The sequence below is a fragment of the Callionymus lyra genome, chromosome 18 (genome assembly GCF_982586985.1).
Source record: "Callionymus lyra chromosome 18, fCalLyr1.hap1.1, whole genome shotgun sequence".
NCBI lineage: Eukaryota > Metazoa > Chordata > Actinopteri > Syngnathiformes > Callionymidae > Callionymus > Callionymus lyra.
In genome coordinates this window covers 18129751-18199897 of record NC_141835.1, presented here as the reverse complement: position 1 = coordinate 18199897, position 70147 = coordinate 18129751, and the positions used below count along the sequence as shown (strand labels likewise).

Below are 70147 nucleotides of genomic sequence, written 5' to 3'. Positions count from 1 at the left end.
AGGATATAGTTATTCCTTTAGCCTTGGTGAAGTCTCGAGGTGGTCTCCTCAAAGGTAAACAATGACTGTTTTGGAAAAATAATCATTATTCGGATGTTTTTTTATGCATCAAAGCAACATAGAAAACTAAAAGCATTTTTTCTAGCTCCCTCCACTATTTTAACTTTGTTGTGAAAACAAAAGTGTTCCCAAGGTTGTTTTTTTTTTACCAAACTTAAGAAAGGCTGTTACTTTTTTTCTTCCAGAAAAAAGAAAATCAATTTAACTAAATTCAACTGTTTCTCTTGCCCGCTGCTGCGAAAAGATTTGGGGTCACATGATGACAAGGAATATACACCCGGTTTGGTGATGGGTGTTAAAAAAGAAAGAAATCATTCCAGGAAAATCAAATAGAAAACAATGAAACTGGTGCTGAATTAAAGATGCAACAGTTATTTTTGTCATAAGTGGACAATAATTTCATAATCATTTCTAACCTTTGTGTTAGCTTATGGTCAAAGTGACCCGAAGGCCCGAAAACAAATGTGTTTTTGGCATCCCTTGTGTTGCTTCTGGGTAGAAGTGGTTTGACATAACACAAGGGCTAAATGCCAAGTACTATAAATAAAGACCTTCGCACCATTTCAAATAACTTTTTACTTTACTTTGAACTTTTATTTCTTTAACCTCACTGTTTTTAATATTAAAGATTTTTATATCTTATTTATTAGTTCTTTCAATACTAGTTTGTATTATTAGATGTAATTTCTAGGGGTGTGTATTGGCAAGAATCGATAAAAAACGTATGATACAGGGGCAACGATGTAATATATTGCGATATATTGTGAAACTTTAGGAACAAGGATATATTCGTGTGCTGAGAACTTGACTCTGGTGCTGCAGAATTTACAGACCACATGACTCTTGATGAATTCCTAACTGCTTTCATTTGTTTTGAAAACAGAATTTCCCAAAAATCAGCTTTAAGCTGCTGGAGTCGACTGTATCCTCTTGTCCTCAGTCAATGATCATCGATCACCCAACATTTCAATGTTCCTGTAGCCGAAGAGGACCTAACGACTGCTGCCATCTAACTGCAAGAATTGTAATTGCAGCACAAAAATGAACAACGCGATGACTATTTTCATTGTAAACTAAAATGATTTATTAAAATTTAATTCATTAAAGAAATGATAAAAAATGTAATACAATTTGAAAGCCAATACTTTTTTTTTAAATTGGTATAGTGCTGTTGCATAGCAATACAGTATTATGAAAAAAATATTGCGATATATATTAGTTTATCAACATTGTTTTCACACTCCTAGTATTTTTCAACTATTATAGTATCTTATTTTAACAGAACAACAATTTCAACCAATCAAATCAAAGTCCTCTAAGTGAAGGGCGTGGTAGAATTCTATCCATTCGTTTTTTCGATCTAGAACAAGTATCAATGTATAAAAACAACACAAACTCAGCACCTTTGGAATCCACAACCCAAACAAACCCATATTTATTACCCAATGACATCAGGACATCAGGACATCAGGAGATATCCAGTGTATTCATAAATCAGTGGCAGGAACTCAGTGTTCCAACTCACTTATGTGCGAGGGATGGATTCATCCCAAATGATTAAAATTATCCAGTCACATCAACTTTGTGAACACCAGGCAACTGTGAGATGAGGCATAACAGCGAGCAATAGTTTGCAACCACCTCCCAAGTATGCTCCATAACCCAGACTCTCCAGCCGCCCGCCCACTGATACACCCACTAACTCGCCAGTCTGGCCCGGAGAAAACAGACAAAGTAGACGAATATTCAAACAACAACTGCATAGATCAAGACGAGAAGAGAAGTATTGTGAGGTAATGGTGTGGAAAAAATCTGCATTTTTTTAATCCTTCAGATGTTCAAGTACAAGAGATTGTTTCATTTGCCCTGAATATCCAGGTCGGACTACAAGCTCTTTGATATGACCACATAAGAGAAGCTCAGTCGACTGAATTGAGTCACTTCGCCTGAGGAAAGTTAACGCCAGTGACCTTGTTTACTCTTAAACCAAATGGGGTTTGATTCATCAGAGTTTATGCTTTGAAAAAAAAAGATATGAATCCTGTCAGTTCCAATTTTTGTCCGAATCCTCAACTAGCAAGCCTTTTTATGACAGTATATTGCCCCGATTTATACACAGAAATGACACATTTATGTGGTTTTGAATCACCAGAAATCTCTCTGACGTATACATAGATTGATATATAATATCCTTTATAAAGACGTAAAGAGAATTTATTTTAGAAAATATTAAATGTATTTACCATTGACTCTGCATATACTGGAAAGATGCAAACGTTAGTTTGGTCCAGCGTGACTCATGCATGTCTGCGAGCCTGCAGACAGATGCCCTGCTGAGCTGAGCCAGAAGGTTTTTCACTCACAAATATTTGTCCTTTAGTATTTTATCTTTATTTTATATTTTTCTATTTATATATAAGATTCACATGCCAAGTCTTTCTCTCGCCCAACAACTAATCCATCTTGGCTAATGACCAATTTCCTCCCCTTATCTATACATATACTGTATATATACAAAATACTGAAACATACATTTTTGTGGACTTTGCTTTTTTTTTTAGTGTTTTTGTTAGTAAATGTTTGTTTTTTAATCCAATAAATTAACCAGTAAGATAAGGCTTGTGAGATCAGATTAGTCCATTTTTAAATAACTTGTTTGTAGCCCGAGTATTTAGCAAAGTTTTTAATTTGATTTCACACACCAAGTCAAACCTGCCATTCTGTAATCTACTTTTTGGTACTTTAAAAACTAAGCAAACAAGTTTAATGAAGAGAAGATTTTGCAACACTGGGGAGAAAATCTCTCACGTAGTTTGATTGACAGCATTGGAGAAGAGCTAGTTAATAATGACATATAGAAATATACACAAGCTTATAAGAAATGGAAAAAGTTTTATGACAACTTATGTCATAATAATGTTAATATTTTCTGCAGTTAATTTAGGTCTTGGAAATCCACCGGATCTCTTTTAAGGGTTTCCCTTTCTCCACAACTGTCAGCATTTTCCTTCTGATGAACAGATCCAGAACATTAACTTTCATTGCAGGGCTAAGAATCCAGAATAAGACAAGACTGAAGAGCGAAACTACATGTAGTGAAGTGAGTTTACCTCTAACATTTATCATTTATTGAACTCTGGATGAAGAGGAGTTGAAAAGAACAGGAGCTTCCAACTCCCCTGCACGACACAAGGCTCATTCTGCACCACAGAGAGTTAAGAACCATCAAAACATTTGCAGATTCATTTGGCAATCTTGATCTCTACTAAAATTTCTTCTCTTTCTTACTAAAGATTAGACAGTGATACATCAAGTTATTTTCCAAACAGCCACAGGTATTAATAAACAAACAAAGACAAAAAAACTATTATCTAGACAGATGCATGACTCGGTTAAATTAAAACCTTTGTTAAAACATCGCTTGACCATTATTTCTGGACCACCTCCGTATGTTGTTTTTTTTCCAGATACCAAAATGTTCTTTCTGCTGCCGTCACATCAACTCCAAATGTGTTTGTGTAAAGTGACCATGTCTAAAGGGAGGCAATAGACCTTCACACTCATATGCACAGACATGCAGACTTCCACATTCCCCACAGTTCAGGCGGACCAAGAGTCAGTGTGTCCAGCCTGGCTCGAGTTACACCAAGACAAGATCCTTTCACGGACACACACATCCATCATCAGCGCATAGATGCTTCCACTGAACAGAAAAGAAAGCAGTCACTGATCTTTCTGACTCATCCGTGCACCTCTTGGCAGCCCAGAGGAGAAGAGCAATAGAAAGCTCTTTGTAAGTTCCTCTGTATCTTCACACAAAAAAAAAAGTGACCTCACTACACTGAACGGAAAATTTCAAATAATCAGTGACTAACATCATAACTGGTGCCGGACAATGGAAGTGAGTAATGGAGACTTTAGGTCATATTCAAAAAGTTGTCTCAAACGGTTGATGTCCGTGGATGTGTGTGGTGCAAATCTATTCTCGGAGAATTCCAAAGGGGAGACCCTGTGACTGACCCCCACCTTTGAGGATCCGACATGATATCACCGCACACGCATGTGAACACACGGCGCATAACCTCGGACTGGGTATCCAAACTTTTGTGAAAACACCATCATCCTTCGGTACCAAGTTTCGATATATCCTTACGTGATCCAACCTTGATAAAAGTGTGGATTTACTGATAAGTGACAAAGGCATTGGACATGGCAAAAGACAAAAACAGGCTTTTCCTTGATTTTCTGGAACTCCTGTTGTGTTATCAGTTTTATCTTATCCTTTAAAGTTTATACTTTATTGAATATTGTTTTGATTGTTTAAGCGCTTTGTGACCCTGGTCTGGAAAAGCGCTATATAAATAAAAATTACTTATTTACATACTTACTTACATCAGATTAATTTGTCACCTGTTAGTATCAAGTTGTTTATTTATGATGCAAGAAAACAGCTTGGAGTGGAATTTAAACAAAGCAAAAAAAATTAACACGAGATTTGTACTGTCATTTTCTTCTTTTTAGATGTTTTTAGTGTTGGTTTTTTAAATGTTCTCTTAAAAAAAAAATTGGTATCGGAGTGAAGGTATCAGTACCAGTATCGAAAATGTTCAAGTGATACCCAAATCTTGAAGGAATAAGATGGAGAGTATCGTTCACAATATAAACATAAAAACAAAACATTTACAAAGTCTTGTTAGATTCCAAAATACTTTCAAGAACTTTGTTTCGTGCATATTAATTTGAATTTGGATGTCGATATTAGGTTACTATTTTTGAGTATTATTGGACGTAGAAGGTACAATAACATGTCAATAAACCTTGACAGTTCAGCATCTCGTACATCCTTGAGAATAAAAATCGACAAAAGTTGACCGTCTCATCCCCCCCAAAAAAAACTGACCTAACCTTGGAAAAAGATAGTATATCAACAATAAATACGCATTCAGATCCAAGCATGATGTTGTTGGGAAGGAAAAGGGGGGAGAGTTGAGTAAACACACGGTTAAGTTCCCACAGATAGCAAAGACATCTACCTTCAGCTGCTCCTACCGTCCTCCTGCACACGCTCTCCCGTCACGACCAGCTCTCGGCAGGCGGAGGAATCTCAACGCTTCCCGGGGAAACAGGTACTGGTACTCGGCATGTGTGTGTGGTAATCGTGCGTGCGTGTATGTGTGTGTGTGTGACAGCTCGCCCAGAGAGACTGGAGAGCCGGAGAGACGAGCCGGGGGAAGTTAGGGGGAGTTCCCGCATACGCAGCGGCGGCGGCGGGGCGGGGGCTCCGTGAGAGACTGACAGCACGTTCAGGTTCCCTCCTTTTCTTTTTTTTTCATGGTGGCGTTGAAAACAAGCGCGTTAAAGGGTGAGTTCACCCCCAAATCCACCCGTTTTCTACTCGCCCTCATGTCGACTAAGGGTTGGGATTATTTCCTTTTTTGGCAAAGAATGTCCGAGCTAATGTAGGAACTGTAGCTTCCTATATAAAAAAAAATACTGTTAGATTAAAAATTATTATACACTATACTTAAATTAATGTTAAAATATAAGATAAGATAATCAAAATATAAAGTATAAATTACTAGCTTTATCTAAGAGCTTTGTATACACATTCACAATCAACATTTCACTAAGACTGATTTACACTTAAGGCAAGCTTGGAACAGAATTAGAGTCATGACGCCGTCTGTTTGTCTGCCCTTTTCACACCTTGGGTCGTGGATCAAAAGAATGAAGCAGGGACACATCTGTAAGGGGGGGGGGCTAGGAGACAGGAACTCCCACCCAAGAACATTTGAATGATTAGAAAAGGAAACAAAGTAGGAAGAACTCTCCACAGGAGATGGTGACACAGGGAGTTTGAAGGAACCAATAGGGCGATAGGGGGAGTACCTCTCGGCCTGGAAATTTGCCTTAAATATAGCGATGTTTCTATCGTTCGAGACCGTCTCTCCCTGAGCTATCGACCTGAAGAGCTGCCGGCAGAGAGCGCCGCCGATGGATCGTAAAAGCTTGTATTTTGTTTGACTTGAAGCAGCGAATTAACGACCCGTGACACTCTGCATTGACCAATTGTCTCCATAAAGCAAAGTATAAGACCCGGATGTGACGGCGTGTTGGAACTCCCGGAACGGACCCGAGTTCTGACCGTTTTAATACACTCTTAAAAACCTTCAAACACCAGGAATTGTTCAGACTGAAATACTAAAAGGGTCTATATTTTAACAATGTTTTTAGCGGAAGCCGCTAAGCTAGCAGTTTAAATCTTGTGCACTGACACTGAGGAAAGATGTGATGCAGCTGCTGAGAGACTGATAACTTCTGCTAAAAAATATATACACGTTTTTTTCAGAAACAATTCCTCACGTCTAGGCTTCAATACAGATGAGCCCCATGGAGGTATTTGGATGTTTTTTTTAAACTTAAAATGGGTGAACTATATAAAAAAAAACACATTTACTGGGTCTACTTATGTTTTCATTTCGCTAAGGCCAGAGGTTCTATTGCAACAGGGTTGTGCCTGAAGGGGGTCACTTCTGAAACGCTCTTCAAGGGCAACCCAGGTGAAAACCCGACTCTCCTGACTCACTCACATGTTTCAAATGTTGAAGTCTTCCTCTCCAAGATGCAGTAAGTCCCTCATCATGACCATGTTTTAAAGTTATTTGTTTATAAAGTCCCCCCTTATTCTGAAATCCCAGCGAACGAGAGGTTACTAGAGTGGAGTCTATTATGTCGTAATAATGGTCTTTACGCCTCCTATAGCCAGCTGTAATCACGCCCGCTTTGATTATACAACAATTACCTTGGAGGTGGAGACTTCAGGTATTGATGGCATACAGTGACACACCTTGATGCTCGTCCAATCACATCAGAGTGGGTGTTGTTATGGTTAACAAGATTTAATCTCCAGAAAAAAAGTGTTTTCCAGTGAGCAGGCACATTTTCTTATATAAATATATCTATTAAGAGAGTTTTGTACAAAACATACTGATGAGTACAATAGAGGTCCAACATCTATTTAAGACACACTTAAATAAACACATTGGTTGCCCTTTAAAGCAGACTTGAGCAAAATAAACCCTAGTATTTAGGTAAAAAAGAAGTCCATTTAGAAATTATTACTCATTTTTTCATTAGCTTTTGAGTGTTTTTCGTCCCTCGAAACCGGTTTCAATGAAAATTGAAAATATGTTAAATATGTTAAAATAGCCAAAAGAGGGGTTTGAGGCCTGTGCTATAGGCCGTGCTATCACGTAATCAAACTTGAATATCTTGAAGATACTTATTGCGTAAAAAAAGCTGACATATTGAATAACTTAGTGGTATTGCTGTGTTTGCAGTCATACCATGGTTTTAACGACAGCCAATAGATTTTAATAATCAAAGAGAACAATCCCAAAAGTTGTCTGAGTAAAATGTTCATTTAAGTTGAATATTGATAGCAGCATTTCTTATTAACAAATAATTTAATTTCTGTTTGTGAACAAATATGTTAACATGCAACACTAGCAACACAGTTTGGAATAGAGAGCCAAATATCTATATTTGTCATCTCTTGATGGCTGGTGAGACTGATTATATTTGTTGATAAAAATATAAACTGGCTTGATAACAGTTGAAAGTTGTTTATTTATTTCATAATACTGATTTAATAAAGTGAAACCACACAGCTGTCAGTCAATACAGCTACTTCAGAACTGCCAGTTAAAAAAAAAATCACTCCCACTCATAATCAAATGTTTAACCAATTTATTTTTGGAAGACTGTCCTGATCGTCCAGGGTGAGGGATACAGCCCTGACCTGTCTACATCAGCAACAAATTGCACCAAAAAAATGTAAATTTCAAAATATGAATGTTCTTTTCTTCTGATAAAGACCCTTACTGTAGTCCTTTGAAACTCTTTGTCGATGGGCTCCTACCAACAGCACTGTGGTCCTTTGTTACCTGGGTTACACTTTTTGGGGACGTACTTGCACCTGGGCTCGCTTGTGTTGTGTTGTTTTTTTTATTTTTATTTTTCAATTTTGGGTTTTCAACTGATCACTGTATTTTTTTTTAATGTATTTCAGTTTGGGGGAAATCACTTGTGTTATATTCACCTTATACACATTACACACTAAGGGAGAAGCTTATGAAGGGCCAGAAATCTATGTGTAATATATATTTATAATATGACCCATTGATTTTTTTTCTTCGATATATGCTCTTGAAAACAAACAAAAACAATACAAAAAAGGTTGCCGTCCTAGAGAATTAAGAATGGGTTCTGATAAATAAGTTTATTCAATTTCCTTGGGGGCCACGTTACAGTACTGTATATCCAGGGACTGTTATAAGGGGATTTGACAAATTAAGAATGAAATATGATGGGATTATTTAAAAAATAAAGCTTTAAGGTTCATTTTATTTTATGATATATATATAATTTTCAAGGTAATCTTGTATAAATTCTAAAGGGGAAAAATAAAATAAATTACAATGCAAGAAGGCATTATTATGCTATAAATAAATTGTGTAATATTTCATTCTATATACATTTATTTCTGTTTTAATGATATAAAAGCACTATAAAAAAACATTAAAAAAATAACCTTAACCATAAAAGAAGACAAAGAAGTGGGGAAAAAAACTTTATCAAGTCATATGTAGAGGCTGTAGAGACTACTAATAACAATTTGAGCGGGTCTGAAAGAAAGATCTGTTAGGACAAAGATCTACATCACCATTGAATAATCTCTGTTTTCAACCTAAGACCCATTTGTAGCCCTTGTATTACTAATAAACGATTTTATAGAGAAGTTTTTTTTGTTTTATTATTTGTACAATATGTATTTAAAAAAGAAATACTGTGAAAAGTCACTCTGTAGAATTTAATTTGCCGCTGTCACATCATTCAGGGTTTAAATGTCTGAATCCACATGATTCATCATTGGATTAGTATATATCACCAATGGTTACCATCACACATCTTTGATCTTGATCTTAATCTCATCTGACTAACTTCTGCGTTTACGCTCAGAAGCGAAGAGCATAAACACAATTTCATGTACAGCGAAATGTCTCACCACACTTACTGATGTTTGGTGTTTTCCATGTTGACTGACTCTCTTTGTTGTGGGAACCTGTGAAAGGTGGTGTGGACAGCTAATCAGAACAGTGTGAAGGGATTCCACAATCCTGGGATCTTCATCACAGAGGCTTAAGCGGTCTTCGTGAAATCACTGTGCTCCTAAACCAATTTAAAAACTTTCCATTTGGAGCTCAATATCCCAGCTTACGTTCTGTTGTTCTCACACTGTGACGCCAGGACAATAATAGTTAGGATTTAAACTCCTATTTGTCGTCATGTTCTATTGAAAGCATTATTATTGTCATGCTTATTAAAATCATATCCAAATATCGTAGATCATACATTTGCAACAGAAATGTGCTTCCTATGGAAACTAATTGAGGGGCTCACTGACATTAGAAACATATTTTTCATTTTACATTACATTATAAGCTATACCAGTGTAATGCTTTAAAAAAATAAAATAAAGCAGGAGTAAAGATGCAGACTGTTTCCATGGAGACACAATATTTGGCTTAAAGCACGACAGTCAGTTTTTCACTTCTGAATAATCTCAGACACATTAAATTCATGATATTTTTAGAATGTGGTCAGAAAGCTATTGATTGTCCACATTAGCAAACAGAGAATGATTATGTTGATAACATGGATGCCAATATTTCATCTTATATTTTAAGGCTTAAATGGGGAAGCACAAGCTGCCGCAAAGCTGGGACAGACGCAGCGTTATAGAAAGATGCAGGGCTGTATGGACATAAGGACAAGATGAAAAATGAACAAGTCCGGGGATGTATTTTAGTTCGTGTTTAAATCTAATATAATCAGTTGACACACATTTCTGCTTTTGTTTACGTACACAATCAGCTTCTAGAGTCATACATTATAGATAGATTATAGATTTACATGAAGCAGAGGGAACAACAATCTCACTCTCTTTTTTACAAACCTTTTTTTTTTTTATTGTGCTTTGTGTCTTCAGTTGTATCTTTTTGGCACTTATATCTTTTTGTATTGTGCTTTGTCTCTTCGGTTGTTCCTCTTTGGCACCTTTTTTTGTTGGCACTTAACAAACCTCATAGCACTCAGGTTTTTCATTTCACTTTTTAAAAACGTTTCCACGTTCCCCATCCTATTATTGAAGAAGTTGTTTGTTTTGAAATGCTGTTTCAACGACAAATGGTTGAAATTCCCTCATCTTTTGAGCTACTCTTCATGAAATGTTAATTTTTCAATTAAAAAAAACGGGTATTCAGGGTAAAAAGAAAAAATAAATTCAATATTGTATTGCATTTACATCAAGTGAATACATGAAAAACCAACAAAATCTCATTAAACTAAGAATCTATTTTAGATCTAACTATCTATATATAACTATATTTTATTACAGAATATCTCGTTCAATCAATCAATCAATCAATCAATCAATCAATCAATCAATCAATCAATCAATCAATCTCTTTCTCATGGAATCAAAACTACCGGAAATTGATTGTGTATTTCTCTGTTATTGCCATTATTATAAGCCATTTTATAAGAGCACTCCAGTCTGTGATTTTATACGCAAATGCCATTTTTAGTTATTTCTATCAAGAGAAAAAAACTCTCCTGTGGCTCTTCTATATTTAGTGAATGGACAGAGAAAAGTTAAAGTCACATCAATACTTAACATTAAGCAGAGGAGATCAGTCGGCGCCCTGGAACCTGGCTAGTCTCTAACCCAAAATTACTAATAACCCCAAAAAGCCAAAGTTTTCATGTTTGCTTTCCCTGATACTATGGTTCACTATTTGAAAAAGAACCCACAACAGTAACTTGTATAAAGTTATGACATTGATTTTTATATTTAGCCGGACCTGTCAAGAATGCCGGACCCAAAGAATGGGTGATGTTTCCTTTCTAATGGCCCTTAAAGCTCAATAAAATAATATATCTGGTCCTTTAATACCCTTCCGGCTGATGAAGTTGAAAATACACAAACTAACTGATCCCTTCAACTCCAAATCTTTTTATTTTAATAATGATGATCAGTCATTAAAAGTAAATTTCAACATGTTAGATTACTTTTCCTTCTCGGAGGCTCCATGAAGGCTAACCTCAGTAATAAAAGCCCTCTAATTTGAAAGATACAACTGGTTATTTCAACAGTCAGCTGGAATTACACTCATTGTGCTATTTAAGCTTGACCCAGCATAACCTTGCAGCGGAGGTGCTCCTGCTGGCTCGAGGTTTCTTACATTTGAAGGGTTTTGGACTTGTTTGTCAAAAATAAAAATAATTGGAAATTCTTGTTGAAAGTCAATCGTATTAAGTTAAACCAAAACGACTGGACATAGAAAAACAAACTTGGTTGCTAACACTTAAGATAAGATAAGATAGGATAAGATATATTTATTTATCCCACAGTGGGGATAGAACATAAGTACAGCAGCTCAATTTTAAACATGAAAAATATAAATAAAAGTTGTATACGCGATAAAAATTATACACATAAAATTACAAAATATTATAAATACTGTACATACAAGAAATAATATAAGAGTGAAGAAGCAAACCACAACAGCCTATATAATGACAATAACATTATTTGTTTTTGACACTGTTGTTGTACAGACAGACATCATAATGGCCTCTGCTCTCGTAACCTTTCTAAGCCAAAATTGTATTTTATAACTTTATAAAGTAAGTCAGGAAAGTTGGAGTTTGTATATGAGTTATACCGGTTGACCTTTAATGCTCATTTAAGAATTTGACTTTCACTTGCCTGACTTTACCAAAGTGGGCTGTGGTGTTTTTTAAACTAGTTTCCTTCTGTTTAGCCACCATTTTTTAGCAAGACTTACTGAGACCTACTGAGGTTCTTGTCAATAACAAAGCCAAATCTACAAACAATACCCATTTAAAGTTATGCCTGATTTGTCATTTAAGAAATGCATAATTCATACATTATGTTGAACTTTTTGATAAGCATATTGCATGTGCCATCATCGTGATGACAATATTCAATAGGTATATCCTGCAGCCCTAGTAATACCAGTCTTGATGTTATAAACAACATGTTTATTCAGCCATTTTTTTTTTTTTTGCTGTAATGAAGAAAGGGCTTCATCACGGTAGAGCAGTCATGTGTGTTATGTCATGCTACACATGATGCAGAACATGTTCTTTCTGATTGAGAATCTTTAAGTAAGAGCTGAAGGGGCCAGTGAAGAGAGCGAACATCAGTTGCAGAAGAGAAAAGACGCCATGAGGGATACTAACACCATCAATCCTCGCCGAAGCACAGAAACCCACTTAAGTTTTGTTTGGATCTCAACGATGTGCCACATTGTTTCAGGTTGTGCACCAGAGCTAACACAGACATACACTTGACAAGCATTAGTGGAAGCTTAATTAAGAGCAAAGTAAGCCTGGCCTAAGAGAAAAGAGCTTTTAAACTCAAGTGGTGACTGGCCATGGACTCAGACCTGCTTCTTAGCACTTTATAGTAAGAAGTACTTAAAGCCGCCAGGATTAATATAATTGAATCTGCCGTGGTGTGAAGTTACCTCTGCAGACGACTGAGTGCATCCTGATGAAGGACGAATGGTGATGAATTTCGATCTAGAAGACAGAATCCTCAAGGAATGTGTCTTCTGTAATAACATCAACTTTCACAAGGCACACATCACATGACTGAGCTAAGAAGGAGAGAAAATATAAATAATTGAGGAGACTAAAGAAACGCTTTTCTATACGACCTGTTTTTAGGTCAGATCACTGATGAATGAGTGACTAATAGCCATAGAACTAAAATAGAAAATAAGGTCTCACATGGAAAAGCTTATGCTGATCTACTTTGGCAAAGAAAGTTTACAACTAATGCAAAAGCCACAACAAAACATTAGTCATTGCATTGTGTCATTTCTATGGGTGACTGAATAATTCAACTCGTTGGATCATCGTTGATCTGGTTCCTTTTCCGGTTAACTTTAAAGTACAAGTATTTAAGTTCATGACCACGGAAAGGGTTGACAATAGTAAGATAGTAAGTCATTTATATTTGTTGAGCGCTTTTCCAGACCAGGGTCACAAAGCGCCTAAACAATCAAAACAAAACCCAATAAATTATATACGTAAAAGGTCAAGACAACACCGAGACCAACAAAGGAATCTCAGAAAATCAGGGAAAAGCCTGAACAAATAAAAATGTCTTGAGATGTTATTTGAAAGAGTCAGTAGACTCCATCAAACACAGAAGGAGAGGAAGATCGTTCCAAAGCTTAGGAGCAACAGCCTGGAAAAATTTCTCTCCTCTGGACCTGAACTGTGTGCGAGGAACCATCAGTAGATTCTGATCCACAGACCTCAGAGCTCGAGCTGGGGTGTAAGGCTGGATCAGAACAGTGATGTAAGGATTAGCTTGACCATGAATAGCTCTGAAGTTGATCCTGAAAGAAACTGGCAGCCAGTGAAGAGATTTAAGGATCGGAGAAATGTGAATTCTTCTACTAGAGCAGGTCAGAATTCTCGCTGCAGAGTTTTGTATTAACTGCAGGCGAGTCAGCTCCTTCTTGTTAAGACATGAAAACAAACTGTTGCAATAGTCCGGACGAGAAGACACAAACGCATGGATTACAAGCTCCAGATCATGTTGTGACAACATTTTCATTGTGACAAGTTTTGAGATTTTTCTCAGTTGAAGGAAGCAGTCCTGGAGCTCCGATTAACCCGATGCACCATTGCCTTCAGCTTTTTCAGTTTTCTTCGGAGGGAGTCAAAAATTCTCAAACAGTCCCTTAATTTGAGATACATCCAGTGTTGACCTCTACATCTGGTCAAACACTTTTCAATTTAAAATTAGTCTGTAACACAATTTTGTGTTTACTGACACGAGGCACAATAGTTTTGTCATTAAAAGTCAACAATCAGATCTCTTTCATTCATGGGTACTACTTTATTGAATCTTGTCCAAATTGCCGGAATAATTCAGTTTTGTGAGCAGCAGTGAACAATGAAAACAAAGAGACGGTGAGTGCTGGTGGAATAGAGAAGTGAAAGAGATGAGTGTGACGCATTCTGATGAAATGCTGTAACTAAGGCATCACATTACAACTCAGACTCAGTAATACCCACCATCCCAAGTTATTTGACAAATGTTCGTCCTCCTCTACATAAGTGTTATTAGAAGAGGGCACTTTATTTAATTTAAAGGCAAAGAGGATTGAATTCTCAAGCTCTTGTATGTAGAACTTAAATAGAAAGTCAAGCCCTTTATATCGTTTTTTTTATATGGTATTCGGTATTCGCCAGCTACATTGATCCAGGTTGTGTCTGTGTGTCTATAAGAGGAAAGCTGTGATGGTTTACAAAGTAGGATCAATATAGCATGGCTGTTTTATAGCAACTTGTAGGCTGGGAAAGTATCGACATGTATATTGACATTCAGCATCCTTGGAGCTAAAAAAACCCTAACAAAAGCACTTAACAATGATAAAGGTTGATGTCAGATAGAAGCTGAGGGAGATAGTTGCTTTAAGTGGTTTGAATGCTTTGATTTGAAGTGGGACATTACAGACAATCAGTATGGAGGCATTTGGACGTTTTCAAGGGTGTATTTTTTGGACGAAAAGTCACAGATTACTTAAAAATCTATAAAATTCCCCAACCCTTTGTTGACATTAGGGTGAGTAAAAAATGGGAAATACTTGGTGACTATTGGTGTTGATTTAGTACTTTACACAGAGTATAAAAAGAACCACAGCATGGCCTTACGGTTTAAAGTAACCCACAATATTTATAAATACAACTTTTTGACAGTGCAAATACTACTGTTTCGTATACTGTGAATATGATTTGAACACCACCATAAAAAAAACAAAAAACATCAGAAATTACATGTGTTAGACATAACGTTTTTCAAGCATTTTTATCTTCTCATAACAAGCATAGCAAATACCCACCACTATGCTTTTATTATGATTTTGAGGAATTATGAGGATTTGACTTTCTTTTTAACTCTTGGCTCCCTCGCTTTTCGAAACAAATCCTTCGGCCACACTCTGCAGCTTTACCATTGTGTTTCTCAATGTTTTTGTAACGCCCCTCATAGGATGCAAAAAAACATTTTGCTGTTCAAAAAGCAGGATATTCGGCACATTTTCGCTGAAAAAACTCAAGCAGCTTATTAGTGTGACTACTGTGTGAAATCACACACCAGTCACAAATAGTCACGTCTCCATTTATCAGGTCCAATAGTAAACTCTCCATTCTTTCCTCGTCTCCCACGAATGTCATAGTGAAGCCAAGCGCTGCATACGCTTCGTCATATTGCCTTGTTTTACATTTCTTGAGACCTCCTAAGTACCGCTCAGTTTGTTAAGGGTTGGTTTACTTACTGAATTTTATATCTATTGCTCTGTATGTGCAAATGGTTGGTAAAAAAAAACAAAAAAACATGCCTCCTACTGTAGTGGATGTGCAATTACACCTTGTTCCAGGAAGGCATAAACGACATCCCTAACTGAGAACTACTGCTTTAGTGTCATGTCATGCTGCATTCAGGGAAGTCAGACGTTTCATTTCTGCTACTGTGAATTCAATATTCCTCACTGCAAAATGGGGTTTTCTTATTTGCCACCCTATGATACTCCAGTGGATCAACCCCTGTCCTATCCTTTCTTTTTCTTCTGGATTCCGGATGCATATTTGCGCTTCAACATGACTTATGAAGGTTTCTGTTGTGCTGAAGTAGAGTTCAAAAACCTGGCTGCCTGGCTGCTGTCAGCCTCTATCGAGAGGGGCTCCTGATAAGAGTGTCATTGCACTTCCATGCTTTACTGGATACCATAGCGCTCAGTTTATCATTGCCTTTTATTCAACCGGTCAATGTCGCAAGGACGCAAGCAATCCAAGCAATTGCCTGGAGTCTGCCTGGACTGGGGGACCCAAGAAGCAATTGCTTGATTTGCCTGCGGCCTGCCACTGGTAATTTGGGTGAAAACTCTAGAACCACTGCCACAGTTGGGTCGTTCTCTGGAAACCTAAAGTACATAAGAAATAATGAATATAAATGCATACATCGTCTCTGAACCAATGCCATGTGCAGTTTCCCATGTCAGTGTTGCATATTTAAGAGTGTCATTTAATTATTAGTTAGAATTGTTAAGTCATGAGTGTTCAAAATCAAATCATCATATACAAATCAGAAAAAAAGAAATACAAAAATATTACAAAGTGGGGCTTTAAGGTAGACCTTTTCAAAACCTTGTGATTATATTGAAACTACATCATTACCAATTTCCAAAGTCAGTTCTTAGTCATCTCTGGGTGCTACTGTACCACTCCAAGATTGTGAGCACAACAGCTGTCTCCCATCCTGGTCAGTCTGCAGCAGCTGAGGACTAAGGGAGGAGTGTGAAAGTTCCCTTAACAGCCTCACATCTGAGGGAGTGAAGGGAGGGGAAGGCCCAGGGAGGAGATGGGGGATTTGTTAACATCAGGTTTGCATTGAATCCAGAAACATGCCCTTGGGAGGGAAAAGGGGGATCTGGTTGAGAAGGTAACTAGAGGTCAAGAGTGTTTATATGAATGTTCTCCAGCACATTTTTAATTGCCTCTTTGACGTTTTACATCTCTGGTTATTGAGTGTTGGTGCATCATTCTTTGCATTGAAGAGTCTGGAGAACATGACAACGCTCAACATCCATACATGGGTCATAGGTCAATGCAGCGGCATGCAGACAACCTCTCTTTAGCAAAGAGGATATTAGGTATGGAACCTTTTCTAATCTATAGTAGGGGCCCTTGCATACTTACAGGGAAAAAAACGGAATCTGGAAACCAGAGCTGTTGAAAGTTTGACAGACCTTTGATATCTTATATGTCTTTGATATTTTATATGTCTTTTTTTAATTTCTTTGATGAGTCCGATTTTTTTTTTATAATCCAATTGTTTGGTTTGAATCGTTTCTCAAATGTGCTTTTTAATGTTTGGCAGGTTTCCCAATGGTCCAGGGCAATTTGTTTCATTCCTTCTACACATAAAGGGATAATATGTGGGAAATGTGGGACATCAACTATAAAGTGTAAAATTGTAGAATATTAAGTGATGAATTACCTCTGTTTGTCTTTTTAGTGCTTAATAACGTCAATTAACTGTTTTTTCACCATTGAAATTTGTGCCTGGATCTCACCAGAACTTCCTGGGGCGCCCACGGATTGCAGTGACTTTTTGGTAAGCCATCAGAAACCATGGATAGGTTGGGCCATGCAGCAGAAGACAACTCCCAAGACTTTGATGTTTACCCTCTTCCTGACATCGTCGCGTACGTTATAGGGTCCAAAGAGTTCTACTGTTGTGAACTCAAGTGGAGCAGCAGGTTCAGTTCTTTCAGGCGGTAGATTAATCATTATTTGTTGACATCTATGTGCTTTTACCTTCTTGCAGATGATGCAGTGATCAACAACTTTTTGGGCAATCCTCCTTCTTCTTTTGACCAAGCCTTCTTTCTCATTTTCAGGAAGGTTCGAGCCACCTCCCGGGCTAGCAGCATTGACACCCAAGCATGAACAGGCAGGATGGGAACAGCACATTTATCCATTTTGAAGCTCTGCACTTTGCCACCACAGACCATCAGCACAAAATTCTGGTCTTTGTAGGCTACCGATCTGTTGGCTGTGGAGCTTGGGAAGGTGGGGGTAAATTGCGCAGCACAAAACATCTTTCAAAGCGTCTTCTCGTTCTGTCACTGTAATGACTCCTGTTAAAGAGATCGCCTCCCACTTTTGATTGCTTAGGGCTTTATTGTTTACAAGAAACCTCTTTGCTGTTCTCCAAATCCATGCGACAGTCGGGTTAAAATACTGAACTGTTTGACGTCAACAAGGTTCTGGATAGCTGACCCTGCGGGGGGTCTCCTTGGGTCTCCTTGGCAATACCAGGAACTTTGGACCATTTTGCCACTCCGAGAGTCCTGGTTAAGGTCGTGAGGGATGGCACCACTGGTGATTTTATCAGCAATATTGTGAGAACCAGGGATCCATTACCAGTCCTATTAGAATATTTGTGCTGGTTTGAATCTCTCCAATATGATTGGCCAAGAATGTCCAAAAGCCCAAGCTCTCTTCTTGAATTGCTCCAAGGATGGTTTTGGCTATTTACAAGATGGTACCACATTTCCACTTGAATTTGTGTGTCTGTGCAGCTCGAAGCACTTCTTATGAAGATCAAACCGGTTTAAGAGGGGAGTCATTTTTTCAGTCAAATAGGGATTGAAAAGAAGACAGTAGAACTCTAATGCGAAAACCGTCATCCTTCATTTGTGCCTCATGTTAAATGACCATAAGTGTAATTCCAGCCAGTGACACAGAAGAGGCCCTCACGCTGCCCTCCATACCACAGACCGGAGGGAGACGCCAGTCACACCCGGGGGGGAGGGCGGAGGAGAAAGAGGGAATTTTAATGTACACTTTCTCACTCTCTCTCTCTCTCTCTCATACACACACACACACACATATCAAATGACCATTTACAATTTTGGTACTCTGCTGATGCGCTCGTATGGAAGGAGTTTCTGGAAAGCGAGGAAGTATGGCATCTGTGAAACTCTCACCCTCACTTGCATTTAGGATTTTTAAATGACTGTGCTAAATGCTTTGAATAAAGTAAAGAAATATACTCCCAAATTACAGCTGGTGTCTATTTTTACAGTATCACCACATAGTTACGCTTTTGGATGAATCTTATTATCTTAACTTTTCCATCCTATTGAGTAAACAAAGGAAAATAGTGCAGAGACCGACATCTAGTGGACGACATGAAGCATCATCAGACCATCACTACTATTAAGCCTTTTTTTCTTTTCCTCCTTCTTCTCTCTCTTTTTTTTCAAACGTCTATTTTCAATATTCTCAAAAAAGGGTTCGCAACTCAAGAATCGGTTAATTGTAAGTGTTTTTTCCACAGACTGACATATAGTTAAAAAACAGCACAAAAACAATTAAACAAATATAATGTATATTACAAAAACTTTTCACTACTTCTCTGCAACAAGATGGTGTCATATAGAATTGTTGTAGTAATCTGTATCTCACAATTGTGTACTCTGCGAGACATTATCTGAGGCATAGTGTCTGCTGGTTCTTAGAAAAGTTAATCTCACATGGTCTGGTGGCTCAGCTGCTGTGTTTTGGAAATCCACTCCATCTACAACAGGGGTCTTCAACCCACTGCTCCAAAGACACAAGCAGCAAATACAGCAAGAATAAAAATAAAATAAAAGCATAGATGACTACATTCTATTCCGATAAACAATTATTTGTCGATGCCTTAAATTTACATGTCCCTATTTAATTTTCTTCAGTTCAGTTCAGTTCATTTTGGTGATTTAAATTAACAAAAACCATGTTAATGATGAAGGAGAATCTTATAATATATACAAACTAATGAATGATCATTAACAGCAATGCAAATACATTTTAAAAAAGATAAAAAATACTTATATACTATTAAAGCACCAAGACAGAACACACCTCTGCCAAATGCTCTGTTTTATTTGATCCTTGTGTTATCCCCGGGTCAATGTAATTGTATTGTCAATGTAACTATTGACTAGTGTGGGAGAGAGACTGGTCACGTGACCTATTAAAGAAAACTGTTACCACATAAAAGTAAAGTGACCATCTACTGGCAGCTCAGAACTGTGTCAACAGTGCCTCACCGTGACCAGATGTGTGTATTACATCTAGATCAACTGAAAGTAAATGGAAATTAAAACGAATTAAGCAAAATATTTGGAGATAAAATGACTTTTTTTTGGACATCTATACCCAGAGAGTTGACTTCAAAAGAATAATCTATTGCATTGTTAAGACTTAGTTGCATTAACTCCTCAAAGCAACACATGGTGTAAGTCAGTAGACTACAATAATTACAATTGTTTGATCAAATTAATTTTTTATCAAGTCGAAAATCTACTTGTATGCTTTTTTTATTCTCTGTAATGTAACTCCAACATTAAATGCGATCATCATGTTTTAATGATCCATAATCTGTTATAAATTAACAACTCCATTCAGATTAATCCCTCCTATTTTATTATGTTAAACTTTCCTTTACCATAAAACAATTAAACAAACATTAATTCCCTGCATCTACTCGAGCACCTCACTTCCTGAAGATGGGGCGGAGATAGCAGGGACCAATCAGCACGCTTGTCCAGAGTTTGGACATATTTTCAAATTCAAAACGGAAGTGGGTCAAGCAATCCCAGACTCTTTTTTTCAGGGTAGCGAGTGAAGGAGCACCCGGTAGAAATAGGGTGGCACCAAGGTTAGAGTTTTTTTTGGCGTGACTGCAGATTTCGCATACTCTGTTGTACACCCTGTGGTGGAACATGGTAGAGTGCCCTGCAGGTCTTCTTCAATCAGCATTTGTGGAGGTGACATATTCAGTCCCCTAGCTAGTCTTCCAGTCGTGACAACATATGTAAAAATTGTGCCTGTCTCTGCTTTTTTTTTCTCAAGTGCATTGTTTGTTGGTACACCCAGCCATTCTGTTTGAAGAAGGAAAACTGGAATGAGGGACATGAACTCCCATGAATCAGCAAATGTCAACATATCGTAGCTTTCAGATGGCATGCGGTCACTTCGACCGGTTAGAACCACTTGGAAATTTGGTGAGATAATAAACCACGATGCTCTCCTTGGAGAGCAAGATAAAGCTTCCTCCAAAATAACTTTCTATTGTAATGTTCTGTCCCAGTGGCCACTAGCTGTTTTGCATATTATCCACACTGCTTTTTCAGTAGGCAATCCTCATATGTGTCTGCAATACACATTCTTATGGAATCTCTTGGCTGAAAACAGTATGGCTGGCATCTCCTTTGTGATGCATTTGAGGCATAGTAGACTGGACAGCAATCCACTTGGATCAGACTTGCTGCCAGTTCATCCTTTGAAGAGAATGCCTGAAGTGTAAGGGGCTTCTTGTGATCGGAATATCTCAACACTAGACCTTTTATGAGTGTATTCTTCAACACATTTTCTTAATGGCTGTGATAAGAGCACCACTGACACACAGTGTCTTTCCTCTTCAAGACGACTGTCGCTTTTTCTAAATACCAGTTTGCTCTTGTGATGAGTCGGGCTATTGCTATCCCAACTGGAATAAAAGTGATTGCATTCAAATACAACATTCTTTTGTCGACTACAATAGTTCTTGTGGTTTCCTCTATCTTGGCACCTCTTCGGTAGGGTTAATTATAAGCTTATCTTACACTTCCAATGATTCCTCTCTAACTGTATGAAGTCGGTCTTCGCCTTGGTGTTAACCAACAGCAAAGCCGTTTCTTAGCTGAGACTTAATAAGAGAAAGTGCGGCTGGCATCCCCCGTCCTATATGGGTGAGGGGACTGTACCTAGCTGGATGGCGAGTTCATTAAACTTTCTCAAAGAAGAAGCAGGGCCTCGAGGAATAACCTATAGTGAAGCTTGGTCAGAGGGTTTAGCACTATTCGTAGAACTTGGATTGTATTTGATAATCCGGGCGACTTCAGAGGGGGAAGTACTTGATAAAGTAATACCTTCAAAACGGAGCATCGTCATGATGAGGGACTTACTGCAACCTTTGTTTTTATCTGATTGATTTATATGTATGAAGTGAAGTTAAAGTTGTACTGTATGAAGTGAAAAATAAGCTTTTATTCTGAAGTTTCCATCATCAGTAGCTCCGCCCACTTCAAGACTGACTCTGCACTCGTTTGTATTCATGAGTCAATCTCGGGTTTTCTTCAGGATGGCAGGTCGAAGGACGATCCTGTTAGCCATGCTGACCCTGTCAGTCTCTTACTACATCTACACACCTATACCTGAAGGCATCCAGGAGCCCTGGAGGCTCATGATGTTGGACGCTATGATCCGGACAATGCCCCATGTGGTGAGATCAAAACTGCTTTTTTGAAAAACTGTTGTCATATAAATAAAGTGTACAACGTTTGCATGAGATTCGTATTCCGTCATGTTAGTGTTAATGTTTTTGCTGAACTTTCGTCTGCTGCTATGAAACTGCGACTGATGCGATAGTTGTCTGTCATGTGAGAAGTAGACATTGGGATATAGGAGTGTTATGAATACGCACACGCGCACGCGCACACACACACACTACCTCAACCTAAAAGCAGGTGAACTGAAGCGAGAAATCGCGAGTCAAATAATTACGAGGTTACGTGAATGCATCGATCAAAAGGACAAAAAAAACTATTGATAAAACTTGTTTATTCCTTTCGTGTTGGAATAAAGTGAGGCTCAGCTTTTCTTCTTCTAAAGAGAGGCAATGATTATTTAATATGAATAAAATATGAAAGATTATCAGTTAGTTAAGTGATTATTTGAAATGTGTGTTCGATCTAGATGAGCGATTACAGTAAAGTTGTCATTCCCCCCTGAATGCATCATGAAATAATGTGGCAATAAAACAAAGACAAGTCTGTTTCTAAAATAATAATCTGATCACAAGCTAAACTGTCATCCGTATAGTGCCACACAAAGATGACTTTGGTGAGAAGGCAACAGAGCAAATACAAATCCATTTAATGAATACCGGTTAATCAGTGTGAGCACTATCAACAAAAAAATGATTAACTTTAGCAGCTGGAAGGAAAGGGGTGTTACACACCTGCACCATATTGTACGAGAAAACTTCTCTGAACTTGTAGATATATTTAATATGACAAATTCACACTTTTTAGAATATATGCAATTGCATTCTACAATTTTACCAATAATTAGAAAAAATGTATTGTCAGAAGATTCCATTCCAGTGAATAAAATACTAAACATCCCCAGTACAAAGAAAATAATATCCAAAACATATTCGGGCCGACTGGGGGCGGCACATGGACTGTTGGAGATTGGGGCTTGCTAGTTGTTCTGGATGGCCCTGTGGCCTGGGTGGCCTGGGTGGCCTACCACCTTGTCCATGATGGGGGGCCGTGGGTGGGCTGGTCTTGGGCCCACCGCAGTTGTGGCTGTGACTCTCTGCATGTGCCCTGTGTGGCATGTCCCTACAAAATGGGCGAGGGGACGGCGGGAGCGATGGGCGGACCCTTGGAACCGAAGAGACCATGGACCGCCCATGTAATGCTGCTGTCCCCCCTGGTGCCGCATAGTAAGCTGGGAAAATGAGTTTGGGGCCTGCAGGTGTGATGGGCAGACCTTGGTACCACAGAGACTGTGGTCCGCCCATGGAATGCTGCTGGCCCCCTTGGTGCTCATGAGGTTTTATGGTTTCCTTGCCCTCATGACCGTGGCCTCCCTGTGACCCGGGAGAAACTCACCGAAAGACTGGACTGGTACCTGGCCGTGGTGCTCCCCGGCTCCTCGGGTGGTACAAGGCCCAACTTCTGGCCGTGTTATTGCGGGGCATGCGTGGACTGCGCCGCTGCTGCTGGGGTAGCTTTCTGTCTCTCTTGCCTGTCTTCCTATGGTTCTCTCTTGTGGGCGGGGTGGTGGCCTTCTGGGGCACAGGCTTGCCCTGATGCACTGTCCTCTGACTGGTTCGTTGGCTGTGCCTCGTCGGTTGGCACTCCGACCCCTCTGTGCCGGCGCCTGCTCCTGGTGCCTCCCCTCTTCACTGCCTCGGCCGTGTCCTCACTGGTCCTTGCCTCTGTGCGCCGCCGTAGGCCTCCTTTGGGTGGTCCGCTTTTTCGCCGGTGTTCAGGGTCATGGCTGGCTCCGGTGTTGAACTAGAGCTGCACTGGTAGCATAGAGAAAGTCTAAACCAACAATGTAAATAATAAACCATGAATCCACAGATTAAATCTTTGTAAATAATACAAATATTACTCACTTATACACAGATAAATGTAGGCTGTGCAGCTCTGGTCCCATCAGGTCCAAAATGTAATGAACCACAACAACTAAGCTGGCTATCTATGAAAAACTGTTGTTGGACAATGGATACCTCACCATAGGATGAACACAATACTATTATACCCTGTATTTGTTATTTTTGTTTTTCTTATATCTGTTTGTAACTGGTGAAGGTATGCTACTAATAAAAATAAAATAAATAAAAAAAACAGTGTGAGCATTTCTCTTAAATAAACAATAAAACAAAAATAAATCATTCTAAATGAATTAATTCAATTGCTGAAGTAAAAAGGTTCGATGTATAATATCAATAGAAAATGGTGACTATGAGCAACCATTTCTGCAGCCATTTATTTGTTTAATTATGTTTTTATTATTAGCATTTCTGCGCTTCAGGGGAATTCTTTCATTCTCACACACACAAAGGAAGCAGGTTAAGGCAGTGACACTTTTTGGGCAAGGTCGAGTTCATGCTTTTACAGCTCAGAATAATTGCTGCAATTGTTGGTGTCAAATACACCACGTCACATCCGGACGAAATAACAACAATAAGGTCGCAAATAAACCTCAATACCCCCACTCGACCTTATCTCCAACTGCCTTTTACAGGGAAAAAGAAAAACAACTCAAATGCAGTATTTACATACATCATTTACAACCTTCCCGATCATGTACAAACGTATGTGAAAATGTTTTCATCTTAAGCTTAGTGGGTGGTTTTGTCAAAATATCTGCAACCATTTTTTTGGTAAGGACAATATTCTAACTCCATCTGTCCTTTGTTGACATTTTCCCGAATAAAATGGTACTTAATGTCAATATGTTTACACCTTTGTCGACACACTGGATTTCTAGCAAGTGCTATTGTACCTTGATTGTCTTTGTACACTTTAATTCTTGCATATTTATATTCGTCAATACCTGCGAGTACCGGTTTTAAGTAAATACACTCCTGGATGGCTGACGCTAAGGATGTGTATTCAGCTTCGCAAGTAGACGATGCCACTGTTGGTTGTTTTCTCGTTTTCCAGGATATTATGAAACTTACTTGACACAGGATTGCACAATATCCATAAGTGCTTCGTCTGCCATAGTATTTTGTTCACGTATCTTTTCTGTGACATTTTTACTTCATCTTTTGTTTGTTCAAAATCAATTCCAAGAAAATGTTTTAACCTCCCCCAAATGTTCAACCTTTCTGTGAGTGTGCACTTGACTTTATCCAGTACCTTTTCATTGTTTTCAGCGAGGATCAAATCATCAACCCACAATATTATGATGACTTTTTCCTCAGCGTTCTCTTTTACGTACAACCAATGAAATCACAGAAGTCTACACACACTTGAAGTTTATCTGTTGTGTCCTCAGTTTCAAAATCTTGCAAATGTGCTGGTTTTGTCTTAACTCTCTGAGGGTTCCTTTTGATACCTTGTCACTGATATTTGGATAAATTTACCCATCACAGTAGTCTGTGTTTGATTCAGTTGTTTATTACTTTTTCTAGGGTTCTTTTGTAATTGTTAAACAACATGTGACGAAATATGTGGTGTTTAGACCAACTGTTGGTCATTATAAGTGGAACAGCTGGTACTTGTCAATCATCCGTACATAATGTCTTTTGAGCTAAGAAACCAGGGGAACAAAGCACAACAAACTTCTAGATCAGGGGTCGACAACCCGCGGCTCCGGAGGTGCATTTGGCTCTCAGCCCTCTCAATTCAATTTTATTTAAAGTGCCTTATCAAAAGGTTATCTCAAGACACTTTACAGTTGAAGTAAGACTATATTAGATAAAGGAAAAACAGATCCCAGCAACTCGATAATGAGTAAAGCACAGTGTGGCGTTGGCGAGAAAAACTTCCTTTTAGAAGGCGGAAACCTCGAGCAGAACCAGACTCATTGTTGACGGCCTCCTGCTGTGACCGGCTGGGAGGAAGGATGGGGGGGTAGACAGATGGACGGAGAGAAGAGTGAGGGAGAGTGACAGTGAAAGAAAAGAGGAGAGTATAGAAGAGTCATGGAGGTGCTGGAGAGAACTCCGATTCAGACAGAGCCCGAGTCTTAATTATAGGCTTTATCGAAAAATAAGGTTGTCAAAAAGACACTTAAAAACATCCATATACCTTTGTCAATGACTCTAAAAAGAAACGGATTATCCTGAAAAGAATCCAAACCAAAAGTTAAGATGAAGGTAAGTAGAAAATTAGTGAAGTTTGAATTTTAGGTGAACTATCACGTTTATCTTATATTTTTAGTTTATTTAATAATGCCATAAAAATAAACAAAGTAAGAAACCCTTATATGGCATCATATTTAAGGTCAAATTTTTTTGTGGCTACCAGTGTTTCCTCTACTGGGTCTAAATCGCTCTTTGAGTGCTAAAGTTTGCCGACCCCGGATCTAGATCAATGATGATGTAATGATTGGCTCAAAAAATGATTTAAAGAAAAAGACGACATGTATACTATGGACGCTCAGTCACACATAGGCTCTAAACACGTTGTATTTTCAAATAAATGTTAGTCATGATCGCAGTTATATAATGTTGTTGGCTAACAGTAGTGACGTTACAGGACGAGCAGTGGAAAGAGTAGATTCAGGGTTACCTGAAAAGAGTAGAACTCCCTCTGCTGGTGTATTTTGAAATTGCACACAGCCCTTGGTTTAGAATTTATTACAATTTAAACCCAAATTTCCATTTTCTTCCCCATACGTTTCAAAGATTTTTTTTATATATTATTTGTAAAATAGCAGTTTGTTCTACTAGCTAAAAGTAATAAATATATATTTGTATAATTTAAAAATCCCTGGATAGAAGAACTTTCTATGTGTATAAAGCATTTACTGACTCTACATGCAGAAAATTATAAAACGCATGAAACTCGTTTTTAAAATTCAGAATGAAATTTACAGAATATAAAACAAGTTTACGAATTCTGAACCAAATTTACCAACTCAACAAATGAACAAACTATGAACAAACACCTGCACTTTAAGAAAACCCCCTTAAAACATAGAAACTGGAAAAACAAATGCAAAAACTTAAATCTTAAAACAATATTCACAACTTCAAGAAACAAATGTACAAACTATGTAGGTATGTTGAATGAATTTGTAAGATTTTATTGACCATTTTGTAAATATTTTCCCAAGTTTCTCCGTACTGTTTCAGGGTTTGTTAATGTTGTTATTTGTGACAAGCGTTTTTCAATTCCTTCAGTTGTCCAGTCAATTCATGTAGAATTGAGGAGCTGAAGGGTGTGTCCAGCATGAAAACTCATACTTTTTAACACCTTCATGTCTTCCTTCTCTCCTGTTAGGAAACTCTGAGCAGTTGGTTTGGCACTAGCATTGACTTCAAGCCCCTCTTCAACAATGAAGCTCCATCAGGAGGGGTGAAAATTACTGACATCACTTTTGCTGACGTCCCAGTACGAGTTTACGAACCCCCTGCCGGAGGGGAGGGTCACCTCAGAAGGGGAGTGCTATATATGCATGGAGGAGGTTGGGCTTCTGGCAGTACCAGTAAGTATTTTGTTAGTGTGGTAACGACATTGTGACACGGCAATATTTTCTGAGATTTAACCTGATCGTCTCTGCTCAGTGTACGGCCCGTACGACACCCAGTGCCGGAAGCTGTCAGACGAGCTCAACGCTGTGGTGGTGTCAGTGGAGTAAGTGCCTCACGCACACCTGTTTTGAACCAAGAAAATAAGAAAAATACATCTCTATTTTTCAACATGATGACACCCAAAAAGACATCTTAAACCATCTAAATACCTCGGTAGTGCTCGTCTGTAACGTCCATCTTGTATTGAAGCCTTGACGAGAGGAATTGTTCTGAAAAAACTTAAATAATTGTGTATATTTTAAGTTTGTTTGTAGCAGAAGTTATCGGTATCTTAGTGTGCGCTAAAAATATGGACAATTCCTCTAGTCAAGGCTTCAATACAAGATGGACGTTACAGACGAGCATCTTAGTGTGTCTTTTTGGAGGGATGTCAACCTGCTCGGAACAAAATGTTGAAAAAAAAAAAAGACAACTTGACAAGGACCACGTTTCCCAGATTGGTTAAGAAGCTCTTAAGTGCTGCAAACTTCTTTGTCATGCTCTTAAGAATGATGCAGGTCGAGCTGACTCATTCTTAACAGACTTATAGCGACTAAATCCTCCACTTTTCCAAAAAATAAAGCAAAGGGTGTAGGAATTTTACAACAAAATAAGAAAACACACTTTAACTTAATTGTTTCCACTCTTAATAAAAAAAGTTTAATGTATAGGTTTTCTAACCATTACAATCAACGATCCTCTAGCATTTCACAGATATCGAGGAAATTAATGTTATTGAACTCAGGGGGCTTTGGCAATACTTAAAGGTAGAACCTTTCTAAGAGCTTTTTCCAGGTGTGATCTTAAGGTTCTCCTTAGAAGGAAGTTAAGAATGTGTCTGGGAAACACTTGAGTTGAATCTTAGCATAACTTCTTAGCCAAACCCTTTTTAAGCTAGTGAACTAAAGTGAATTACATTGTGAACTACATAAAAATATCCAAACCCAAATGAAGTTCCAACATGTAAATATTATTCTTATTATCTACTGCAGGTACCGTCTGTATCCGAACGTCACCTTTCCAGAGCCATATTTGGACTGCCTCAATGCAGCCAAACACTTCCTGTCTCCGGACATTTTGGCCAAGTATTCTGTTGATCCTGATCGTGTTGCAGTGTCGGGGGACAGCGCTGGAGGGAACCTCGCAGCCGCCGTGGTCCAGGAGGTACATCTGTCTGTTGTTTGATGAAACAAGATTTTTTTTTTTTAATTCACAAACCAACACATTTAACTCTTAAAAGTGTAGTTTGATCACCATGACAGGGCAATTAATATCAAAACCCAACTCTTGTGACTCACTCACATGTTTCAAATGTTCTTCCTCTCCAAGATGCAGTAAGTCCCTCATCATGACCATGTTTTGAATGTTAGGTAGAACTTTATTGATCCCACAGGAGGTCTCCTTGGGAAATTGTTTTTTTTCAATTATCCACAGCAAATACAGCAATTTTTCATAAAATAATCAAAATAAAATAAGAACAAGAACAAAGAGAAATAAAGAGAAAGAACAAGATGATACAATTTAAGTCTAAAGATAAAGAACATAGATCAAAGACAAAGGATACAAAGATTAACATAGAACAGAATATCAAGATACTTTCGCTCCACTTCGGCCCCCGAACTCAGAATTTTACAATTTAATAGCCCAAGGAATGAATGAGTCCTTATAGTTGTCAAGTTTGTGCGAACGAGAGGTTACAAGCTGAAGACATATTCTAAATTACTTTCCTATAGGTGTATCCATTGATGAGTTGAATGTATGACCTTTGTGTAATCAACTGTTAAACATTGATAATGTCATCTCTCGTTCAGATCTTAAACATCCTGTGTTGTGTTTTACGACCGCTCCCTTCCCACAGCGGGGGTCTAGGGCTCAGGGGCTCTGCCAATTGTTCCTTAACTTTTATGGCCCTTGGTGACATGGCTTAAAGGTGACTGTGAAGATAACATACTGTATGTATTGGGGGAGGAAGGATAAAGCCACGGTAACAAATGTTGTGATTGTTTAGACAAGGATGTTCCCGACTTTTGAAGTATCAAGACACAGAATTGATGGTCCACGAACCTGGTTTGAGATAACAGGTGTGAAGGAGGTCAGGAGATTCTTTGTTTAGATTAGTGATCAGATCAAACAACATCTGTTGTTCATTATGGAGTCAGATTTGGGGAACTTAACTTATGATGGGAGTGTCTTGAGTGTCTTGAGGGCTTTAAAAGACGAGACGATCTAAAGATTAAGTGCCACTCTCTGGGAGGACCTGGGTGAGCCAGGATGTCTGACAGAGACTGGACCAAGCGCTGGAACTGTGGTATTTCTGAACAATTTGAATAATTTGCATTTCTTTGTTTAACTGTTGTATTTAAGGTCTTGTATGGCCTACTTTGGTAATCATACTTTGTTATTAATAAATTGACTGTTTTAATTCTAAAATGTCACTCTTCCTTGGATCAAACGAATGCGCAGAACTCATTAGACAGGAAAGAGATTTGAGTTCCTTTAAATTGGTGGACCCTCGACGTGATCCAAGGAGGAAAAGACGACTCCGGTTGAGGTGACGGGGCCTGGATTCCTGGACTCAAAAATGACAAGCTGCGCAGCATAAAACGGTAAGAAGACACCACTTTATTGATTAGAAGTCTTCTTTTGAGTCCAGATCCAGGTTTCGTGGCTGAGATCAAGATAAATTTAAATTTAAATAAGTATAGAGCAAAGTGTGTTTGATTGTTCGGAAATACCAAGGTTGATTGTTAAATTTTGTTGTTGTTGTTAAATATGTGTAAGGAAAAAGGTCAGATGTGCTGCTTTTGATTTGAAATTTTATAAAGTAAGAAAATAAGGGTCGGTTTTTGATTTAATGAAGCAAGTTGTACGAACCTGAGGGGGTCGACACAAACAACTTGTTCATTGAATAGGAAATGATCATAAGCTGTTAAAATTAAAAAGTTAAAAAATAAGAGTCATTGTTGATGCAATGAGACAAGTTGTATGAACCCAACTTGTTCATTGAATTAAACATGATCATAAGTTGTTAAGATTAAATCAATAAGGGTTGTGACTACTTTCACGATCATAGAAAAGCAGACACATCTGGAAGAAAAAATAAATAAAAAATAGATAAATAATAAAATTAAAATAAAAATAGAAATGAAACAAATATTTTAATAAAGGCCTAGGCTTAAGACGCCTAATATTGATTGGGAATCAATGCCTTTAAGGTTTGGAACCTGCGTTCTCCTCGGGCTGAGCCCGGAGTATTGAGTTGTATCAATAACTTGAAGAACCGAAAAAGGTTGGAGGCCTTGGAGTCTGATCCGCTCCTAAAGAACCCAAGGAGTTGGACTCCAAGTTCAAACTAGGTTGAGTCTTTATAAAAAATAAAAAGAGGTTAGGAACCTGCGTTCTCCTCTGGCTGGGGCCGGAGTATTGAGTTTTATCAATATCTAGAAGAACCGAAAGGGTTGGAGTCCCTGGTGATTAAAACCAAAAGAGCCCAGAGTGGGACTCTGAGTTTGAACTAGGTTAGTTAAAGACGTCATTTTTTGTTTTGGTTAGTTTTGTTTTGCTTTGTATTGTGATAATAGCTTGATTTTGTGTTGTTAAGAAGTTAATTTTCTATGAAGTTGAAATGAATCTGTTGTTTGAAGTGGAATTTTGGGTGCAGCCTGCTGAGCTGAGGAAAAAACCTACGATCTTGTCCTTTTTTAGGTGAATCCCTGGACTAAAACGCAGACAGAGCGTTGATAAAACAAATTCTCTTGAACTAAAACATATAACATCTTTAATGTTATGTTTTTCTTTTCTTTCCATATTCTCTTGAAAAAACGTAGCTTCTGTGAATGTTACGTTCTCCTTTTATATTTCCTTTGATATCAAACTTACAGCGTCTGTGAACGTTGCATTTTTCTTCTTTTACTTTCCTAATTTACAGCCGCTGTGCTGAGAAACGTCTGTGGACGTTTTCATTTCTTGGGTTAAAAAGCTGCTGTGATAAAAACTGTAACAAAATGAGTGTGGAAATTGACCGGGAGAAAGAATGGTTTGACTGGGGAATGGTTCCACGGTGTGGTGAATCTGTTGGGATGCAACTTGAAAAAATATTCGAGCAAATGAGAAGTTCTGCCCCAACGGACAAGGATGCAAAGGAAGTTGAAAAAGAGGGTAAAAATGAATGTGAAAGAATGGCAGAGTACGGGATTATTTCTAGCAAATAATCACAGATATGTTGTGTTGAAAGGATGTGCAGAGAAATGTTGGAAGGAGAGTGTCTCTGAGAGGAGAAATGAGGGGAAATTCCCCACAAACCCTGCAATACAGGAACACAGGAGAAACCTGGAACATGCAGGATCACGGCAAACATCAACGTCACTCGACCATCTGATCGACGGGAGGAAAGCAGACAACTTTCTAAAGCCAGTGACTTGACATGGAACTATTGACGACCCAAGAGACTTCTGACTCGGTAATATGAACACAAAAATACACTTATTATGAATGGTTTGGAAAACTAGGCCTTAAAATATTGTTATTGAAAATAAAAATTCCTATTAAAAATACCAAATTGATAAGAACTGAATACAATAAATTACTCGAAAGAAAATAATTAAGGTTATAGCGCTAAAAAATCCTATACCAATAAAAAGTAACAATAGGTAAAAAGATAAAAGCTTTTAAATAAATTAAAATAAAACATATAAAAGGAAATACTTAATATTTCCTTTGTTCCTCAACATCAGTGAAAAGACAAGAAACTAACTGTTAAAGATAAAAATGAATTTGAACATATTAAAGTAAAACCAGTTCCATTATTGAACAGGCTCATTGTTGGACAGAGTTCTGTCATGGAGTAACACATGGTCTCGAAAAGCGCTATATAAATATATATTACTTACTTACTTACTTACTTACATGTCTTAACAGGGGGGATGGTAAGGTCAAAAGGACACTGTGTAGCAACAGGCATCCCTCCATACTAAAAATACAACCCACACTGTATCATGAGGTTAAATCTAGTTGGTTTTATGGTTGTTCTGTGAATTTATGTTGCTTGACTCTATTTGGTTGGACTATGGAAGTATTTGTCTTGGCTGATAAGAGTAATGGTTACTTGTTTAAATTGTGAGCTAAAGTTAGTCCTTGTTGTAAAGTTTCGACTCTGACTGAGATTGTTCTTTGTGGCTTGTTTGTTTACTCTGAGACTGTGTCAGCTGTTTTAACATCTAGGATTGTTTAAATTAGGTATATTTTTTAGGTTTTCAAGATCATTTTATAATTCAAAGCAAGTTCTGCTCCACTGAGTGTTTTCTTGTCCATGACATGAAATTAGACTGAACCTCTAGAGGGAGGAGCTCTATCTGTGGGATTGTTCACTACTTGGGGTTAGACTCTGAGATCTGTTCCTGCCCTACTAACACACTCCTTCCACTCTGTGACTTTTAACACAATTTTGAGACATAGTGTCCATCTAATTACACTTTTTCAAAAAAGCTTTCTATTATGGAGATGAAATTTTCTGTCAAACAATCAAAGTACTATGGGTCACAGTGAAACATCAGAAAATGACCATTACTTTGACAAACAATTTTCTGGGGTCGGACAGTCATCACAACAAATGTTTGGTTTAAGAAAAAGGCAAAGTGGCTTCTCTCCCCTCTACTGTTATCACTCTCGCCCTATGAAGCAGCCTGATTCAGGAGAGTATGGAAGGCTGGTTCGCTTATGACGGGTAAGATCCTGACTAAAACCATGGGACAACCTAAGACAGGCACAGTCACGATTACTTGACCTAAGTCCCGTGAGAAGATTTCTCACTGATGGGACCATGCAGGTGATGCTGGTGAGCTGAGGTGGAAGAGAAAGTTTGTCAGAACCCTGTCTGATGATACGACGAAGCCACTCATGGGACATGTTTTGCGAAACAGGCCAAACCTAATACATTGACTGATCCCATGAGGATGTTTGTAGCTGAAGAAAATCCTCCTTTTCTTGCATGATATTGTTTTCTTGACATTTTCTTGTCCGTTAATTGAAAGCATTGAAAGCTCTGATTTAAAATAGAAAAGGGAGACCTAAGATTTTGAGATTTTTATTTTTGATTGGGAAGTATAATTCTCTAGTAGAAGAGATTCTGAACAGTCATAACTGTGAGACGGTGTAATGTAGGGAGTTAGGAAGTTTAAGTGAAAGGAAATAGTTTAAAAAACGGGAAGTAAACTATCCTTTTATCTGCTACTTTTGGAAAGAAAACAGGGATAAAAGGAGAGGAAGAAGATATATGGTTGAAAATGTAGTATCATTGAATTGGGATAATTTTTAGGAAAAGTATTGCTACATTATATTCTGATTGTAAATGATTTGATACGCTGACTGGTTTGGAGTGACAAGCTTGACAACAGAACAATCTCAGATCTACTTTGAAGATGAAAGAGGAAACTTGTTAATTTGTGTTATGGAATGTTGAGACTTTACCAACCAGAAGTGAATGAATAATCGAGGTGATAAAGAAGTTAATGAAGAAGTTGATTCTTAATTCAGTCTGTTGAGGTCTGTAAGTAAAAATAATTTTTAACTTAGATTTGAAAAGTAATGACGAGGCTTGATACATTGTCATTAGCGCTGATGGCAGTGAGATCATGTCCTATGAAGGATTTTATAGAAGTGATAATTGATAATACAATTAAAATGATTGATTTTCAGATTCTTTAGGGAACAGTTTGGTGTGTGTCATAAAGAAAAATATAAATACTTCAAATAACTATAAGGGGTTAGAATATTTTTGGGAACTTTTGATAATTGTTGATTTGAGGATTACTTTAAAATGGTTAAATTCTAAACTTAAACTGGAAATCACTTATTATGAATTTGATTTGTGTAAAGTTTAATAAAAAAAAAAAAAACGTTATGAGTCGATCAACTGGATAAATGAATTGAAGAAAGAACATTGAAAAGAAATAACCGCTTTATATTTGAATCATCAGTTTGATCAGATGATACTGAACTTATGCATTTGACTGACTTACAGACATGACATGACGTAGACCGAACACTGTGCATCTGCAGTGCAACAGATTTTGTGTCTGTGTGTTTGTGTCTGTGTGTCCATGTGTCTATTTGTCTGTGTGTCTATGTGAGTGCCAGGATGAATCAAGTGCAAGAAGATGAGATCATGTGTGTTTGCACTGAGAGAAAGAAGCAATGAACACTAACATATTAACGGCATGTGATATGTGCATGTGCATGATTCAATTGATCATTGTTTTGATATTTGTCTAACGAAGTGAACAAGATTTATCCTAAAAGGTTCTAGGAATGCTGCACCTCAAGTGAGGTGGAGAAGAGTCCTCGTAAATCTCTTCTTTCCCCAATCCTGTGTGTGTGAGAGTGAGAGACCCCCTTCACCCCCAAACGTTTATTTTGCAGGATCAGGTCGGAACCTGAAGACTCCATTTCACATATCAATGATGTTTAGTAACAGTGTTTGTTTCTAATGATGACTTAAATTCTCCAGGAGCAGAAGCAACACACCTGTCAGTAGTTTGGTGGTCTAGAGACACCAGGACCTTGTTGAGTGTGTTGTGTCTCATGATATTGTGATAATGTGTAACTGTCTTGTCCTTTGTGATGAACATTGTGCGCTTGCGAATTAACCTTCAATTTTATAGAGAAATGATTTGCAGCACTGATAGGTTTAAGTGTGGGACCTCCATGACTAAGGTAAGACCAGGAATTCATAACAAGAAAAGATTTTTCGAAATTTAGGAAGGTGGTGATAGCTGCCGCGAGACGATGCCTGGTTGAGTTTGGAGACTGTGCTGGGTGGGACCATGACTAAGAGCTCACCGCCGATATGGCTTTGAGGGTCTGAGAAAGGAGACCTAGTCCAGACGAACGGCGAGTCTAGCGGAGAGGTCGAAGGTGCCACGCTGGAGACAGGACCAGCGGAAGGAGGGTGTAACGTGAGACCAGACCAAACACGTGAGGGTTCTACACGGGAAGCTGTACCGGCTACATCCAAGTCCGGACCTGGTTGGAGTTCCAGGTGGACAGAAGATGCGTGCTGTCCCCAACAAGTGGTAGAACGTTACCACCAACTGCGGCCCTACAATCTGCGGCCCCTACTTCCTGTGGTCCCTGCATCCTCACTCCCTGAAGTCTCACTGCTTTTCACCAGCAGTGATCCACCCCTGCACCTGATGAAGTCTTGCTGCCAGCGATGAGCTTTTCCACCACATCACTACCGCTTGATGGCAATTTTCCTGCTTTTGCCTATTTTTTTTAAACCATTTTGAAATATGGCTTTCCACAACAACCAGCGGAAACACCCTACAATGCCTACATGAGTGCATTGTCCTGAGTCTTGAGCCCACATGGACTGGGGCGCTCAGGGAATTTCCATTTCTTTCTATCAAAGAGGTGCTGAATGGAATCCTGCGCCTCCACCAAACGATCATGTCCCTCATTGAGAGTTTGTTTTGCTCATGAAATCATCTCAATTCACTTGATGAACTAAAAAGTTTGGAAGCCCACAAACGACATTGGTAGCTCGCTTGAATACTCTTTGGATGATATCCCTTGTAATGCTGCCTTTCTGACACAAACTTGGGAATTCAATATTGAGGTTTTCTTGTTTTAAGATTCACACCGGAAGTGATAAAATCTTGGTTGGTTTTGAACAAATAGATTTAAAAATGTTAGATTTCACTGTAGCAATTGGTATTGTTCAGTGAAAGGAGGGTGTATGATTCATATCAAATTCACAGGTTAAATAGTTTTTGAATGCTTCCAAAAGTAAGAAACAGACACATAGGGTGTCCGTAAAAATTGAAAGATTGTATGAGATGATGTTTTTGGGAGTAATCTGTGAGCATGAATTTAGTTAGAAGCCACAGTATATAAAAATAATAATAATTTGGAAAAAAGAAATGAGAAAAATCTAATTGTATAATCTACAAAGTCTGGGATTTGTAAAACAATAATTGTCTTTGCATATTATACTTCTCACTTATAAGGCCGTTTATGAAATTGTGTTGAGGTTTTGGGGAAATACATGTAGAAATACATAGACCCTATGATTAAAAACTCCAGAATGAGTTATTAGAATAATTCGCAATATTTCCCATTAGAAAAACGACTAATACATAACTTAGAAAGTCTGGCATTTTAAAAATTATGATGACATTTTACATTTAAAAACATTAGAAGCATTATTTTGAGTTAAGAATTGAGAACTAATGTTAAATATAGTTGGTTTCATTTATGTAAGCGAAATAATGAAAGAGGCTTTGTGACATAGTTTTGTAGAAACTGGTCAGTTTAAAAATAAGATACATTTAAAAAATATAAATGAAAAGCTAATAACATTGAAATGTAAAATACCTAAGGATTACAAGGGGAAATGAATGAAATGTGAAATGATTTTGTTTTTATTTTTTTGTTTAGAAAATTGATATTTTGGGTTTATTTCATGGATTACATAGGATAGGAAAATAAGTTTGGGCTTCAGCCTGCTCCTTTTTCGATTACAGAGTTTGTTTAAGGGTTTGTGGTGAGAAAATGGTGTGTAGAAGTTATGGAAATAACTGCAAACTGATTGATCATTTACCATGTACCAGATTTTGAGACAAAAGGTTTGTTTTGAACTTCAACATTTTAAAGGTTGACCTCTGGTTTCAGAGGTCAAAGGAGGGATTGAAGACATATTCTAAATTACTTTCCTATAGGTGTATCCATTGATGAGTTGAATGTATGACCTTTGTGTAATCAACTGTTAAACATTGATAATGTCATCTCTCGTTCAGATCTTAAACATCCTGTGTTGTGTTTTACGACCGCTCCCTTCCCACAGCGGGGGTCTAGGGCTCAGGGGCTCTGCCAATTGTTCCTTAACTTTTATGGCCCTTGGTGACATGGCTTAAAGGTGACTGTGAAGATAACATACTGTATGTATTGGGGGAGGAAGGATAAAGCCACGGTAACAAATGTTGTGATTGTTTAGACAAGGATGTTCCCGACTTTTGAAGTATCAAGACACAGAATTGATGGTCCACGAACCTGGTTTGAGATAACAGGTGTGAAGGAGGTCAGGAGATTCTTTGTTTAGATTAGTGATCAGATCAAACAACATCTGTTGTTCATTATGGAGTCAGATTTGGGGAACTTAACTTATGATGGGAGTGTCTTGAGTGTCTTGAGGGCTTTAAAAGACGAGACGATCTAAAGATTAAGTGCCACTCTCTGGGAGGACCTGGGTGAGCCAGGATGTCTGACAGAGACTGGACCAAGCGCTGGAACTGTGGTATTTCTGAACAATTTGAATAATTTGCATTTCTTTGTTTAACTGTTGTATTTAAGGTCTTGTATGGCCTACTTTGGTAATCATACTTTGTTATTAATAAATTGACTGTTTTAATTCTAAAATGTCACTCTTCCTTGGATCAAACGAATGCGCAGAACTCATTAGACAGGAAAGAGATTTGAGTTCCTTTAAAGCGCAGAGTGCTTTATGACGTAATGATCGTGTCATCCTCCAGCCAGCTGTAATTACACCCCACTTTGTTTATACAACGAGTCCATTGGAGGTGGAGACTTCAGGGATAGATGATGGGCAGTGACAAACCTTGATTCTTGACCAATCACAGCAGAGTGAGTGGTTATGGTAGACAAGATTTAATGGCCAGTAAAAAGTGTTTTCACTGGGTGGAACTTAAGCAAATTTTGTAATGTAAATATTTTAATGAAAACAGTTTTGTATAAACGGATTACACAATAAATGATTGTGTAATGATAATCTGATGAAGCCTTATGAAGCAGTGTCATTATTGTCCACTAGATGGCGGTCTCTGCAGTATTTGCTCTGTTTTGAACAACCGTTCTAATGAAACATGACATTATTTTTAAGCCACCTACTGTCCTAAACACGTGACTTCATGAAGCTTTCTGCACTTGAGAGAGTACAATTTCTAAACTAAAGAAGTGAAATGATGATGATGCTAATGACTTTGATGTTTTGTTGCAGATCTCTCAGGATGACAGTGTGGTTGTGAAGTTCAGTCTCCAGGCGTTGATCTACCCGGCAACCCAGGCTGTGGATTTCAACACACCTTCATACATAGAGAACCATAAAGTTCCCCCACTTTCAAGTTTTCGTATGGTCCAACTTTGGCTGCAGTATTTGGGTGCAGATCTCTCTTGGGTTGAGCAGACAAAAATGAACAGTCACTCCTCCACAGACCAGATCACCCCGGAGATCTGGGCTCGGGTAGATTGGACCTCCCTTCTGCCGCCCAGGTACAAGAAGAACCACCAGCTTGTTAGAGGGGAGAAGAAGTCGACTATAAACGTACCTGGACTGCTGGATGTGCGGGCCTCACCACTGTTGGCTGCATCTGAGGTTCTGGCCAAAACACCTCGAGCATATATCCTGATCGCCGAGCACGACGTTTTGAGGGACGATGGACTCATGTACGCTCGCCGCCTGCTGGACGCTGGTGTCCCCGTCCATGTCGATCACTACGAGGACGGATTTCATGGTTGTGTTAGTTTCGCAGACGGTCCATTTTCTTTTGAGGTAGGAAAGAGGTCGTTGAGGAATTACATTTCCTGGCTGCAGAACAACCTGTAGACAGTTTGAAATAATATTTTCCAAATGCTGAAAAAAAAAATCTATTTATGGTTAAACCCACTGGCACTGCTAGACATACCAAAGCCTTTTTAAAAATATCCAAGTCCCTGAGGGACTGTTGAACTGTTCCATTGCTAACTAATTGAGTCCAATTGAATGCCATTGACAGTTTTTTAAACACGTCGTGCGGGTTCTGGTGAACCCACATGGACGGGACCTTCATGTCCAGCTACGCCCTGGACCGTTGGGAAAACTGGAGAGTCTTGTGCCTTAAGACGTTTCTATTTGTTCAGGCTTTTCCTTGAATTTCTCGAACTCCTGTGTTGTTCTCGGTGTTGTCTTGATCTTTGAAGTATGTACTGTTTTGAGTATTGTTTTTGATTGTTAAAGCGCTTTGTGACCCTGGTCTCGAAAAGCGCTATATAAATATATATTACTTACTTACTTACTTACTCCATTGGATGTGGAGGATGTGGAGGATGTGTACATATTCTCATTCCTGACGATTGGAATGATCGTCCTGGGATTTGGGATTTTCAATCTGTATCCGCAAAAAAGAAAGATCGAGCAAACCGGCCCGACATCTCCAAATTTCGCGAGATCGGGGCATAGATGCGAGCTGATGTAGCTCATCCGTGATCTTTAAACATGATTTCATCTCTTGTTTTTTCTCTGTGCTTTTTTTCCATCAAAGTCACGAATGATGGGTAGCGACCCGAACCCGGGTAAGCGGTAGAAAACAAGACGAACATTCATTTCATAGTCAACTATCCAATTGACTTGCACATGTAGAAGTAATCGTATTGTTATTCAAAGTAGTAAGGAAGTCATTCATCTGTGTTTCATCTGGTGGAAAGTCTGATTTATATAAATTACAGTAAAATGTTTTAAAAGTGTGATTAATGCCTTCAGAGTCTGCGCTTGAGTTGATGAGCCAGTAAACGGCTCGCTTTGTCTCTATGTTCATAGAAAACTCCTCGGGAATGTAGCAATAGTTGTTCAGCCTTTTTTGTTGTGATGAGATCAAACTCGGCTTTGAGATCCAGTTGCTTCTTGAATTGATTAGGAGATGGAGAGGAAGCACACTCCTGATTTAATTTTTTTTATATCTAATGTTAGAGACAGTATTTTTGCATTTATCTTTTTATTCATACTTGAAAGTATAAGAAATTATCAGTCTTCTCAGTTTTTCCCAAACCAGTGAAGGCACGTAGAGTCGTTTTGATTAAATAAAAGGAACTCATCTATAGCTTTGGAAATGAAATCACAAAACGATTTTTCAGATAATAATAGTGGATTACATTTCCACAGAGGGGATGGGATTTTATAGTTGCATAGTTGTGTATCAAGACAGAGTCGGGCATGGTCAGAAATTAGTATGGCAGAGTAGTCCGTAGAAGTAACATGCAGGTTTAAACTTTAGTCTGAAAAAAGGTAATCTATCCTCTGTGAAAACTGGGTCAACTGTCTTTGAAGTCGTGTCGCCGTTCATAGTTTCTAAAGAGAATTCCTCCATAAAGTAAAGGTTGATATCATCCCCTGATTTTTTTGTCGTTCCGTTGCCCCGAAAAAAAACACTCGATCCTGGAATTTCAGAAAGCGAATGACCCGCCATGTTGCTATTAGCCTCCTTTTCCCGCTCACCTTTTGAAGCACTTGTTTTCTGCTTTTGGAGGCCGCCTTTCTCGTGAAACTGTCAGTCTTTAACTGAGTTGGCTTGAGACATGTTCAAAGTGGTCGTAGTGTTCAAAAAGTTGGGTTTTAGAGTCGTTTTGTGCAAAGTTTGGTCCGCGCCCCAAAACTATGTACCCATCCTGGATCGCGGCTCCACAGTGCCCCCTCAAGTGCATTGTTTGTTGGTACACCCAGCCATTCTGTTTGAAGAAGGAAAACTGGAATTAGGGACATGAACTCCCATGAATCAGCAAAAGTTAACATATCGTAGCTTGCAAGTGGCATGCGGTGATTTCGACCGGTTTAGAACCACATGGAAATTTGGTGAGATAATAAACTGTCAGGGATTTTCTCCCGGACAATCGGAATGAGAACAGAGACAAGTGTTAGAATAACAAACAGAGTCAGAATCCAGTTTTTACCACCAACAAGGAGTGGAAAAGCGCTTGGCACGGCTCGTCCCAAACCACTAAAGAACCTCTCACCTTGCTGGCTTTTTATTCCATATTTCAGATGAAGACGCACTTGAATACAAGTGAATACCTGTTTTCTATATGAGTCAGTAAGCGCAGCGTCATATCCTGCATTCTGAGTTCAGCTCCGTTATCTTGCTGAAGGTCACTGTTTCAATGCACAACAACTGTCATTTCTGGGGAAACAAAACTCTAACTGGGCACATTCCTTCCAGCTCATTGTGAGCCACAGCAAGCATGACTACATGTTTATTGTGATAAAACTATAAGCAACATACATTCTTTAACATAAACCACGTTGCTCTCCTTGGAGAGCAAGATAAAGCTTCCTCCAAAATAACTTTCTATTGTAATGTTCTGTCCCAGTGGCCAGTAGCTGTTTTGCATCTTATCCACATCACTTTTTCAGTAGGCAATCCTCATATGTGTCTGCAATACACATACTTATGGGAGCTCTTGGCTGAAAACAGTATGGCTAGCATCTCCTTTGTGATGCATTTGAAGCATAGTAGACTGGACGTCAATCAACCTGCAGCATACCAAGAGAATGCCTGAAGTGTAAGGGGCTTCTTGTGATCGGAATATCTCAACACTAGACCTTTTATGAGTGTATTCTTCAACACATTTAGTTAATGGCTGTGATAAGAGCACAACTGACACACAGTGTCTTTCCTCTTCAAGACGACTGTCGCTTTTTCTAAATACCAGTTTGCTTTTGTGATGAGTCGGGCAATGGATTGCATTCAAATACAACATTCTTTTGTGGTCTACAATAGTCCTTGTAGTTTTCTCTATCTTGGCACCTCTCCTGTAGGGTTAATTCTAAGCTTATTGTGCGCTTCCAATGATTCCTCTTTTAGTGAATGAAGTAAAAACTTTCTCATAGGTCATTCGAGCCTCTTGATCAGTTCCCATATGACATGTTTTCTGCTCCTGCTGGCCCTGGCTTTAGCAAGAGAGCAAGTAAAGTGCTGCGCTATTTCTTTGCTCTGAGTGTCTTCCAGCATCCCATCCAAAGGTTATTACCTCTGTTATTAGCACTCTTATGCGTTACTGATCAATTACATCGGTAGTATGATATGAAGTAGAGAATGATGCGATGCCCTATGACCATGTCGCCCAGCTTCCACCCTTTTCTTAGCTGAGACTTAATAAGAGAGTGCGCCTGGCATCCCTATATGCCCTATATGTGTGAGGGGTCTGTACCTAGCTGGATGGCGAGTTCATCGATTTTTCTCAAAGAAGAAGCAGGGCCTCGAGGATTAACCTATAGTAAAGCTTGGTTAGAGGGTTTAGCACTATTCGTAGAACTTGGATTTTATTTGATAATCTGGGCGATTTCAGCGGGTGGAGTACTTGATAAAGTAATACCTTCCAAATGGATGCTCGTCATGATGAGGGACTCACTGCATCTTGAAGAGGAAGACTTCAACCTTTGAAACATGTGAGTGAGTCATAAAAGTTGTTTAAGGTACACCTTTCTCCTAATTGCCTTTTTTTTGTATTATAAGCCATTTGCATTGGATTTTTTTCCCTGCTGCCGTCAGATACCGTACGTGTCAGACAAGTTTTCCTTTCAGTGACCCACCCATGAGTCGCTGATGTCTGTGTGGCAGTGTTGTTGTTCATATATTTACCTTTGTACATTCTTCACCTGGTTAAGCTCTTTTGTCACCTCTTTCACTCGCCCTTGTTAAATTTACACTTTACCTGAATAAGTCGCCTGTTTGACTCTTTTCTATTAATTTAACCTCCCCTTTGTTTTGTTCCTTCTTTCCCTGCAGCTTCTATAATTCTTTCTTGTAGGTTTTACTGATATGGTACACTGATCTGATCTGAATAAAGTTGAGTGTATTACAACGGTCATTTTCTACACATGTGATTCTTAAAGGGCAACTAATGGGTCTCTTAAATTGAACTTGGACTTCTATTGTACTCACCAGTATGTGTCTCTCTTTTTCATTGAAATATTTACATTAGAAAATATACTTAAGCCCCTGTTCTGTATAAGTGAAAAATAAGCTTTTATTCTGAAGTTCCCATCAGTAGCTCCGCCCACTTCAAGACTGACTCTGCACTCGTTTGTATTCATGAGTCAAACTCGGGTTTTCTTCAGGATGGCAGGTCGAAGGACGATCCTGTTAGCCATGCTGACCCTGTCAGTCTCTTACTACATCTACACACCTATACCTGAAGGCATCCAGGAGCCCTGGAGGCTCATGATGTTGGAGGCTGTGATCCGGACAATGCACCATATGGTGAGATCAAAACTGCTTTTTTGAAAAACTGTTGTCATATAAATAAAGTGTACAACGTTTGCATGAGATTCGTATTCCGTCATGTTAGTGTTAATGTTTTTGCTGAACTTTCGTCTGCTGCTATGAAACTGCGACTGGTGCGATAGTTGTCTGTCATGTGAGAAGTAGACATTGGGAAATAGGAGTGTTATGAAAACACACGCACACACACACGCACACACGCACACACACTACCTCGACCTAAAAGCAGGTGATCTGAAGCGAGAAATCGCGAGTCAAATAATTACGAGGTTACGTGAATGCATCGATCAAAAGGACAAAAAAAAAACGATTGATAAAACTTGTTTATTCCTTTCGTGTTGGAATAAAGTGAGGCTCAGCTTTTCGTCTTCTAAAGAGAGGCAATGATTATTTAATATTAATAAAATATGAAAGATTATCAGTTTGTCAAGCGATTATTTGAAATGTGTGTTCAATCTAGATGAGCGATTACAGTAAAGTTGCCATTCCCCCCTGAATGCATCATGAAATAATGTGGCAATAAAACAAAGACAAGTCTGTTTCTAAAATAATAATCGCGAATCTGATCACAAGCTAAACTGTCATCCGTATAGTGCCACACAAAGATGACTTTGGTGAGAAGGCAACAGAGCAAACACAAATCCATTTAATGAATACCGGTTAAACAGTGTGAGCACTATCAACAAAAAAATGATTAACTTTAGCAGCTGGAAGGAAATATTGTACGAGAAAACTTCTCTGAACTTGTAGACACAGTGGGGCAAAAAGTATTTAGTCAGCCACCGATTGTGCAAGTTCTCCCACTTAAAATGATGACAGGTCTGTAATTTTCATCATAGGTACACTTCAACTGTGAGAGACAGAATGAAATCCAAAAACAGAAAAAAATCCAGGAATCCACATTGTAGGATTTTTAAAGAATTTATTTGTAAATTATGGTGGAAAATAAGTATTTGGCCAGGAAGATCACTGGCTCTCACAGACCTGTAACTTCTTCTTTAAGAAGCTCTTCTGTCCTCCACTCCTCCTGTTTGAAGTCGTTATCTGTATAAAAGACACCTGTCCACAGCCTCAAACAGTCAGACTCCAAACTCCACTATGGCCAAGACCAAAGAGCTGTCGAAGAACACCAGGAAAATAATTGTGGACCTGCACCAGACTGGGAAGAGTGAATCTACAATAGGCAAGCAGCTTTGTGTGAAAAAATCAACTGTGGGAGCAATTATCAGAAAATGGAAGACATACAAGACCACTGATAATCTCCCATAATTTCGCTCTAAAACGACGTCACGTCCGAGTCTCAATACTTTGCTTTATGGAGAAAAAAGGTCAATGCAGAGTGTAACGGGTCGTTCTTTCGCCGCTTCAAGTCAAACAAAGATGCAAGCTTTTACGATCGATCGGGCGCGCTCTCTGCCGGCAGCTCTACAGGTCGATAGTTCCGGGAAGGACGGTCCCGAACGATAGAAAGATCGCTATATTTAAGGGAAATTTCCGGACCGGGAGGTCCTCCCCCTATCGCCCTATTGGTTCCTTCAAACTCTCTGTGTCACGATATCCTGTGGAGAGTTCTTCCTACTTTGTTTCCTTTTCTAATCATTCAAATGTTCTTGGGTGGGGGTTACTGTCTCCTAGTCCCCCCCTCACGGGTGTGTCCCTGTTTCGTTCTTTTGATCCACGACCCAAGGTGTGAAAAGGGCAGACAAACACGTTTAAATAACCGTTGTCATGACTATACGTCTGTTCCAAGCTTGCCTTGAAAACAGTGTAAATCAGAGTGAAATGTTGATTGTACCTTTGTCAATGACTCTAAAAAGAAAAGGATTATCCTGAAAAGAATCCAAACCCTAGTTAGAAGAAGGTAAGTAGAAAATGAGTGAAGTTTGAATTTTAGGTGAACTATCACGTTTATCTTATATTTTTAGTTTATTTAATAATGCCATAAAAATAAACGAAGTAAGAAACCCTTATATAGCATCATATTTAAGGTCACAAACAGTGGTGATGTTACAGGACGAGCAGTGGAAAGCAGGGTTACCTGAAAAGAGTAGAACTCCCTCTGCTGGTGTATTTTGAAATCGCACACAGCCCTTGGTTTAGAATTTATTACAATTTAAACCCAAATTTCCATTTATTTTCTAATACGTTTAAAAAAATATGTTTTAATATTATTTGTAAAATAGCAGTTTGTTCTACTAGCTAAATATATATTGGTATCATTTAAAAATCCCTGGATGAAGAACTTTCTATGAGTATGAAGCATTTACTGACTCTGGTGACTCTAACTGCAGAAAATTATAAAACGCATGAAACTAGTTTTTAAAATTCAGAATAAAATTTACAGAATATAAAACAAGTTTATGAATTCTGAACCAGATTTAACAACTCAACATCTATGAACAAACACCTGCACTTTAAGAAAACCCCCTTAAAACATAGAAACTGGAAAAACAAATGCAAAAACTTAAATCTCAAAACAATATTCACAACTTCAAGAAACAAATGTACAAACTATGTAGGTATGTTGAATGAATTAGTAATTAGTAAAGAAATAAGATTTTATTGACCATTTTGTAAATATTTTCCCAAGTTTCTCCGTACTGTTTCAGGGTTTGTTAATGTTATTTGTGACAAGTGTTTTTCAATTCCTTCAGTAGTCTAGTTACATGAATTGAGGAGCTGAAGAGTGTGTCCAGCATGAAAACTCATACTTTCTAACACCTTCATGTCTTCCATCTCTCCTGTTAGAAAACTCTGAGCAGTTGGTTTGGCACTAGCATTGACTTCAAGCTCCTCTTCAACAATGAAGCTCCATTAGGAGGGATGAAAATTACTGACATCACTTTTGCTGACGTCCCAGTACGAGTTTACGAACCCCCTGCCGGAGGGGAGGGTCACCTCAGAAGGGGAGTGCTATATATGCATGGAGGAGGTTGGACTTCTGGCAGTACCAGTAAGTATTTTGTTAGTGTGGTAACGACATTGTGACACGGCAATATTTTCTGAGATTTAACCTGATCGTCTCTGCTCAGTGTACGGCCCGTACGACACCCAGTGCCGGAAGCTGTCAGACGAGCTCAACGCTGTGGTGGTGTCAGTGGAGTAAGTGCCTCACGCACACCTGTTTTGAACCTAGAAAATAAGAAAATACATCTCGATTTTTCAACATGATGATGACACCCAAAAAGACATCTTAAACCATCTAAATACCTTGGTAGTGCTCGTCTGTAATGTCCATCTTGTATTGAAGCCTTGACGAGAGGAATTGTTCTGGAAAAAAAATTAATAATTGTGTATATTTTAAGTTTGTTTGTAGTAGAAGTTAACGGTCTCTTAGTGTGCGCTAAAAATATGGACAATTCCTCTTGTCAAGGCTTCAATACAAGATGGACGTTACAGACGAGCATCTTAGTGTGTCTTTTTGGAGGGATGTCAACCTGCTCGGAACAAATTGTTGAAAAAAAATATAAAAGCGGATGGCCTTAACTTGACAAGGACCACGTTTCCCAGATTGGTTAAGAAGCTCTTAAGTGCTGCAAACTTCTTTGGCATACTCTTAAGAACGATGCAGGTCGAGCTGACTCATTCTTAACAGACTTTATAGCGACTAAAGTTAGACCCTTTCTAAGAGCTTTTTCCGGGTGTGATCTTAAGGTTCTCCTTAAAAGGAAGTTAAGAATGTGTCTGGGAAACTCTTGAGTTGAATCTTGGCACTTCATCTTAGCCAAACCCTTCTTAAGCTAGTGAACTAAAGTGAATTACATTACAAAAAAATATCCAAACCCAAATTAAGTTCCAACAAGTGAATATTATTCTTATTCTTGCCTGCAGGTACCGTCTGTATCCGAACGTCACCTTTCCAGAGCCATATTTGGACTGCCTCAATGCAGCCAAACACTTCCTGTCTCCGGACATTTTGGCCAAGTATTCTGTTGATCCTGATCGTGTTGCAGTGTCGGGGGACAGCGCTGGAGGGAACCTCGCAGCCGCCGTGGTCCAGGAGGTACATCTGTCTGTTGTTTGATGAAACAAGATTTTTTTTTTTAATTCACAAACAAACACATTTAACTCTTAAAAGTGTAGTTTGATCACCATGACAGGGCAATTAATATCAAAACCCAACTCTCGTGACTCACTCACATGTTTCAAATGTTCTTCCTCTCCAAGATGCAGTAAGTCCCTCATCATGACCATGTTTTGAACATATTACTTTATAAAGTTCGCTGCGAGGTTACCAGTGCAGAGTCCAATATGATGTAATGATCGTGTCATGTGTCCTCCAGCCAGCTGTAATTACGCCACACTTTGTTTATACAACGAGTCCATTGGAGGTGGAGACTTCAGGGATAGATTATGGGCAGTGACAAACCTTGATACTTGACCAATCACAGCAGAGTGAGTTTGATTATGGTAAACACGATTTAATCTCCAGTAAAAGTGTTTTCAATGGGCAGAGCTTAAGCACATTTTTTAATGTAAATATTTTAATGAAAAGAGAGTTTTGTGTAAATGGATTAAGCAATAAATGATTGTGTAATGTTAATCTGATGAAGCCTTATGAAGCAGTGTCATTATTGTGGTTATTACTATGGCGGTCTCTGCAGTATTTGCTCTGTTTTGAACAATCGTTATAATGAAACATGACATTATTTTTAAACTGATGGCGCCACCTACTGACCTAAAACACGTGACTTCATGAGGCTTTCTGCACTTGAGAGACTTCAAAAAGAGTAAAAAGTACAATTGATAAAATAAAGAAGTGAAATGATGATGATGCTAATAACTTTGATGTTTTTGTTGCAGATCTCTCAGGATGACAGTGTGGTTGTGAAGTTCAGTCTCCAGGCGTTGATCTACCCGGCAACCCAGGCTGTGGATTTCAACACACCTTCATACATAGAGAACCAAAATGTTCCCCCACTTTCCCGATTTCTTACGGTCCAACTTTGGCTGCAGTATTTGGGTGCAGATCTCTCTTGGGTTGAGCCGACAAAAATGAACAGTCACTCATCCACAGACCAGGTCACCCCGGAGATCTGGGCTCGGGTAGATTGGACCTCCCTTTTGCCGCCCAGGTACAAGAAGAACCACCAGCTTGTTAGAGGGGAGAAGAAGTCGACTATAAACGTACCTGGACTGCTGGATGTGCGGGCCTCACCACTGTTGGCTGCATCTGAGGTTCTGGCCCAAACACCTCGAGCGTATATCCTGATCGCCGAGCACGACGTTTTGAGGGACGATGGACTCATGTACGCTCGCCGCCTGCTGGACGCTGGTGTCCCCGTCCATGTCGATAACTACGAGGATGGATTTCATGGTTGTGTTAGTTTCGCAGACGGTCCATTTTCTTTTGAGGTAGGAAAGAGGTCGTTGAGGAATTACATTTCCTGGCTGCAGAACAACCTGTAGACAGTTTGAAATATATTTTCCAAATGCTGAAAAGAAAATCTTTATTTATGGTTAAACCCACTGGCACTGCTAGACATAATAAAGCCATTTTAAAAACATCCAAGTCCCTTTTGAGTCCAATTGAATGCCATTGACAGTTTTTTCAACACGTTGTGCGGGTTCTGGTGAACCCACATGAACGGGACACCAGCGTCCAGCTACACCCTGGACCGTTGGGAAAACTGGAGAGTCTTGTGCCTTACTCCATTGGATGTGGAGGATGTGTACATATTCTCATTCCTGACGATTGGAATGATCGTCCTGGGATTTGGGATTTTCAATCTGTATCCGCAAAAAAGAAAGATCGCAGCCGAGCAAACCAGCCCGACATCTCCAAATTTCGCGAGATCGTGGCATAGATGCGAGCTGACGTAGCCAAAATTTGTGAGGATTTGGCTATAAATCAGCACTGAGAACAGTGCAGATCGGACCAATTGTGACTTTGTGACATCTACTGTTTTTCTGAAATTTTCATACGTAACAAGAATCTGTTACGCCAAAGTGAAGTAAGCGCTGATATAAGATATGATTATGACTATGGTTTTATTTTTTACTTCTACTACTATTTTGAGGGTAATGGGGGTGGGACTAGATAAGCTTCTGTTTCTCCAGCTCTCCTTTTCGGGACATGCATGTAACATGTGAACTACGATGAAATGTGATGTTAATAATTTAAACTGTCATGCCCGATATAAACAATATTCATTCATTCATTCATCAGAATAATGTGGTTTGGTGTCGGAGGTTCAAGATAATTGGTAAAGTCCCTTTAAATCCCAGCAGCCTTTCCTTAGCCGTGGAATTATCAGGCAGCGTAAGCTCTTCTTTCCATAAGGACATTTTCTTACTATGGCAATACTCGCGCTGAGTTGACTCATCCGTGATCTTTAAACATGATTTCATCTCTTGTTTTTTCTCTGTGCTTTTTTTCATCAAAGTCACAAATGATGGATAGCGACCCGAACCCGGGTAAGCGGTAGAAAACAAGACGAACATTCATTTCATAGTCAACTATCAAATTGACTTGCACATGTAGAAGTAATCGTAGGGTTATTCAAATTAGTAAGGAAGTCATTCAAAAGTCTGATTTATATAAATTACAGTAAAATGTTTTAAAATTGTGAATAATGCCTTCAGAGTCTGAAATATTAGAATTTGGATTAGTTTTATTTTCCGCTATAAATCAAAAAGCGCGATTGCGCTTGAGTTTATGAGCCAGTAAACGGCTCGCTTTGTATCTATGTTCATAGAAAACTCCTCGGGAATGTAGCAATAGTTGTTCAGCCTTTTTTGTTGTGATGAGATCAAACTCGGCTTGGAGATCCAGTCGCTTCTTGAATAAATTAGGAGATGGAGAGGAAGCAGACTCCTGATTTTTAATATTTTTTTTATCTAATGTTAGAGACAGTATTTTTGCATGTATCTTTTTATTCATACTTGAAAGTATAAGAAGTGATCTGTCCTCTAAGAAAGGCCTTCAGAGTTTCCCAAACCAGCGAATCTGACGTAGAGTCGTTTTGATAAAAAATAAAAGGAACTCATCTATAGCTTTGGAAATGAAATCACAAAACGATTTTTCAGATAATAATAGTGGATTACATTTCCACAGAGGGGATGGGATTTTATAGTTACATAGTTGTGTATCAAGACAGAGTGGGGCATGGTCAGAAATAAGTATGGCAGAGTAGTCCGTAGAAGTAACATGCAGGTTTAAACTTTGGTCTAAAAAAAGGTAATATATCCTCTGTGAAAACTGGGTCAACTGTCTTAGATGTTGTGTCGCCGTTCATAGTTTCTAAAGAGAAGTCCTCCATAAAGTAAAGTTTGATATCATCCCCCGTGATTTCTTGTCGTTCCGCCGCCCGGAAAAAAACACTCGATCCTGGAATTTCAGCAAGATAAAGCTTCCTCCAAAATAACTTTCTATTGTTATGTTCTGTCCCAGTGGCCAGTAGCTGTTTTGCATCTTATCCACACCACTTTTTCAGTAGGCAATCCTCATGTGTCTTCAATACACATACTTATGGGAGCTCTTGGCTGAAAACAGTATGGCTAGCATCTCCTTTGTGATGCATTTGAAGCATAGTAGACTGGACGTCAATCAACCTGCAGCATACCAAGAGAATGCCTGAAGTGTAAGGGGCTTCTTGTGATCGGAATATCTCAACACTAGACCTTTTATGAGTGTATTCTTCAACACATTTAGTTAATGGCTGTGATAAGAGCACAACGGACACACAGTGTCTTTCCTCTTCAAGACGACTGTCGCTTTTTCTAAATACCAGTTTGCTATTGTGATGAGTCAGGCTATTGCTATCCCAGCTGGCATAAAATGATTGCATTCAAATACAACATTCTTTTGTGGTCTACAATAGTCCTTGTAGTTTCCTCCTATCTTGGCACCTCTTCGGTAGGGTTAATTCTAAGCTTATTGTGCGCTTCCAATGATTCCTCTCTTAGTGAATGAAGTAAAAACTTTCTCATAGGTCATTCGAGCCTCTTGATCAGTTCCCAAATGACATGTTTTCTGCTCCTGCTGGCCCTGGCTTTAGCAAGAGAGCTAGTAAAGTGGTGCGCTCTTTCTTTGCTCCGAGTGTCTTCCAGAATCCCGTCCAAAGGTTATTACCTCCTCTTTCCAGGCGAAGATCCTCACGCTGCAAGGTGTCCTCTTATTTGGAGCCGGACTAGGAACAATTAACTAGTGAGGGCACTGGCCTGTTATTATCACTCTTATGCGTTACTGATCGGTTACATCGGTCTTAGCCTTGGTGTTAACCAACAGCAAAGCTCAGGTTGGAGGGCTCAACACCATGAAGTAGAGAATGATGCGAAGCCCTATGACCATGTCGCCCAGCTTCCACCATTTTCTTAGCTGAGACTTAATAAGAGAGTGCGCCTGGCAGGGGGGTCTGTACCTAGCTGGATGGCGAGTTCATCGATTTTTCTCAAAGAAGAAGCAGGGCCTCGAGGATTAACCTATAATAAAGCTTGGTTAGAGGGTTTAGCACTATTCGTAGAACTTGGATTTTATTTGATAATCTGGGCGACTTCAGTGGGGGGAGTACTTGATAAAGTAATACCTCCCAAATGGAGCATCGTCATGATGAGGGACTCACTGCATCTTGGAGAGGAAGACTTCAACCTTTGAAAAATGTGAGTGAGTCATAAAAGTTTTTTTTAAGGTACACCTTTTTTTTTTTCCCTGCTGCTGTTAGATACCGAACGTGTCAGACAAGTTTTCCTTTCAGTGACCCACCCATGAGTCGCTGATGTCTGTGTGGCAGTGTTGTTGTTCATATATTTACCTTTGTACATTCTTCACCTGGTTAAGCTCTTTTGTCACCTCTTTCACTCGCCCTTGTTAAATGTACACTTTACCTGAATAAGTTGCCTGTTCGTCTCTTTTCTATTCATTTACCCTCCCCTTTGTTTTGTTCATTCTTTCCTTGCAGTTTCTATAATTCTTTCTTGTAGGTTTTACTGATATGGTACACATCTGAATAAAGTTGAGTGTATTACGACGGTCATTTTCTACACACGTGGTTCTTAAAAGGCAACTAAAGGGTCTCTTAAATTGAACTTGGACCTCTATTGTACTCACCAGTATGTGTCTCTCTTTTTCATTGAAATATTGACATTGGATAATATGCTTAAGCCCCAGCCCGCTGAAACCGCTTCGTATATCTGGGGATGAAATCTCGTTTACCATAACCAAACCACCTCTTCTTTGATTGGTCAAGCATCAAGGAGTGTCACTGCCCTTCATCAACCAAGGAAGTATCCAGCTCCAAGGGACTCATTGTACAAACAAATTGGGCGTAATAACACCTGGCTGCAGGAGGCATAAAGGCCATTATTATGTCATTATGGGCTCCCCTCTAGTATCCTCTCATTTGCAGAGATTTCAGACGTTGAAGAACTTCATAAAATAATAGCTTCAAAACATGGTCATGAAGAAGGACTTACTGCATATTGGAGAGGAAGACTTCAACATTTGAAACAGGTCAGGAAAATTGGGTTTCGACATTCGTTGACTTTTACATTTCTGAACCAATCATATTGCATTTATTGTGCGGAAGTAGTTAAGTTTAGTTAATCATTGACATTTTCAAAAAAAATAAAAAAAATAAATTACACTTGTTTTTATCTGATTGATTTATATGTATGAAGTGAAGTTAAAGTTGTTCTGTATGAAGTGAAAAATAAGCTTTTATTCTGAAGTTCCCATCATCAGTAGCTCCGCCCACTTCAAGACTGACTCTGCACTCTCTAGTTTCAGTTTGTATTCATGAGTCAATCTCGGGTTTTCTTCAGGATGGCAGGTCGAAGGACGATCCTGTTAGCCATGCTGACCCTGTCAGTCTCTTACTACATCTACACACCTATACCTGAAGGCATCCAGGAGCCCTGGAGGCTCATGATGTTGGACGCTGTGATGCGGACAATGCACCATGCGGTGAGATCAAAACTGCTCTTTGAGTTGTGTGATAAATAAAGTGTACAACGTTTGTATGAGATTCGTATTCCATCATGTTCAAAAGAAATCTCATTAAACTAAAATCAATACATATGCAAAACGGCTTTAAAATGTTATTTTCTTTTACTTCTGTTTAAGTAGGTACACAAGACCACAAATGGTTTATTTTAATTACATATTGCTGAACATATTTGTTTTTGTACCAGCATATATTTCCAAAACTTGTAATAGCTAAACAAAGTAAAATACAATAAAGACGAGCATTCCTAATACACATATTTTAAAAAAACATAACGGTGAAATAGGATTCTGAATATTGGGATTTTCTTATTGCACTCAAAATCAATTTACAATCAGTCTAAAACACATAAAACACAAATATAATTATTGGAAATTAAAATAAACTAGCATATAAAGCAGGCTTTGGAAATCACACAACATTATAATATAACAGTAATAATAATACAAATTAAATGAACAGGGTTAAGGGTGTGGTGATTGCTTTAAGCACTAACTGTGGCTTTTATTAAATTGTTTCATGAGGTCTGCAGGTCTGGTTGTTTGCTGTTTATCTGAGCTGAAGGTGTTCCTGCCCTTAGCCATGTTTTAAAGGTTAATTTAATTACAAAACCCAACCAGACGTCAACATTTTGACATGTCAGTGAGTCAGAAAATTACTTTTACCTAATGCTTGTTTATTGTCTGCGTGGGATGAGTGCTGGGGATACCAACGTTGCAGTAGTTGTTGTTAAATATTGCGATAGATATTAGAATGGAATGGATTGCGACTATGATCATGTAGCATTTTAGCCTTTAAGCTTCAACTGAAAACGTGCATAAAATACAGACTTGTTCAAGCTTTTCCGTAACAATTCCTGACGTTCCTAAAAATGGACTTTAAAGATGTTTTTATGTGTTTTTGGTCGACAATCACTGAGCACAGTTCTCTGCATTCAAAATTGGACTTGCAATGTTGATAATAATTCTTAAAAGAGATGTATTACTCTGAAAATAATATCATGAAGGTGAGTAGAAAATTAGTGTCTTTCAATTTCTAGGTAAACTATGCTTTAATGCAATATATTTGCATATATTTACTGGCACAAGACTTATCTAACTGGTGGTAGGACCAAGTGTCTTGCAGGAATGCTAGAAAACTGTAAGAGAACTGTAAACATGGTAACACTGGTAACAGTAAGACCAGACAATGGGCAACTTGATAGCACAAGGGGTTGGAAGACGCTGGCAGTCTTGGTCCAGTTATGCTTCCTGGCCGAGAGCTTAACTAACAACCTGCAACCAGACCTTGTACTGTGGTCTGGTTTATCTGTCTGATTTATAACTAAACCAACAGCTGGTTAGGAATAAATAAGTTGTAAAAGCTTTACAACAATATAATAACCAAGTTTATATTTAAGACAACATTTAATTTGTGGTTGATTTTTAATGTCACAAAGTGAGGAAATAGGTGGTGTTTAGACCAACTGTTGGTCATTCAAAGTGAAACACTTGTCAATCATTCATACATAATGTCTTTGAGCTAAGAAACCAGAGAACAAATAATAATAAACCTTGTACTAGATCAAGGGTCGACAACCCGCGGCTCCGGGGCAGCATTTGGCTCTTAGCCCTCTGATGCAGCTCACTGAGGTTTTTGAAAAATAATTATTGGTATAAATGTGGTTATTTAATATAAATGTTTCGTAGAGTTTTTCCAATGATGCATGAAAAAAAAGCAGCCCTCTCATTCGCTTTACCTTTTATTTGACAAAATGTGTTACTGTAAGATAAGACGTCCCTCACATGGCTCCCCCTCCCTCACCTGTCTCAGTCTTAAAGGAACAGTAACATACACAATACAGACCAAGTTTAAAAATATAATTTTAATTTTCGCAGACAAAAAAAAAGACATAAAACTACAATTTCTTTCAGCCTACAGAGAAAATATATTATATTTTTTCCCAAGTCAGTCACTTCCAGACCTGTGCATTATAAATTTGGTTAAGTTAGATCACAAATCTAAACGATTATGGCAGGGGTCGGGAACCTTTTTGACTCAGAGAGCCATGAAAGCAAAATATTTGGAAATTTATTTCAGTGAGAGCCATATAAATAATATTCAGATGTAAGAATCTGTGCTTGACACGAATTCAAGCCCTTTTCCTTTGTTCATCAAAATCAACAAAGAATTCAGACAGGTTCATCCCTTTCCATGCCTCCATTTCAATATGTCCATCATATTTAAATGAAGCAGAAAGACTAAAATTTCTCCATTTCTGTGATCATGAAAAAACAAAAACAAATGAAAACATGAATTCAAACTAACAGTTTATATTTGTTAATTTTAAACATGTCTGATATGAATCGCACAAGTGGATTAATTAAATTTTAGATGAAGTTTAACGAGAATAAAACTGTTCATCAGTAACTTCACATCATCATCGCTTTGTCTGATCGTCTCTGACGTCATTAGAATGTGTGTCTCACCTGCACCTGTTTAACGTGTTTGTGTTTCTGCGAATTCTTATTATATTCGTGAGATAAAGGTAATTTACAAATAGTCATCATGTGATGGTGTATTAATGCAAGTGTGTTTTAAGGACCGCGATCACAAAAGGAAAACCAGCATTTGTTGCGCTTTCATTAAACCTGCAGCTTAACTTTAATGGACCTGACGTCATGTTTCTGTGACTCTCGTAGAGAAGAACCTGAAGCGATCAAACGCGCATTATTTTGTTCGATATATTATTTAAAAAAAACAAGCTTATAATTCTATATCGTTTTTCTGAATTGCGTAAAATGACTGTCGCACGTTTTGCTCTTTTTATTCTCGATTCATATGTTCTTTTCCGTGCGTTCAGTGGAAGAGGCAGGAGCTCTGATTGGCTGCTGTGCATGTCAATCAAATTTTCAACCAATCGGCACAATAACCATTTGATTGACATGCACAGCAGCCAATCAGAGCTCTCTTTACTATTTTCTTATATCATATTTTATTAAATCACGCGATCTACTCGCAAAAGCTTTGCGATCGACCGGTCGATCTGCGAGCCAGATGCAATCATCAAAAGAGCCACACCTGGCTCGCGAGCCATAGGTTCCCGACCCCTGGATTATGGTAACTAGTCTTTCGTGAATCGGGGAATAAATGGAACTGTATTAAATATATACACATCACAGCAAAGCATGTTACAGTCTAGTTGTAGTTCTATTGGATAAAAAGAAATGTATACTTTTACCAGGAAAAAGCTAACTAACCACTAAAATCCACCTTGCCCCCCCCCCCACACTTTTTGGTCCCGAGCCAGCAGTTGAGAATCAAATTGAGTATTTGACATCTTTAAGTGCCTGAGATAAAACATATTATATATGTCTGAGTTAAAAGGGTATGATATAGAAACTACAATTGTTTTCAGAGGCAAGATATGGAAACTTCACACTCTTGAGTATTTTCATCACCTTATTAAAGTGATCTGATCTCACTTAAGATGGAATTTATTTTCCACCATCCATTCTGACTAATTAGCGTTAACTACATAAATAGTTTTACCACTTTCTCTCAAAATAAGAATCTGTGTACAATTAAGCTTTTAAAAAAAACAGGGTTAAAATGGATAATATATAAAATCGCAAAATGCTTTGCTTAAGAACAGTTATAAACAAGCATGAGTCAGTTCAATAGGACACACTGCAGTTAAAATACAGCACAAAAAGTTGTTAATACTTTAAGTGATATACGATATTCAAACTTCACTCATTTTCTAATCACCCTTATGTCGACTAAGAGTTTATTAGAGATTATTTATTGAGTAATCTGTTCCGTTCAAGAGTCGTAGGCATACATTTTTGTTCATTTTAATCATTTTAATGTAGCGACTGGAGCTCTGTTGTCTCCGTCCAAAAAGATACTTAAAAACATGCATATACCTTTTTCTATAACTCTACAAAGAAACGGATTATCCTGAAAAGAATCCAAACCCTAGTTAACATGAAGGTAAGTAGAAAATGAGTCAAGTTTGAATTTTGGGTGAACTATCACGTTTATCTTTCATTTATAGTTTATTTAATAATGGCATAAAGCTAAGCAAAGTAAGCAGCCCTTATATGGCATCATATTTCATATTTAATGTCAAAATGGTTTTGCGGCTCCGAGTGTTTCCTATACTGTAGGAAATGGGTCCAAATGGCTCTTTGAGTGCTAAAGGTTGCCGACCCCTGATCCATATCAATGATGATGTAATGATTGGCTCAAAAAATGATTTAAAGAAAAAGACGACATGTAGACTATGGACCCTAAGTGACACATAGGGTCTAAACATGTTGCATTTTCAGCAAAATAAATGCTAGTCATGATCGCAGTTATATAATGTTGTTGGCTAACAGTGGTGATGTTACAGGACGAGCAGTGGAAAGCAGGGTTACCTGAAAAGAGTAGAACTCCCTCTGCTGGTGTATTTTGAAATCGCACACAGCCCTTGGTCTAGCGGCCTTTATTACAATTTAAACCCAAATTTCCAATGTTTTTATACGTTTTTCCCTTCAAATTTTCTTTTTTTTATATTATTTGTAAAATAGAAATTAATATATTTTATTTATTAAAAAACCCTGGATGAAGAACTTTCTATGGGTATAAAGCATTTACTTTTTGTGTCGTTGTACGATGACTCTAACTGCAGAAAATGATCAAAATCATGAAACTAGTTTTAAAATTCAGAATGAAATTTAGAGAATATAAAACGTTTAGGAATTCTGAACAAAATTTACCAACTCCAAAACAATTGAACAAACACTTGCGCGTTAAGAAACCCAAAACATAGAAACTGGAAAAACGAATGAAAAAACTTAAATCTTAAAACAAATTTACAGACTCGAGACTGTTCATTCAACATATTAAAATATTTACAAATCGGTAAATCTTAAAAATTTTACAAATTCGTTTAATATATCGACAACGTTTCTGTGTATCGTTATCGTTTCAGGGTTTGTTCATTTGTTTTTAAAATTTTCTTATTTGTTTTTATGTTTCTTCAGTTGTCCAGTCAATTAATGTAGAATTGAGGAGCTGAAGAGTGTGTCCAGCATGAAAACTCATACTTTCTAACACCTTCATGTCTTCCTTCTCTCCTGTTAGGAAACCCTGAGCAGTTGGTTTGGCACTAGCGTTGACTTCAAGTTCCTCTTCAACAATGAAGCTCCATCAGGAGGGGTGAAAATTACTGACATCACTTTTGCTGACGTCCCAGTACGAGTTTACGAACCCCCTGCCGGAGGGGAGGGTCACCTCAGAAGGGGAGTGCTATATATGCATGGAGGAGGTTGGACTCTTGGCAGTAACAGTAAGTATTTTCTTAGTGTGGTAATGACATTGTGACACGGCAATATTTTCCGCTTGACTGGGACTTTAACCTGATCATCTCTGCTCAGAGGACGGCTGGTACGACACCCAGTGCCGGAAGCTGTCAGACGAGCTCAACGCTGTGGTGGTGTCAGTGGAGTAAGTGCACTCTTGTTTTAAAAAAAGAACATACAAAAATACATTTTTCAACATGATGACATTGTAAGAACGCAACCCTTTTTTAAATTGTTTAATTTACAATGTTTATTCAAGAAAACTTAATAACCCGGGTTTTGTTATCAAACTTATATGACTTGCGAAAACGTATATTATTACGTTGTCTGGCTCGCATTTTTGCACTTTAACTTTTCAGAATGTGTAAACTTAATGTTGTGTTTTATATAACTGGGATGTCAATAAATTATGATTTTTGTATCAGAAATTACCCTTACTTCTGGACTACCAGTCTTTTTCACATGCTTTGAACCGTCTACAATAATATGGCTAATCTATATATTTAATGGAATAGTGGCCTCCAGAAGGTTCTCTAGTGTTAAAGGGTTTCATGTTCATTTTAATGTAGCAACAGGAACTCAGTTTCGTCTTTATCTTTGTCCGAAGATGAACCTGCTTGGAAGAAAATGTTGAAAAAAAAAATAAGGGGATGGCCTTAACTTGACAATGGCCAGGTTTCCCAGATTTGTTAAGAAGCTCTTAAGTTCTGAAAACTTCTTTGGCATGCTCTTAAGAACGATGCAGTTCGAGCTGACCCATTCTTTACAGACTCGACACGCAGCCTTGAGAACGCTCAAGAGAGTGAAGAGTTGGTCTGTATTTCCACGGCCAGGACAGAACCCGCATTGTTCCTCTTGGATCTGAGGTTCAACCATCGATCGGACCCTCCTTTCCAGGACCTTAGAGTAGACCTTACCAGGAAGGCTGAGGAGTGTGATTCCTTCACATCTGGCGTCCACCAAGTTGTCCTTGGGTTACCCGCCCCTTGAGGCACCGATGACCTTCAGACCACACCTTGCAACTGAAGCTTCAGCCATGGTGGCTTTGACCACTCATGTCGAATGTCCCCGACCTCCACAGCGATGTCGGCAAAAGCTTGTAGGAAGTGTGAGCTGAAAACTCCTCTGACAGCTGCGTCCTCTAGACGTTCCCAGTCCACCCGTACTATACGTTTGGGTTTACCTGGGTTTACCCCTGCCATCGGAGCCAGATCACAACCAGATGGTGATCCGTTGACAGTTCTGCCCCCTCTTCACACGTGTGTCCAGAACATACCGTCTCAAGTCAGATGATACGATTACAAAATCGATCATTGACCTGCAGCTTAGGGAGCTCTGGTACCAAGTACACTTATGAGCCTTCCTATGATCAAAAACATGGTGCTTGTGATGGACAAGCCATCACAAGAAGCACAGAAGTCCAACAACAAACGACAGTTTGAGTTAAGATCAGGCAAACCAGCTTTGAAGTCTCCCAGAAGGACAATGGAGTCCCAAGGTGGGGCCCCTTACACAGAACCCCTCCAAGGAACCCCAAGAATGCCGGATGCTCCAAACTACTGTTTGGTGCATATGCACAAACAACAGTCAGAGTTATACCTCGGTTCAGCCTAAGCCATAGGGAGGCGACCCTCTGATCCACCGGAGCGAACTCCAATATACAGGCGCTCAACCAAGGTCTTGTGAGTATCTCCACACCTGCCTGACACCCTATACCATGAGCAACACCGTAGAAGGACAGAGTCCAGCCCCTATCCAGGAGCTGGGTACCAGAGCCCAAGCTATGCGGGGAGGTGAGCCCCACCAGATCCAACTGGTAACGTTCCCGCACCAACTCAGGCTCCTTACCCCAAATAGAGGTCAAGTTCCACGTCTCCAGACGCCGATGCAGCCAGGGTCTCGTACAGCTAGGCTCCCTGTTTCCACCGCCACCCAGTTGTCAGCGCATCCGACTCCTGAGATGTTTCCCACAGGTGTCGAGCCCATGGGATCCACTCTAATAAATCACGTTTAATGTATGGTTTTTCCTAATAACTAAAAATAAAAAAAACATCAACGACCCTGTGGCATTTCACGGATATCGAGGAAACGGATGTTATCAAACTCACAAAAGTTCTACCTTAAAGTTTTGCCAAAGCCACCTAAGAGCTTTTTACGAACCTTCTAGGGTGTGATCTTAATGTTCTCCTTAGAAGGAAGATAAGAATGTGTCTGGGAAACACATCTTCTTAGCCAAACCCTTCTTTAGGTAATGAACAAAGGTGAATTTCATTGTTAACTACAAAAAAAATATCAAAACCCAAATTAAGTTCCAACAAGTAAATGTTATTCTTATTCTTGACTGCAGGTATCGTCTGTATCCGAACGTCACCTTTCCAGAGCCATATTTGGACTGCCTCAATGCAGCCAAACACTTCCTGTCTCCGGACATTTTGGCCAAGTATTCTGTTGATCCTGATCGTGTTGCAGTGTCGGGGGACAGCGCTGGAGGGAACCTCGCAGCCGCCGTGGTCCAGGAGGTACATCTGTCTGTTGTTTGATGAAACAAGATTTTTTTTTAAAATTCAAATACTATCACCCACCATCTCTATGGACTGTTCTCTGCCCTGGCGTCTGGCAGAAGGTTCCGCAGCATTCGCTGCAGAACATAAAGATTTAGAAACGGCTTCTTTCCTCTGAACATCAGACTGCTGAATGAAAATATGACTTGAGCTATGCACTATTTAAAATATTATGTATTTATTCTATTTATAACATATTGCATTATTTTTAACTTATTTATATTTATACTTATATATACATTCATTATTATATGCAATATTTATAATGTTATTTATTTATTCTGTTTATACTATATTGCACTATTTTTAACTTATTAATATTTATATTTATACTTTTTATATATACATCCCTCTGCTCTGTTTTTTAAGGGTTGCCAAGCAACGAAATTTCGTTGCCAGTTTCACTGCTTTGTTTTCTGTGCAATGACAATAAAAGAAAGTCTAAAGTCTAAATTTAATTTAACTCTTAAAAGTGTAGTTTGATCACCATGAAAGGGCTATTAACATCAAAACCCAACTCTCGTGACTCACTCACATGTTTAAAATGTTCTTCCTCTCTAAGATGCAGTAAGTCCATCATCATGACCATGTTTTGAAGTTATTACTTTATAAAGTTCTCTGCGAACAAGAGGTTACGAGCGCAGAGTCCATTATGATGTAATGACCGTGTCATTCATCCTCCAGCAAGCTGTAATTACACCCCACTTTATTTATACAATGAGTCCATTGGAGGTGGAGACTTCAGGGATAGATGATGGTGGCAGACCTTGATACTTGACCAATCATAGCAGAGTGAGTTTGGTTACGGTAAACAAGATTTAATTTCCAGTAAAAAGTGTTTTCAGTGGGCAGATTTTAAACACATTTTCTAATTTAAATATTTTAATGAAAAGAGAGTTTTGTATGAACGGATTACACAATAAATAATTGTGTAATGATAATCTGATGAAGCCTTATGAAGCAGTGTCATTATTGTCCACTAGATGGAGGTCTCTGCAGTATTTTCTCTGTTTTGAACAACCGTTCTAATGAAACATGACATTATTTTTAAACTGATGGCGCCACCTACTGACCTAAACACGTGACTTCATGAAGCTTTCTGCACTTGAGAGACTTCAAAAAGAGTAAAAAGTACAATTGATAAAATAAAGAAGTGAAATGATGATGATGCTAATGACTTTGATGTTTTTGTTGCAGATCTCTCAGGATGAAAGTGTGGTTGTGAAGTTCAGTCTCCAGGCTTTGATCTACCCGGTAACCCAGGCTGTGGATTTCAACACACCTTCATACATAGAGAACCATAATGTTCCCCCACTTTCCAGTTTTCGTATGGTCCTGTTTTGGCTGCAGTATTTGGGTGCAGATCTCTCTTGGGTTGAGCCAACCAAAATGTCACAAAACAGTCACTCATCCACAGACCAGGTCACCCCGGAGATCTGGGCTCGGGTAGATTGGACCTCCCTTCTGCCGCCCAGGTACAAGAAGAACCACCAGCTTGTTAGAGGGGAGAAGAAGTCGACTATAAACGTACCTGGACTGCTGGATGTGCGGGCCTCACCACTGTTGGCTGCATCTGAGGTTCTGGCCCAAACACCTCGAGCGTATATCCTGATCGCCGAGCACGACGTTTTGAGGGACGATGGACTCATGTACGCTCGCCGCCTGCTGGACGCTGGTGTCCCCGTCCATGTCGATCACTACGAGGACGGATTTCATGGTTGTGTTAGTTTCGCAGACGGTCCATTTTCTTTTGAGGTAGGAAAGAGGTCGTTGAGGAATTACATTTCCTGGCTGCAGAACAACCTGTAGACAGTTTGAAATATATTTTCCAAATGCTGAAATAAAAATCTATTCATAAATAAACCCACTGGCACTGCTAGACATACCAAAGCCTTTTTATGCGTTTTTTAGTGTAAGGCTTGATTTTGAACAGTCGTGACTGGCGCTGTAAAACTTTTATTTCAATGCTGCACTGCTGCAAACATGACTACTGCAGGGACTTAAACCATTCAATAAAAAAACTAACCAAAAATATCCAAGCCCCTGAGGGACTGTTGAACTGTTCCATTGCTAACTACCCTATTGATGGTTAGTCTGGAAGGCTGGTTTTCCTTTCATCAGAACAATGTGGTTTGGTGTCGGATGTTCAAGATAATTGGTAAAGTCCCTTTCAATCCCAGCAGCCTTTTCTTAGCCATGGAATAATGAGACAGTGTAAGATGTTCTTTCCATAAGGGAATTTTCTTACTATGGCAATACTCACGCTGAGTTGACTCATCCATGATCTTTAAACATGATGTCTTCTCTTGACATCCATTTTTTCACTGTGCTTTTTTTCATCAAAGTCACGAATGATGGGTAGCGACCAGAACCCGGGTAAGCGGTAGAAAACGAGACCAGACGAGACGAACATTTATTCCCTTGGCTGTTGCAGCTTCCCTGTAATTCCAATGATGTGTGTTGGTTCCGATTAACAATAACTTTTGTTGCATTAAATATTGATGTCAGAGGGGTAATGCACAATAATGGTTTCATGGCCCCCCTCCAAAAGATTAAAAGAACCACTGAAAACACATCTTTTCTTGTCACATAGTGTGTATATGGTAATTGGTTCTTCTGCCAGTAAAAGTGTCAGTACTACCGAGATCCAAATAAGCTTAGATTTTTATTTTTTTTGCTGGATTTAACTCAATTTGCAGGATGGGCGATATATTGTCCTCCTCTCGGCTCGGCCCCGGTGCGACCACTAGTTTCTAGAGAGGGTTATAATTTGACAGGATTTGCGGCTTTTAAGTGTTCAATATTGAAGATTGTTGCTTTATAAATATACAACATTTACAAGTTTTCTGCCACACCTTGCCCTTGTGTCAACTACACAGCTGTACAAGTTAGAACCTGTTTTTTAGAAGAATCAAAGAGTGTTTCTTCCCTCACGGTGGTGCAATTGTCACGATAAATACAAGACGGAACCCAAGTGCCGGTGAGAGGCAGACAACTTTTATTATAGGAATAAACAACAGTTTAATAAATAACATTCGAGTCCAAGCAATACAATCCACAAAAACTAAACATAGAAAACACGGTACAAAATCTCTAAGATCGGGGAATATAATGGAAAAACAAAAAGGGAGTCAAGGGCCTCAATTTTGTGGTTTTCTTCTGAAAACGGTCAAAAATGGTGCACGTACAAAAATATTCAGATGTATAAATCTGTGCGTGTCACAGAGCCATATTTTTTTTATTATTTCAGATTAATTCAATGATAATATAAATTATATTTTGTGACCATGTCATGGAGGTGAGAAAATCCACTTTATAGAATTATTTTCTATCGATTTCATCTCAAATCTAAGCAATTTGGAGTTAAATATGAGTTTCTTTATCTTAACACAGTTCTATACCAAACATGCATAAACATATAATGCAAAGGGCAAACTTATTAAGGAACTCTAAATAAAACGTTATATATATAGATAGATAGATAGATCGATAGATATGTCGAATACAAGGTTATTCTGCACTTAAGTAAAGTAAACATAATATTACATCCGGAATATGCTTGAATGTTCTGCGGTTTATGATATTGGGAACAAATTGCATGGGGTATTAAATACATGTTCACAAAAGGAAAAAGGTATCTGGGAGCTGGCTTCTTGGTCTCGTCTGGGATAGGTAGATCATTAGTTGACTCCAGATACCAGGCTTTTATTTAGGAGCAGGGACATGATGACAGTCTGCTAGCTGGCAGTTTCTTTCCGATGTCCCATGGGTGGCGCTACACGACGATACAGCGCTTCATGTTTTTCTACACTGAGGGGACCACAACTTCCTCTGGAAGCGAAAATGGGGTAGGGGGATGGTTACCAAATGTGGTAAAATACCTGTGGCAGAGAAAGTCAGGGCGTATTCAACCCAAGAAAGATGTCTGGCCATTCGACTGGGGTTGGTGTCCTGACGTGAGACTGGCTTTATAGAAGGCGTGCCACTCCTGGGAGGAAAACTCGGGCCCCCGATAAGAGATGATGTCCACCAGGAAGCCGTGAAGGCGGAAGATGTGCTAAACCATTATTTCAGCTGTCACCAGTGTTGAAGGGAGTTTGGCTAGCTGTACAAAGTGCTCCATCTTTCAAGAGCAGGCGACAATTGTCATAGTGACGGTCATGCCTGCGGAGCAGTCCCAGAGGGCATGCTGTACCAGAGTGGCAAGATGAATTGGATGCGTGTTCCCATTCTTGAACCTGCGGAAAAAACTGTCTCTGGAACAAACAGACTGTCATTGGGAATAAAATCTGTGTCAGGGTGAACTCTTTGTGCCTTCGGAACATTCTTTTTGATGTCCAAGATGGCAGCTTTCAGAAAGCAGGATTTTCTTAGAATGGTATTCTCTTCTTTTATATGGGTTTGGTCCTTCCTGGTGAAGGCATTTGGTTTGATATTGCAGCTACCTGGTAGATTCTAAATGGAGAAATTGAAACGTGCCAGGAAGAGTACCCAACAATCCTAGAGTTGACTCATTTTGCTGACCTTGGGTATATCAAGTTCATGTGGTCGGCATGGACGATAAATTTAAGCCCTCCAACCAGTGCCTTCACTACGTCTGAGAATCCACCACTGCCACCACGGGCTTATTTTATTTTGGCTGTGGTCAACTTTTTGGGTAAAAAAAGCAGGGGTACACCCTGTGGTCAGTCGGGTCCTTCTGGGAAAGAACAGCACCGATCCCGGGGCTACCTCCTACCTTCCACCTCCACCGGGTACTGAAGAGACGTTTTGCAGATGACGCAGGATTGGAGCAGAGGAAAACGGTTGACTCAGTCGAATGCAACGTCAGCCTCTGGCATCCATCAGAAAGGTCTCTTAGTGAAAGTAAGAGGGGCAGGTACTTTGCTAAAACCAAATCCAAGAAACTTCTGCAGTTGTTTCTGGCTAATGGGAACCTTCAGCTCTCTACCACATTCATTTTGGCAGGATCAGGTTCAAGTTGCCCTTGTCCGGGAATAAATTCAAGAAAACTTTTAATACAATTTTCTGCTTAACAGTACAGTCTGTTTTCCAGCAATTGTTAAAGCACCATGCAAACATGTTGACAGTGTTCTTTTACAGATCTAGAGATGATGAGAATTTAATTTAGGTAAACCTACACAAGATTATTGATCATGTCTCTAAGAACATTTAACATTAATTTCAATCCGAAAGAAGCAGGAGCAATGGTGAGACCTAAAGGCAAAAAGTGACCAAGGGGTCATAAAAGAGGTCTTCCACTCATCCCCTTCCTGGACACACATCATATAATACGCATTGTGTGGATTGATTTGGGGGTAAAAATTGTTGCCTTATTTAAAGTTTCAAACTTTTCCATTCTTCATGGTGCTGTCAAATGTGATAGTATTTCTTACCTTGACCTATACATCTCACACCAAGAGCACAGACGTTTTTGACTATTTCTCTCTGTGACTAAAAGTATCTATTGAAGGGTCTTCTTTTCTTATTCTGAAAGACAACATGGCAATGCAGAGAGAGTAATTTTGCTATCTTTGAAAACACTTTCCATAAAGTACACATAACCTTGCGTAAACTTGGGATCTCTGAAAAACGCTCTGTTGGGCTTTATACAGTTTAAAGCAAGACTTTTCTTGTCTGGGAGTTTGGGCAACCTTTAAAAGGAAGGCTCATCTTAAGGTGACCACACTCGTCCAGGTGGATTCCTGGTATCTGCAGAAACTGGATGTCTTCCTGAGATATCCGTTTAAACGGAGACTGGCTCTATTAGAAAAGACAAAATCTGTTAAAGACAGTTTTTCTATGCTGATTGAAATGGTAAAAAATAGTTAAGGAAAAAAGAGGCTATACAGCAGCTGGATGATGAAGTGAATGAACCATCAAACAAAGATTTGAACTATAAAGTTGACCCAAGCACACCACTAAAATCCTCTAGAGATGGAGATACAAGTAAGGGAAATGGGAAAAATAAAATAAAGATGAGATAAGATGGATTGGAAGGTGCAGGCCTGTGTGGGCAGTTTCCTTTAATCGTGGAGAGGGTACCAATGAGGAGGACCACATGAGCTGTGGTGCAGCCAGGGAGATGTCAGGCTCATGGGGAGGAGTGACTCCTGTGTCCATTAGTTGTAAATTGTAAGTAAGGGGAATAACTTTGAGTAGAAGGGAATGTGTGAATCAGATTGCTGAAATGGTCAGTTAAGAAAGGTCTGTGGATAAGTAATGATAAAAACAATTGGTCAGAAGAAAATATGTTTTTTACAGGGGAGACGATGATGCACAGAGGATTCAAGTTGACTTTGAAAAAGAGGTACAACATTGCATTACAAAGCCCATGAGATATATACATTTTTTATCAAGAATTAGTTAATTACAGGAGTTGAATTTATCAATGAGAGCGAGAATGATTACTCTTGCATCCTTATTGTACAATGCTTGAACAATCTCATTTAGAAGGCATGGTTCTGACAGAGGAGTCTAAAGAAAAATGAAAACAAAAACTAAGAATGAACTTGAACTTAAACTATACTAACAATAAGAATGAACTAATTTAGATTACAACTAAAACTGAACTAAACTAGATTTAAAATAAACTAAAGAAGAACCACCAGCTTGTTAGAGGGGAGAAGAAGTCGACTATAAACGTACCTGGACTGCTGGATGTGCGGGCCTCACCACTGTCGGCTGCGTCTGAGGTTCTGGCCAAAACACCTCGAGCGTATATCCTGATCGCCAAGCCCGACGTTTTGAAGGACGATGGACTCATGTACGCTCGCCGCCTGCTGGACGCTGGTGTCCCCGTCCATGTCTACCTTCACGAGGACGGGTTTCATGCTTGTATGTTTTTCACCGACAAGTCAAATGATTCGGACGCAGGAAAGAGGTCAATTACATTTCCTTGCTGCAGAACAACCTTTAAAAAATTGGGTGCATGCAGTGAAAGTCTTTATAATCTTTTTAGGGTCACCATGCAACTTTCAGACTGTTTAATAAAGTATGTTGTACTACTGTTCTGTTCTGGGTTCTTTCCATAAAATATTGCATCAATAATTACAAATGTATATGTTCACTAGATTATCTATCTAGATTAAACTATACTACACTCCATAACTAAACATACATATTCAAAGAATTTCACACAACTGACGCTTAAGTAGAAAATCATTTAAAAATTGTATGAATAATAGTAAGAAAAAAAATGGAAGGGGGAGGGCAGGGGTTAATATGAAGTATGTGGGTTTACAGGTAAAAGAGCACCCATAAAAATAAATAAATATATTCATCATTTGTAAAGATTAATTCTCTTTCAGAAGACATTTTTCTTCTATTTGCTAATCTGTTTTTGTAATTCGCCAGTTTATTCCCCGAAGCTGTTGTTGTTCATATTCACTTTTGTACATTATTCACCGGGTTAAGTGCTTTTAATTGCCCTGGTTTCATGTAGTCTTTACCAGAATAAGGTGCCTTTTTCGGTCAACATTCAGAGTCAACATTGACACTAAAATTTATTTGATTTGAATGTTAGTTCAACAGATGTGTGTGTGTTTGTATTATTTTTATATGTTAATTTAAAATAAACCAGGATTTAATTTACCTAAACCTTAAGGCGCACCTCAAGGTCCAAACCGTTGTAAACTGAACCTGAAACTTTTAAATTATTTATAATCAGAAACTTTTATTGTCAGTATTGTAAACACAACACAACATAAGACACACTATAGAAAAACAGAACCAAGCACAAATGTAGCCATTCTGCGGAACATATTTACATTATTATAAAGCTTAATAAAGTATGTATCAAGAATAGGATGATGCAGAGGGTCAGTGTCCTAAATGTTTCTACCTATGACCTTGCAAGGTCTTGCTAGGGTCTTAGAAACATTCAGATTCACATCAGAATATTGAAATATTTTCATTGAACTGCTCCCTGTAAATACCACGTCAGCTAATATCCACCACACTTTTTCCTGTTTATCTCAAGAAAGTTTTACAGCAGCTGCAAGACAATAATAATATTAATACTCACTACTATTGCTATAGCTGCTCTATTCTACCACCCGTAAATGATATTATAATTAAACTAGTGATGTTTTCTGCACTATTTTACTTTGTTTTGATTAACTGTTCCAATGAAACATCACATCATTTTTGTCACATCAGATAATATTTAACATTTATAGTCGGTATTGTAAGAAAACACAGGAATCCTTTGAGGTATTCTGGATCATCTAATCTTTTGGAACCAAAATGTATTTGATCAAAAACGTTGAACCCTAAAGAACCATGTCCGAGGCAACACTATTGTCTATTCAATGCAATGTGACGTTCACTGACACCAGAATGAATGTGTTCAAAGTAAAGTTCGCGTACACAACCTTTCTCGCACTTGTGACCGTTTAGCAACATTAATAACCTAATGTCCAGTGTAAGAAATATACATAAAATTGTCCTTATGTTCCTGTTATATCTTCGCATAAGAAGTGAGGTCCACACTGTGGGACTCCGTTTACTTCTTTATTAACTTCGTTGCAGCATGACACAGGGAAAACTCCATACACTTCTAACTACCTGATTTCCGGGATAACTTCGCTTCACACACATCCTACCTCACTCTGAACCCATCTCCACACGCCCTCTACTGGACCCTCCAAGTACTACATTGAATTGCATTAACCAGTCC

At 38.7% G+C, this 70147-nt stretch overlaps 4 protein-coding genes across 4 annotated transcripts in view; 3 read left to right on the top strand and 1 right to left on the bottom strand.

Annotated features, from left to right (window-relative positions):
• The window catches only part of LOC148060831 (serine/threonine-protein phosphatase 2A regulatory subunit B'' subunit alpha-like), a 57575-nt gene extending 52272 nt beyond the window's left edge, over window positions 1–5303 (bottom strand). The window contains exon 1 of the mRNA XM_087779897.1: window positions 5094–5303. The gene's annotated coding sequence lies outside the window, so the exon portion shown is untranslated. The remainder of the gene's footprint in view (window positions 1–5093) is intronic.
• A 16602-nt stretch (window positions 5304–21905) lies between these two features.
• Window positions 21906–39436, top strand: LOC148060830 (neutral cholesterol ester hydrolase 1-like). Its single transcript, XM_087779695.1, has 5 exons — window positions 21906–22045; window positions 27300–27504; window positions 27584–27653; window positions 28582–28753; window positions 38601–39436. Exons 1-5 carry the CDS (start codon window positions 21935–21937, stop codon window positions 39204–39206), a joined length of 1164 nt encoding a protein of 387 aa, XP_087635821.1. The 5' UTR covers window positions 21906–21934; the 3' UTR covers window positions 39207–39436.
• Window positions 39437–43415: 3979 nt separating this feature from the next.
• LOC148060829 (neutral cholesterol ester hydrolase 1-like) lies at window positions 43416–49139 on the top strand. The gene is made up of 5 exons (XM_087780098.1): window positions 43416–43611; window positions 46381–46585; window positions 46665–46734; window positions 47464–47635; window positions 48436–49139. The coding sequence occupies exons 1-5, from the start codon at window positions 43444–43446 to the stop codon at window positions 49039–49041; spliced, it is 1221 nt and encodes a 406-aa protein (XP_087636224.1). The 5' UTR covers window positions 43416–43443; the 3' UTR covers window positions 49042–49139.
• Window positions 49140–53372: 4233 nt separating this feature from the next.
• LOC148060828 (neutral cholesterol ester hydrolase 1-like) lies at window positions 53373–64042 on the top strand. Its single transcript, XM_087779648.1, has 5 exons — window positions 53373–53536; window positions 58689–58893; window positions 58982–59051; window positions 61254–61425; window positions 62665–64042. The coding sequence occupies exons 1-5, from the start codon at window positions 53396–53398 to the stop codon at window positions 63274–63276; spliced, it is 1200 nt and encodes a 399-aa protein (XP_087635774.1). The 5' UTR covers window positions 53373–53395; the 3' UTR covers window positions 63277–64042.
• Window positions 64043–70147: the final 6105 nt, after the last annotated feature.

Coding starts and splice junctions, on each gene's coding strand:
- LOC148060828 (XM_087779648.1), top strand. CDS start 53,396: ATGGCAGGTCGAAGGACGATCCTGTTAGCCATGCTGACCCTGTCAGTC. Junction 58,894..58,981: donor TTGGACTCTTGGCAGTAACA/GTAAGTATTTTC, acceptor ATCTCTGCTCAG/AGGACGGCTGGTACGACACC. Junction 59,052..61,253: donor GCTGTGGTGGTGTCAGTGGA/GTAAGTGCACTC, acceptor TCTTGACTGCAG/GTATCGTCTGTATCCGAACG.
- LOC148060830 (XM_087779695.1), top strand. CDS start 21,935: ATGCTGACCCTGTCAGTCTCTTACTACATCTACACACCTATACCTGAA. Junction 22,046..27,299: donor TCCGGACAATGCCCCATGTG/GTGAGATCAAAA, acceptor CTCTCCTGTTAG/GAAACTCTGAGCAGTTGGTT. Junction 27,505..27,583: donor TTGGGCTTCTGGCAGTACCA/GTAAGTATTTTG, acceptor GTCTCTGCTCAG/TGTACGGCCCGTACGACACC.
- LOC148060829 (XM_087780098.1), top strand. CDS start 43,444: ATGAGTCAAACTCGGGTTTTCTTCAGGATGGCAGGTCGAAGGACGATC. Junction 43,612..46,380: donor TCCGGACAATGCACCATATG/GTGAGATCAAAA, acceptor CTCTCCTGTTAG/AAAACTCTGAGCAGTTGGTT. Junction 46,735..47,463: donor GCTGTGGTGGTGTCAGTGGA/GTAAGTGCCTCA, acceptor TCTTGCCTGCAG/GTACCGTCTGTATCCGAACG.